Below are 72,089 nucleotides of genomic sequence, written 5' to 3'. Positions count from 1 at the left end.
ATCTGAGAATGCTCAATGCCATGAATAACCCAGTAGGTAAAACGTAAATTATTCTATAATGATGAAAAGGCTGGGACCTTAAGATGCTTTTTCTGCTTAACTTCTAATCTCCCTTTCTTACTTTCGGTTTTATAATCCTCCCACATTCAAATTATATAATATGTACATTAGGGCCTTTATTTCTTTTGTGCCTGCACTTTTACTTGTTCATTTATTCTACTTCAAATGCCTTTCTTTCACACAACTTATGTACCTCCTTTTCTATCAAATATATTTCCTAGCAACTTGATCCAATACACAGGCAGCCCATCTTCATGTCTATCACATATACTCAGTGTAGAGAGAGACCCAATGGATACATGTTGCATTAGTGAATCCAAGGGCATATTCTAATAAAGAACACATGTATATGTATATATAGTACATTTTTATGCTTCATGCTTATTTGGAGAAGACATTTCCTTACTTTTATTCTTGTTTTTGTTTGATGCCCAGCTACGTAGAACATGGATTGTGTCAGTGAGACCTCAGACTCCAGTTCTTTGCCTCATGTTCTCTAGTAGTGATAGGCATAGTTCTTCACGTCAACTAGAAACACAATACAAATTGATCAAATGGAAGATTTTACATATTAAGGGATGAAAAATTACCATCATGTTTCACTGAAGTCATATGGCAAGTCTCATGCTGCCATGTCCTGATAAGTCAATTAAAGAGAATGTAAATTTGTTTCATCTTGATACATGCTTTCCCTTGAAGCAGAAGAAATCATATCATCCACTTCTTATATATCTGTGAATAATGAACAAATGTTCACACACACACACATACCTTCAGTCATTTATTCATTTTTTGACTCTTGTCATTCATGGCATGTTCTTCAATGTGTAACTCGAACACTTTGCACAAACCTTCTCAGAGTCAACTGTGCAACTGTGTGTAGTTGTGTGTGTATGTGTGTGTATTCATAAAAGAACACATTGGAGCGCCTGGAGGAGGTATGTGCCATGTTTATACTTATGAGGAATATAGTAGATGACCCTTCTCCCATGATGATGATAATGATTAAAAGTATGAACAGGACATAACTAGAAATGAGTTTCCAGTAGGAAGGGCTAGGCTTCTCCAAACAGAATCATACTTTTGGTTCTGAGTACACACCCAGATGAAGCTTGAGAGATCAGACTAACAGTATAAAAAAGAAAACAAAGCACTAGAAAACTGAAGACTATGGTCCAGGTAAGAAGTCCAAGAGGGAAATTCTGGTGGCAGAAAGGAACCAGGGGTGGTACCACTCAGAAATGAAGGGAGTGAGGCATTTTCATGGTAAAAATCTATTTCTGAATGATGATCTGGATTAATGCTTTCATTTTAAGACATTAGAAAAAAAGAAAGGCAAATTATATTACAGACTGGGAGAAAAATGTCATAATGCTATTGTGGTATACACATTTATTAACATTTACTTAATAAAATAAAGAAAAAAGTTGGTTCTTAAACAACAATAATAGTAAGATAACTTTCCTTCTCAAGACTTATCAACAAAAAATATGATATCAGTATCAAGACTAAATACTATAGACTATTTTTTATTTCTACAGATATTTAAAAAGAATAATATAAAAAATCACCATTACTGGTGAAATATAAAATAATTTCCCATAGAAAGATGGAAAAAGAAAAAAGATGGCCTCTATTACCTCTTTGATTTAATATCATATTAAAGGTATTATTTCAATAAGATAAGCCAAAGTAAACAAAATGTATTAGCTTGGAAAAAGTTATTTCATAAAATTACATTCTGTGTGACTCTAGGCAAAATCACAATAATATATCTGATAAATTTTTGCCAATGATCTTTAAAGAATCAGAACATATATATATATATATATATATATATATATATATATATATGCACATATATATATTTTCATACATTGGTCCTTAAGAATAAAGTTCACCCTTAAAATCGAATGAATCTTAGTTTATCCTAATATTTTACAATGTTATATTTTTATTTCTGTTAAAAAGAAAGATAAACTGCAGTTAATTGACAATTAAGCATCAAGAGGGAAATAAAGGTACACCTTTATTAAGGCATTCACTTTAATCTGAATGGAAAAAGACAATTTCAGAGAAATATACTCTAGTCTGATGCAGTGCAGCTGTTCTTTTAGATCACAGTTTGATAGCCATGGGTGGAGGTCATCTCTGCTCTGTTCTTCCCACTCACCTTCTAACACCTATCTCAGGAAAAGGCACTTCCGCATTCACATATAAATCCAAGACATCCCACCTCTTTCACAAGGGGTGGGATGTCAAAAAAACACCCCATCAACTTTCAAAGTGATGAATACGCACCAAAGAAAATCTACCAAAAAACGCTAATTTCATAAATGAATTTAGCATGGCAGTAAAGTCTATCTATGGCCAAAATCCACTTTTGGGTATGTATCAGCAAAAAGGAAATATAATAGGAACATTTCAGATTTCAAGCCCATTTTAACTGGAGTTTAACCTTGGAAGAATTTTCTAGGAGAAATCATGTCTGCCTGGAAATGCTTTGCCTGTCAGTTAGTGTGCCTCTTTCAACATCATCATTTCAATGGGAGAATGTGCAGGTTTAGAACATGGCTCCATTGACACAGGACAGCGATTCAGGACATCCAGCCAGAATCAGTCTGAGTTTGCACAGCCACACCTACCAAGTGGACATGTACAGCTCAGCCTAAGGGCAGATTAAATCCCAGAGCACTACAAGTGACCAGGAAGATGTTCCAAGCCAGAGAAGTTACAAGTATCAGAAAGTTTGTTTTTTCTTTCTGTGTACCTTTCTCTTTTATTCCTTTTCCCCTTGATTTCTATATATTGTTATTTTTCCTTACATTTTCCTTGTCTTTTAATATTCTTTTTTTTATTTTTACATAGAAGAACTGGGGTGTAGGCCAGAGATAAGGGGTGTGAGAGGATTCACCAGAGACAAAGTGGGGAATAGAATAGGCAGATCTACTGAAATATACTGCTAAGATTTATAGTTGCTTGTTGATTTTGATTTTTACTTTATTATAATTAGTCTTTTTCCTGGGCCCTTATTTAAGTTTTCCACATTCCTGCTATGAGTGAGACCATCCGGTATTTTTCTTTTTCTTTCTGGATTATTTTGTTTTTATAATTTTTTTAAAGATTTTTTATTTATTTATACAAGCACTGGGTATAGTCAGAAGCGCGGGAGGGTGAGAGAATTCACCAGAGCCAGAGTGGGGAGCAGAACAGGCAGAAGGACCGAAGTACACTGCTGAGGGGAGCAGCAGGTGGCAGGAGAGGTCTGCGCGCCATGTGGGACCCTCCTCCTGTGGCCAGGGAGCAGCTGGGGATCAAACCGGTGCTGCAGAGGCTGCAGGCAGCTTCGCAACCCAGCGCTCAACCACTGTACCACCAGGGAGGCACCCTTCTGGATTATTTTGTGAGCATGATCCCTTCCAGCTCCATCCATGTTGCTGCAAATTGCATGAGTTTATCTTTTTTGATTGCTGAGTAATATTCCATTGTGTACCACATCTTCTATGGGGCAGGGGGAGAGAAGGAGAGATTAGGGTCAAAATAAAAATAAGGTGGGTGGGAATTGTATGGGGAATATAACCAAAGTGAAAATGCATACATTGTGCAAAAATGAAAAATGACATCAAAATATGTAAAATAAATTATATAAAAAAGATATTACATATATTAAAAAAATGCACTGCTAAGAGCAGCAGCAGGTGAGACAGGAGAGGTCTGCTGAGCCATGTGGGTCAGCTCCCTGGCCAGGCATCGAACTCAGGCCATACTGGTTATAGCACTGAGACTTAACCCCTAGGCCACCAAAGAGGCCTCAATTTTTTCCTTATATTTTTCTTTATCCTTTTTCTCATGTGATTCTGTTTTCTCTGTCTGCCCTGGTTCCATCCAGTACTTCCATCAAGGTAAGATTGTATAAGCACATTCTTGCTCCTTATTTCTATTTTTGGTCTTATCCATGTACATGAAACAGCTGAACTCTCATTTCCACCAAGACCTTTTTTCTCAGTGCCCCAGTTAGCAGAGACCACTCCTCTCTCTGAAAATTCACACTTCTACGGCCATCCAACACACCTGTGTGTCTCCACTGTGGCTCAAATGAGATGTGCACCGTAAAACATGCATTTGTGGAGACACAGGTGCCCAGTAGATAGTAGACCCTCACTCAAAGCTTGTTGCTCAACTGAGTGATGGTCAGTGAGAAGGGGAAATAGAAATCAGAGAAATCTACATAAACAGCTGCTTCTTGACTCCTCGCCTATTTCTCTCTATATAATCTTTCTCTGCACACTTCCTGTTATGTCTTGCCCTTCTTTCTTCACATCTTCCGACTTGCTCTACTCTCTCACTTCCTTTAATCTCTTGGTGGGTGGGCATGTATTTCTCTTCTATTCCTTTTTTTGGAAAGATTTCCAGAAACCCATTGATTAGCCCTTCTTTTCTCTTACCCTCTTTCTCTTCCCCATCTTCCCTCCTGCTTCCTTTCTCACAAGTCCCCCTTCCTCTTGTGCATATTTCTCTTCCTCCTCTCCTCCTGTTTGCCCACCCATACATCTTGAGGCATTCAAGTCTTATTTAGAATGAATAAAAATATACTTGCTTCAGGGCTCAGTCCATGTAGGGCAAGCTTTGCCTGAAGACAATATTTCCAGCTGAGTGATACATTGGGATGTTACCAAGGGTTTGATAACCTGTTAACTAACACAAGCCTGGAAATATTGCATAAGGAATTGCTGAACATAGGAGATTAAATTATTTTTTTAAAAGATTTATTTATTTATGCATACAAGAACTGGGGTACAGGCCAGAGGTGAGTGGGGTGAGAGGATCCACTAGAGACAGTGTGGGGCACAGAACAGGCAGAATGACTGAAATACACTGCTGAGGGGAGCAGCGGGCAAGACAGGAGAGGTCTGCTGTGCCATGCTGGTTGCTCCCTGGCCGGTTGGGGATCGAACTCCTGCTGCAGAGACTGCGGACAGCCTCATAGGTTGTGTCCTAACCCCTTGCGCCACCAGGGACGTCCAGGAAACTGAACTTTTTTTTTTTTACTATTTTATTTTATTTTATATATTTTATGTCATTTTTCATTTTTGCACAATTAATGCATTTTTATCTTGGTTATATTCCCCATACAGTTCCCCCCCCCATTTTGACTCTATTCCCTCCTCCCTCCCCCTCCCCCACAGTGTGTCTATGGTTTATAGTTGCTTGCTGATTTTGATTTTTACAGCTGGAAGGGACCATGCACAGTGAAATAAGCCAGAAAGAAAAAGAAAAATACCGGATGGTCTCACTCATAGCAGGAATTTAGGAAACCTAAATAAGGGACCAGGAAAAAGACTTAATATAATAAAGAGATTAAATTTCTTAATGGTTCCTGTAGTAAATGCCACTTGGTAAACAGCTATCACACAATAATAATTATTGTGGTCAGTTTGTGGGTTGAGTTTTGATAAGGTTAGCTTGTCAGGACAGACCAGATGCTCACCTAGAATGGAGACACAACTTCAGGGAAAGACACAAGGATGGGTGAGAAGTCCAAGCTGACTGATCGCCACATGGGGATCTCAGAGGTGGTTCTTGGACATGCAACAGCTAAGGGATCTTTATAAAGAGATGACAGTTTCCTGTCTCAGAGTGCTGGAACCACAATAAAGGCTGGACTCAGACATAAAAAAAAAAAAGGCAAGAAGCACACTCTTTTGGATGGGAACAGACATTTTTTCCCCAAGAACCAATTAAGGAGCCACTTATTAGAATGTGAATGAGATGCAATTTTCTACAGTGCTCAGAGATGAACTACATTTTTCAAGCCCCTTTGCAGCAGGCCTTAACTATGTACCTAAATTCTCACCAACAAAAATGTAGGTGGAAGTCAGGATTCATCTCCAGGTCTGCCCCATAATGCTTTCCTGTGCATCCTCGCAACACCTGTGTCCACCCCCATCTGTGGCTGCAGAAAATTGTGAGATGGAAACTATCTGGTAGAAGAATTCTGGGAACTTGAGTTCCTCCTGGAGAGTTATTCAGCAAAAATACGCCAGTGACATTAGTCAAGACGGGAACTCTATGCAGGGTCCATTTCTGAACAGAATACCCTCACTGTGTGGGAGAATATGTTGTATTTGAGATGTAGTTAGGACATCTAGACAGAGTTACTCTCTAAGAACCAGTGAGAGGATTTGGGGGGAAGGGTAAAGACACACATATATGAATTACCAATAAGGAATTAAAGCTACCGCTTTAGGAACAATTAAATAATATTCTTCTTTTTCTTTTTACTAAATTACATACATGGATAAATGAACGCCAATTTCTTTTCCCTCTCTATGTATTACCCATTACCCTTCAAGGTCCACTCACACAAGAAGCCCAGCACAGTTCTTGGGACATTCTTGACAGTCACTAATATTAGTAATTGACATCCTAACTGGTAGATTGATAGACTAAATAAAGCATAAGAAATGATCTCTTGGGAACTGTTTTCCAAGATTATTGCATTCCCTTGTCTCACTTGCTCTCCTGTATACTCATTAGACCTATATTAGATAACCATTGCAAGTTATATTTTCCTTGCTTATGTTTTGCTGATTTTTTAAAAAGATTTATTTATTTATTTATACAAGCACTGGTTTTGCTGATTTTTAAGGATAAGGGCCACCAAGGAAATAGCTTTGTATTCCCCACAGGTCACAATGCCTTGTCCAAGATTAGCACTAACTAAAGATCTTCATTTGATACAAGCAGCAGAGGCTTAAAACATATTTTGGGTTAGTATCTATGTTCCCCAAAAGATGAAAATATTAAAAAAATAATATTTATAAATATATTCTACATGTCCATAACCATGCTGATATCAGTGTATCCATCATCTTATTTAGTGATTGTTCATCATAACAAACCACAGAGGCTGGCCTCACTATCCTCTCTAAGCAGATGGTGAACCTGAAACTCAGTGAGAATCTATAGTTTGCAGAGAACCATAAAGACAGTAAATAACAAAGCCGGGTTATGTGTCCTGTGTACCCAACCAAATCCCATGGCAACCCAAGTATAGAATGTTCACCTTCTCATGCTGCTCTTTTCTTTTAGAAACACATCACATGTACCATCACTATTTCAGGAATATGGATTTCAGGGACAAGTCAGTCCCTTTACAGACCAGCAGTTCCCAGACCACATTCACTATAAGAGTCCATGGCACAGCTCAAGATTAAGGAAGTGGGCACCAGAGGTATTGGGTATTGACCTTTGTGCCAGCTGCTCAGCTTGCCTAACTCACCCTGAACAACAAGACCCGCTGGATACACTCTCCCAAGGATAAAGAGGCCAAGGCTGAAGGCAGCAGAGCTTCCGAGTTCCCCCTTTGACAACAGGAATAGCAGGACCCATCTCATGCTCCTGTCAGCAGCATCATTTGTGGTAGTGAACAAATTTCTATCTACCAAGGCTTCCTAAACCGCCATGGCTGAAAGGACATTTTGATCTCAGAAGTTGCATCTTTTGTAGCCTTCCCAGACTCGGGAGCACAACCACGTAGACCCGGTGACTCCATCCTTAGACAGGCTTATTTAGTTACCTCCAAAGGGCTCCCATTGCCAGAAGTTCTTTCAACAAATCATGCTCATCTCTAACATTTGTGTGCATTTACTTGCATCTTATAAATATCTTATTTCCTGCTGTTTATCAATTATGGTAAATATTAGAATGATTTATAAACAACTGAGGCCTGAGCACTCTAATTAATCCTCACAGAAACTGTGAGGAATCCTGTGTCTCCATTTTTCAGATTAGAAAACTAAAACTCAGGGACTTTCAGTGATAAACTCACTCTGACAGTAAGTGGCATCACTGAGATATAAACTCAATTCCTGTTAATCTGATTGCTTCTCCAAAGCGAGCTGGCTGCCAAATGACAATGCTCTCCATTTGTTTAGTGCTCTCCAATTTAAAATTTTCTCCACACAAATTATGTCACTTCATCCTCATGGAAGGCCTGGTGAGCAGAGAAGGTAAAGCAGCCTCCTCTTGTTTTAGAGATGAAGAAACCAAGGCCCAGGGTATCTTAGACATTCCTCTGAGGCAACTTGGCAAGTAAGTGAAACTAAACTTAAAGCTGCTATCAGGAGAGTTCCATCCATTGCTCATCACAGTACACACCCCTCTGTGGTCATTCATTCCAGAAAGTTCCATTTTATAACTATATCTTTCCTGACCATGGCAAGAGGACATGGTTGTTTATGTTTTCAAGGGAACATATTGTTGACTGAGAAGAAAGGGAAAAGGGTATTTAGGAGGGTCTCCCTGGTGGTGCGAGGGGTTAAGATGCAACCTATTAAGCTGTCCACAGCCTCTGCAGCACAAGTTTGATCCCCATACCTCTCCTGACTCGCTCGCTGCTCCCCTCAGCAGTGTACTTCAGTCAATCTGCCTGTTCTGTTCCTCACTCTGTCTCTAGCGAATCCTCTCACCCCCATACCTCTGGCCTGTACCCCAGCTCTGGTGTGCATAAATTAATTTTTAAAGGGTATTTAGGAGGCACAGGAATAAAGCAGGGGGATGATGTATTGAGAGGTGCCCTGGGACCCTGACGTCCAAGTCCCAAGGAGGGGCACATGGGCACCAGGCCCCTGTCTGAAACATCTCTGTGATATAATCTTAGGAGGTCCATCAAGATAAAGATTACAAAGCAAGACTTTGTAGCCCCAGTCCAACCTTCACTTGTAAGACAACCTTCTTCTCTGTTCTATTCACCTGAACAATAGAAATCTGGTCTACCCGAGAGGACCTTCCCTCTGCCAGGGGAAGGAATCTACCTTTGCAAATGCCATACCCTGCTCACTTTATTCCTTGGTATGGAATGTCCCTCCCTGCCCTTTCACTCAGTAGTAGTAGTCATCCTATAGGGTTAGCTGTTTTTTTCCCCCTACAAAGTGGTACCTCTATAGCTCACACCGATCTTTCCTTTTTTGAATTTTAAGCATGCATTGCCTGCATGACTTTTTTACATTGATCATCAATATATGTCTTGTTATATCATTAGTACATATGCAGGCCTTACTGCCCTATTCATGCTGACTGTTCTTTAAGGAATCGAAGGTCATTTTTTTATTTTTTGACAATTACATTGTATAGACTGGTGCGTGGCACATATTAAGAATTTGATAAATACTTGTTGAATAATACATCCAAATTAAAGAAAAAGAAAATAATGTTTCTTGGCATGGTGACTTAGTTAGCATAGCAGTAGTATCTCCTAGAGTTAATAACGATAGTGCCCATTCATTGGGCCTCCATTCTTTGACAGACACTACTGTACATATTCTGGAGGCCTATCTGGTTTTAATAACTGCAGTAATTCCACCTGTGACAAAATGGAGGAAGAAAGGCTGAGCAAGTTGTGCAAAGGAGTACATCTGGTAAGATGGTAGAGGTTAGCTTGGATAGCAGACACTCTGGCTTCAACTCCCATTTTTGACAACTTCATACTGTCTTCAGGACTTGCTGTAGGTCTCCCCTCTACCTGCAGCAGGTACATGATGAATCAGTTTTGCTGTTGGTCATAGTATTAAATGGCAGAATACCAGGGAGAAAAGTTATTCTCAACTCAGATTCCTGGAAGGTAATTATATCTGAATAGAAGAGTACTAAGCCAGTGTAGACTCATTTATGTTCACAGCAAAAGAAAAAGTGACATCAAATGGATCCAGTTTTAATTCTGTTCCCATCTCATTGGGCCCCAATCCCCTTTCTATAATTTTACATATGTCTTCCATGCAAAACATGCAAATGCCAAAAAACCTGAGTAGAATTTCATTTTCAAGGCAGTTCTTTTCCAGTCATAATAGGTCATCTGGCAAATAGCTCTAGAACTTGGTTAAAGGAGATAGTTTATCTGTAATAAAAATGTCACTTGCCCTGTTAGCCTATTAGTCCCTTAACCAGAGAGAGAGAGAGAGAGAGAGAGAGAGAGAGAGAATTATGTGTGATTCAGATTTTAAAATCCATGACACTTGCCCCCTTTCAAACTTTACCCTTCTAGTTACAGATTTTGAGACAAAGACCTAAGCATAAGTTTAGGTTTCAAAAGATATAGAGTGAGACTTGGCAATCTTTAGGTATTTAAAATGTTTATAGAGAAGTCTAATGTCTCACGATCACCCAGGTTTATGAGCCATTACTTTAAGTCACTCACAGTTCATTACAGTCCAACCACCTGAAACAATCTTTCAGTAAATACACAGCAAGGCTGGGTGGGAGGTCCCTCTGTTACTCTCTAGCTGGGTCTAAGCAAGCCACCTCTTCCCTGTTTTTAATTCTGTTTAATTCCCCTATTTAAATAATAGGGGAAGAGGGACTAGAAGCTCTCCAAAGTCCCTCTCAGCTGTAATATTCTTTGATCTATGTTATAAAAGCAGCAAGACATGAAAAGATACAGGCTTCTTGGGCAATGCCTGCCCCAGGCCTACCCCACCCTCCTTGAACCTAGACAGGAAAGCCCAGATTCTACACTCTCTCTCCATTTGCACTTGAGGAATGCCTGAGCTCAGAGTGCTCTAAGATCAAGAAAAGCAAAGGCTGCTTTGAACAGATTTCCTCTACATTAACGTCACAAGTGACAAGACAATTTTACAGGGGATGGAGGAAATGTACTTGTTCTGTGGGAATGAAAGAGAGAGATTAAAACTTGAAGAGGCACAAGAGCCTTTTGGGGAATTTTAAAGACAAGTCTACCCTAAGACAACTCTACTGATAAATCTTAGATTTCCGGGGGGAGCTCTTTAGCCTATTTTCTGTCTGTAATCTTTTATGGTCTTTATGAGAAATCCGTGGCTGCATGTTACCTGAAGTGTCCTAGATGAAATAAGGAACTCGAGTTTGTACTGTCACAGAATTAAGAGGTCTTGATTCCAAGACTCTTTCTTCACAGTTACAGAGAGGTGACTAAGTCTATGCCCCCAGCCACAAAGATGTAGATCAGGACTGATTAAAAATAATAGCACTTGACATGTATTTAATACCTAATAACTGAGTAAAATACACACAATAAGATAACATAAAGGCAAGTTCTCTTAAAATTCTCAAGTTTACAGAAATCTTTCTGTTGTTTATAGTCCTCTTTTGCTATTGCACATTTTTTTGTCATACTAAGCCTTATCAATATAGGAGGATAAATTGGGAACTCTGATCTTAAAAAATCTCTCTTTTGGATTAACTTTAATCATTAATCCCTTTCTCTGTTAATCATAATAAGTGAAGTCTTAAAGAAAGCCTTTTCAACATGATACGATCTCAAATTTCTCACCATCTATTCACTGGTAGACCTGCTATGTAGCAGGACAGCTCCACTACCACAAACACAAAAACTGCTCTCACCAAGTATGTCCATAGCCTCTGTGTTGTTTGATCCCATTCTCCCATAGTTACCCATGTGCACAATAGTATGCATAAGAGTAAATACTATTTTAGCCTAATGAATTTTTATTTATGCACGCATCTGTGTAACTACCCCCCAGATAAAGATATAGAATATTTTCAGAAGGTTCGTTTGTGCCATTTCCCACTCAATACACTCCTGAACAAAGAACTAAATACTATTCTGGCATCTCTATTGCAGGTCTCCCCAAAGCAGCAAGAGGTAGCAAGTCCCATTCACAAGAATTCTGTATGCCTCTGTGTGAGACACATTTTTTTCATATCTCATTAGCCAAATCAAGGAACACAGGCAAACCTAGTTAAGTGTGGAGTAAGAGACTCTGCTTCTTGTTGAAAGCTGCAAACTCACATCACAAAGGAGTGGTAGCTAAACATTCCTTTGCATGCTAAATACAATAACAGAGTTGGGGGCGGGGAGAGAGAGAGAGAGAGATTGCCTGACAGGGACCAAGTATATTCTGCTTTCCAATTGGCCTCTAGAGCCTGCTCACTGACTATAAACACAGATATTAATAAATAATTTGTTGAAGGAATGAATAACTGATGGTTAATATGTATTCAGACTCACGTTCCACAGTACCCATTTGATGCTTAGATAATGACCTTAGACTAGGGTCTTTGTTGATTTTCAGGAGATGTAATTTGGGTCCAGGGTGCAGGTTATAAATATGCATGGACATTACAAAAAACCTTGGCAGAAATGACAATCTTCTCCCAAATCTCTGTTTCCAAGCCAAGGAAACATCTTTATCCCTTTGTTCTCTCAAAATCCCCTGATTCTGTTTCGTTTGCCTGTTAGTTTTCTGCTGGAGATATTGGCTCTTCTGCTTTCAATTGTATTCAATAATAATGACAGTTGTTGTATATATATAATAAGTAATATTTGCTGTTATTGTAATGTGACAGGGACTGTGTTACATTGCTTTCATCATTATATTTACTCCTCAAAATATTTTGTAGTAATATTATTTCCATTTCTCAGGATACTGACATGCAGAGAAATTAACTAACCTTTTCCAGATATCTAAGAAAATATGTGAAGCAGCTGGACTCAAATACAAGACTAAAGATTCCAAGCTCATGATCTTAAGCCCTATGCCATCCTGGCTCTCACAAGTATATTTGTTTGAAATTTTTAGACTTAAAAACTTAGTAGGATTTGTCTACAAAAATAGATTCTCTAGATTATACACAACTTTGAACATCACCTAGTACAACATGCAGAGTTTGAAATATCTCTCCAGTATCCTTGACAAGCATTTACCTCATTATTTTTGTAATCCTTTTAGAGTTATAAGGGAGCTAACAATGGCAAGAATGACCATGGCATTTCTGGGGTATAAAATGTTTTTTTTTTTTAATCATTGCAAGGATAAAACCCAGTAGATGCTTTTGAATTTTTATTGTGCTAATGTTACTATCACCAGTGTCAATAAATTGGTAACAGAGAATCAAAAATAAGAATCTAATAGTGATTAAGTTCACAAATCACATATTTTATTACAGATAACACTGGCTTGGAGAATCTTTTATGACTTCCTACCGCTGAACTTATTTTTTTATTGTAATTATATTTCTTTCCATAGGAAGAAACCAAGTTATTTATTTGATAAATGTGATTTTTTGATGTAGGACTGGCTTATACTATCATATATATAATTTTTTAATTTTATTAAGATTTTATTTATTTATTTATTTATTTATTTATACAAGAACTAGGGTCTAGACCAGAGGTGTGGGGGGGGCGGGGAGAGTTTGAGAGGATTCACCAGAGACAGAGTGGGGAGCAGAACAGGTAAAACTACCAAAATACACTGCTGAGGGGAACAATAGGCGAGTCAGGAGAGGTCTACTGTGCCATGTGGGTCAGCTCCCTGGCTGGGGAGCAAACTCTTTGCCACAGTTGCTGGCTATAGCTTGATAGTGCTAAGATCTTAACCCCTATGCCACCAGGGAGGCAACTGTATTTATAATTTACTGGAGAAGATTCAGACCTCCTCAGATATGTTACCACACCACACCCACAACCAGAACACCCAGAATCCTTGACCATAGACCACCAGTCACCCCCACTTTGTTCCCACCCTCATCTTCACTCCCCCTCTTATAACTTTAATTCTGCAGTCATGTTTCTAGGGTTTGTTTTGGTTTAGTCTTCTCAGTTTGTTTGTTTTCCTATATTCCACATATGAGTGACATTACTCAGTATTTGTCTTTCTCTTTCTGACTTATTTCATTTAGCAAAATCCTTGAAATCAAGTATTTCTCCTGGATCATAAGTGAAAAGCCTAGGTATGGAAGATTTACTCCTCTATATGGGGAGGAAGACAGAAGAACAGAAGGATGTTATCATGAGAGGCTTCATCACAGAGACAGGCGCTCTGCCTTCAAGAGGGAGAAAGAACTACAGTCAGCTCGATGCCACCCACTCCCAGTACTTCAGTACCCTGGCCTTCCTGCTTAGGATCATCTAATTGAAGTTAGAGTCTCCCTCAGTATCTCTTCTCAACTTTGAAATGCATTTTTCAAGAAGGTAAAGAATGAGAGAATTGGCAAGTGAAATAATAATTTTGATTCCGAACTGCAGATTTAGGATGAGCCTGTGTATCAGTGTGCTTGTATGTGAAAGGGACTCACCTGGAAAAGCCTCCTCCAGGAATCATGCCCCACCCCCATTCCAGGAATCATGCCCTACCCCCATCCCACCCCACACCCTTAACTGGGATACACTGGGGTTCCTCTTTCTTTAAAAAAGTTAAAATAAAAGGTAGGAAATCGTCATATCAGATCTTTTCAAAGAAACACTTTTACTGTAGTAGGTCCTGAAGAAAAGATTTTGCCCCCTACACCCCCTATTTTAGGCACAGAAATATGGAGAATGCAGGTATCTTCCTGTTTGGAAATCTCCAAAATTCACTAGCTTATTAAAGGATACATCAAAGATAATTAAAACAACACAAACACTGGTTAAACAGAGTTTCTGTAACTCATTTCTGCATATAATTTTTTTGTCATTTATTGCTTTTATTTTATTTTGTTTTTTTTATTTTTATGTCTTATTTTATTTTTTATATATTTTACATTTTTCATTTTTGCACAATGTATGTATGCATTTTATCTTGATTATATTCCCCATACAATTCTTAACCCCCTAATTTTTACCTGTCTATGGAACCAGAGTCTGAGAAAACATGGCCACCACTCACCCTTGTTCAGGATGTGCACTGTGATGGTCTCACCCATAGCAGGAATTTAGAAAACCCAAATAAGTGATCAGGAAATAGACTAATTATAATAAAGTGAAAATCAAAATCAACAAACAACTATAAAACAGAGATACAATAACAGAGTGGAGAAGGGAGTAGGATCAAAACAAGGGTGGTGGGAATTTTACAGGGACTATAACCAAAATGAAAATGCATACATTGTGCAAAAATGAAAAATGATGTAAAAAAATCTATAAAATAAAATTGACAAAAGAAAAAGATGTGCACTGTACAAGTCGGAGGGTGCTTTTCACCAACTGGTCTCATGGATTTCTGCAGTTCTTATCCCAACTTCCCAAAAGATGGGAACAGAGTTTCTTAAGGATATCCTTTGATCTTCCCTCCAGTTCACCTAAATTCACCCTTTCCAGATGATGGGAACCTATCACCACACCTCTCAGAACTATGCTCTTCTTCATTGGCACTGGAAGAAATTCTGTAAACCAAGACATGGCACTTTTAAGGTAATAAGCTGAGTTGCATTACTTCAGGGTTTTTAAAAGACATAAAATTGGTGTTCCACGAAACATTAAATTCAATTGTCCTCAAATATCCCAGAACCCTCAACTGGTGATCCTTCCCCTATGCCCCCTTCAGAACTAAATAAAACCAGTCATCAAATAAATGGGTTTCATCTCTGACCTGGGTCAATGAGCCATGCTTAAACACCAGACATTTCCCCCCCATGGCAGTGGGATTTGTGGACTTCATTAGTTTAAGAGTCCAGTTACCTGTGGATTTATAGAAGTTGGCTGTTACACTGATTAGACAACAGGCTGGCAGACAGGGTGTCCTGGTTTCAATGTGGATTTTATGAGATGTAACTTTAATGTACTAACGTATCTACCCCAATTTCTTCATGTGGAAAACTAAAGTGATTATCTCTGCCGTTCTTGTGTCTCATAATTTTGGAGCTGAAAACTACATTGCTGCCCCCCCCACCCCAATTGAAAGGACTTTGTAGATCCTAAAGTACTATATGAAATGTAATTGTTTTTAAAATATCATTTCCATTCTATCTTTAAGGAAAAGATCACAGCTCTAGTCTATAAAAAATGAGTTAGGGAGCAGCACCTCTAGGAACCAATTGACTCTCAAACCTACCTCTCTTGACAGTGTTTTGTTATGTTAGGGTCTGAAATCCATATGTTGTTTTAGGAAACTGCTATAAACACTGCCTGCAGAGGGCAGTTGGAGAGGGGAGAGGATGAAGGTCTTTACTTTCTTTTCCCTTCATTTCCCTTCCTTTTTTCATCCTATGTCCATCACTGTCATCATAGCAACTTTTCTCTATCCCAGTAATAGCTGCACTAACAGTTAATTTCAGAACTAACAGTTAATTTCAACTTACCAATTGTTCCACCTTTGCAGTTGTCACAGTGTCTCCTACAGATACCCACGACAGCCACTGCCCCAGAACGCAGTGCCAAGGTTGCAGCCTCCCACCAGCCTTCAGACTTGGACAAGGACAACCTCTACTTTGTTCTTCTTCCAATCCAGAGGTGGCAACTGCTTCCTAAGGTTGCATAGGTTCTATCATTCCACCAACTCCTGACTACACAAAATATAAACTAGTTGAACAGTCTTAGTATAATTGTTGTTCTTACATATTTACATTTTATTTGCATAATAAGTATGTAAAGATCTTCATTTCTGCTGATTTGCATGCACTCTCCCTTTATTCTTTTAATTAAGGCATCCAAGTCTCTCACTATAATTTACCCATATCTGCTAATCATGGGTGTCTAATGAATATTTCCCTTTTTTTGTGACACTAGGGAGAAACTTAAGCACAAACACTACTGTCACTGGGACACAGATTTGATCGGGGGAAGGGTCAGAGAGGGTAAGTGACAAACTGGAAAATCTACACTAAAAGGAAAGCATGACTCTGTCCCTGCTGGTTGTTTCCAGGGAGATGTATGTTGCCATATTCCTCATTTTTCGTGAGAAGTCAGAAATCTAATTTTTGTGTCCTGAATGTAAATGCTCATCATTTATTGGATCCAAATATTAAATATTGTATTGACTAACAAACAGTAGCCATCTGTGGGTCAGATCCAGTCCAATAGTTGCCAAGGTCCCTTGCAACCTCTAATCTTGTTTTTATAAACCGTATTTTCATGTATATTCTCATATTCTCAGATAATCATGTTATAGCAAAGAAGAAAAACCCTGTTATTAATGGAAGCCATTGCAGGTGTAATCATGATTTTTAAAAGACCTATTAAGAAGTGCTCTTTATTACTGAAACGACTTAGGGGAAAGTCATTGTTGAAAGGTTTTGGAGAATTGAGGCTATATTGGAAAGAAAATCCTCTAAATTACCTTTTTAAAATCACATGAATATAATTGGCATTTCCCTTCAAAGTGTAAATCTCAGAAAAGTCACAGCAAGTTCCAGATTCATGAATGGTATAGTAGTTACTTGTGCAACTGCTCTTCACTGGGGGGACTTCTGAAAAGTTTGGGAAAATGTTAATGGGAAAATATTTTCAGATTTCTGAAAATTGACTGGACTCACAAAGGAAAATAATAACATAAATGTTCATTATTACCTTCTCCAAACAAGAGAGACAGACACCTTGCAGTAAATGCACTAGAAAGCATTATTGAATCATATTTATCTGAGCATCTGCTATATATGAAGCACTGTGTTATAATCTTATATCTATTATTTTACCCTTGAAATCATTGTCTGTGGAATATAAGCCTGTTTTTTTAAAAGTGAAATTATCAAATTATCTTCTTTTAAAAGATTTATTTTATTTATTTATGCATATAAGAACTGGGGTGTAGGCCAGAGATGCAGGAGTGAAAGGATTCACCAGAGAAAGAATGGGATATTGCTGAGACTTTTACCCCTGCATCACTAGGAGGCTCCCAATTATCAAATTTTCTTATTGTTTAAGGACAGTAAATGGCAAAGGCAGCATTAATCTCATGATCTGAAACTCGAAAGGCAATGTGTCTTTAAGAAACACATGTTATACCTAATATTCATAAAATTAAATAGATTCATTGAAGTGTCTGATACACATCTACCATGTGCCAGATATCATAAGATCTAGAAGGATATAAAAGAAAGTATCATCCCTGTCCTCAAGGAGTTCTTGGAAATGCAATAGAAAAACATGAAGCAATTATCAGAAAAATTAAGGACTAAACCCTATTCAGTGCCCTTGATTATTTGGGGAAAGCATGTGAGAGAGGTGTTTTGAAGCTGCAAGACAGTGATGATGGTATAAATGCAGATGCTGTGAACTCTCTCAAGGGGAGTTAATTACCCCTTATTAAGACTAATCTCATCCTTTTTTAGAAAAACAAACTACCTTATTTTCATTAGGCTTTGCTATTGTTGACATTTCTAATTTTCTTGAGGAGAGTTAAAAAGGATGATGGCCTTGTTATTGGCACTACAATTAGGTAGTGAGAGTTATCACCTTTCCAACACATAGAAGGCCACATAAGGGGTTAGAAAAACCCTTGATTCAAAGTCACCGAGGTACAAATGTGAATTATTTTCCTATCACTTAATAACTTTCTAATTTTGTATAAATTAGATACTCTATGTCATCATCCATTAAATGAGCATGCTAATACCTACTTCCCAGGATTTTTGACAAGATAAATTGAACTATGCCCGTAAATATATCGTGAAGTAGGTGATCATGTAAAGGTGAAACTGAAGATGGTGATTTCAATAACAATAATAATGCTAATGAGTTACCATGACCTGCAGACTCAGGCCATTTTGGCTGTATTGTCCACATGCAGCACTGAGACCTGGGCAGTCTCTCTAAGCCTTTCTGGTTTCCATTTTCTCTAATGTCCTCCACCATACAAATTTCTCTGCAGCACATTTTCATGTCTAAGAGATTAACTTCTGCTTAATGCATTCTCATACTCACGGTTATATGTAACTACCACCCTTTCAATTTTATTAGACTATTTGGTAATTCACCAATATTTTTCTTATTAAATCAATTTATGTACAGAACACACTTGAAAGAAAGCCCAATACCTAGTAAATGCTGTATAAATGCCAGCTGCTATTAGCATTGATGTTAGTATCAATATTAAGTGTTAGTTTACTTAATTCTCGCAACAACACACAGTGATTTGAGTACAGCAGATATTTTTAATTCCCATTGAGCAGATTGAGACACAAAATCTCCAAAAGCCTAGTTATTTCTAGCATTTAACTCTGTGCACAAGGGCAGGGAACTTTTATACTTAAGATGACTTTCACAAATGTCTAGTAAATGACTGTCCAGAACAGCAGGTGCTTGGTTGATATTGCTAAATGCTTACACAGTTGATTTATAGGGAAACATTGTGCAGAGGCCCATTTATGTTTAAGGTGAGGATATCATCCATATTAATGTCAAAAATAAAAAAGAATAACTCAATTCAAATATTTATATATAAATTAAATAAAAGAAAAGGCCAAGTGGGGATACTGTATAACTTCTTGATAGTTTTGCTTAAAATCACAAGGTCTTGAATATTCACTGACCCTTCAAATATCCACAAATGACTTTAATTTACTTGCTTTTGTTATTTTTAAGGGAAGTCTGAAAAAGTCTGGTGATCAATATTGTACTTATGGAGTTGGACAAAAGAAGTCAATGTCCAGGTCCTTGATTGGGATGGGAATGATTGAGATGCTCTTTGTGATTATCTCTCAAGATAAGATCCACTAACTGAGCAGACCTTGGTCTTCCCCTTTTATAGGATGTGGTCAAAAGGAGCAGAGAACTGGAAGCTAGTAAATGCACTTGCAACAACTATTTGTTATAGAAACATATTTCACTGAGGTCAAGACAATGTTCTGAAGTAACCTGATTTAAATGGCAACGGAGTATTTGAAATTCTCAATAGGCTACCAACCTGACTTTGCACTAGGTGGGGAGGAGGTGGGTCTGTGCTGCACCAATAATAATTTAAGAATTCCAATCAATTTTTTTTATTACAGTGTTCATCACTCGGTGTGTAACATTATTCACTGTATTATTTTTACAGCATTTTCCAAATCTAAAATTATTCAAAAATAAAAGATTTATTTTGAAATGTCTGATAAATTTCCTGTATCAGCATGGCACGAAGGTACAGAGGATGACTGGAACAGTCTAGAAGGATTTTCATGAAACAGTGGTAGCAAAAGCGAGAGTTTAAAAAAATGACAGAAACAAATGCTTTATAACCTAACGGGGGGAAATGTGAAGCACAAAGTGCAAGGATGATAAATTGTGGTTAATCTGCATTTATTGGATTTTATCAGTTCTAGTGAGGTGTAACTGCTAAATAAAAATGTGGAATATTTGTTAATATGAGTAGGTGGTAAATAAGGTGGAGCAGGGATATGAAAATATGTTTACTAACAATTTTTTGTTTACCCAAATAATATTTCACAAACATCTCTCTATGTCAATTACTAAAGATTTACATAATTTTATTGGGTTCATAGTAGTTTCTAGAGTAAATGTATAGTGAGTTAATTATTTCCTATGAACATTTAGGGATTGCCATTTTTCCTACTTTAATCACCAAATCTGGAGGTATATTAGACCGCTATTTCCATTTCTATTTCAAGTATTTGTTTAAGGTTTTTCCTGTAAACTGCAATCTTCCAAAGGAAAGAAAAATAACAGTATTTATGCTGTTCACTCGTTAGTCCCCATAAATTAGTATGATACACAGTCAAACTTTAGTGAATAAATGAGGATGTATCCTACCAGATAAAACAACAAGGGCTGTAAGAGACACCCAGAGTTTTTTACAGCTTGAATAAAAGTCACCAATTGTAGAATTTTGGGAATCAGGCAGTGAATCAAAGGGTTGGCATTCACTCTCTAATACAACAAAAACAGTATTTATTTTGTTTATATCGGTCTGTGTCATACACTGTAACTACAACATAAGGAAGAAATATTTGCTCACTCAGGAGACTATCGGATTGCAGGGCCTGCATTGTGAGGGCTTTTTTTTTCCCTCTTCATCATAAAACTACAAGATGTCTTAGAAGTATCTGAAAGGGAATCCTTAGAAACGAGTTGTGTCTTCCATTGCACATAGGGGAACAGAAAGGCAGCATTGAGAAGCAGAACCTCAGAAGTCAGCTGCACTAGTCCAGGTAGAAATGAAAGAAGTTTCCACTAAATTGGTTGTGACTGAGAAGACAAGACTGGAGCAGTGACTGAGATTAGAATGGTATGACATGGTGGCAGCTGGAAGAGGAGATTCTAGAGAAAGAAGATGGATTAAGATCAGGATGAGCAAAGTGGAACATGATTCTCAATTTAATGTCTTGCGTCACTATTTGTGTGCACACAGCATGTGAGATAAGTGATGGAGAAGGTTGTGTACTCTGTTTTGGGGATGCAGTGGGATATTGACTAAAGGTATAGGTAGCCAGCATGCAGTTGAGTACCTTGATCTCTAAGGAGAGAGCTCTGGGATATGAAGACAGCTCTGAAGATAAGGAAATTCAACTGAATATCACCTTAGTAGTTGTTGACTCCAAAGACTATATCTCTAGCCTTCCCTTTATGTAGACATTGTAAATTAGACCACTCAAGGAAACAATGTAGACAAGAAGAAAAGAGCATATGAAATGGACTATAGAAAACAATAGCATTTAAATGGAAGAAGAGGAGCAGGAGAAAGAAACACATTTAAAAGTCCTGGTCAGAATGGTGGGAGGGTCAACAGATAAGGGTGAGTTAGGGAAGTCTGTGGAATATGGTCCAAGAAGGAAGGATAATTCAACACTACCAGGTGAGAATGATGGGTAAAGGGATGAAGCTCCTCTAAGTGATAAGATTTGCAATTAGAAAACCATCCAAAGCCTTAATTGGAGCAATGCTAGCTATTCCACTGATTGCTTTAAATGAAAAATTGCATTTAATTCATACAACAGTTAATTACGTAGATATATACTCCTAATTTTACAGATAAAGATGGAGCAGCTTAACAAAATGATTCACAGTCACACAACTAGTTAGTGGTAAAAGTCAGACTCAAACCTAAAAAAGCCAATGCTGAAAACTCTACTCTGAATAACTAAGCTCTACTATGCCACCCACTGACACATATAATTATTTTCAATTCCATTCTTGGCAGTTCAGAGTTTTGTTTTGTCCCCTATTTTTTTTGGAAACACAAATACCATTCTTCCAATGCCATTCCAGTGTGACCTTGAGATTGAGACATAGCAAACACTTCTGTGTGTGCTGTAAATTTTTAGTCCCAAGCACAGTATCATAGGTATCCTGTAAATTTTATAAATGAGATTGAGAAGAAACAAGCATTTGGGGTGTTAGAGTATATGCAGCCCAGCCAGACTGTCCTACAACGATACGGGTAGTAGATCGAAAGAGCTACAAAGCTATTGACTAATGCCCTCTGGTTCTCAGCGCTAGATCATTATATGTCTCTAATGATTTATGTGTGAAATTTTCAAGGTTATGAGAATAGGCCATACAATGACCCTAATACAACTGTAAGAGGTTAATAATGCATACTCTATACTTAATGCATGAGAAAGGAAACCACAGGAACTGCACAAAAGAGGCCAAACTCCCATCTCTGGTGGGCAGTTCATTTGAACTTAGAGTCTGGTAAAATATTGTAGAAGGAGAATAATTTTCATTTTCCAACTGATAAATAAATCACCAGTTGTTTAATGGTTTACAACACTGAACAGCACCCCAGGGTACTGTCAAGCTTTCATTCCCTAGTTCCATTGGCACTCAAGCCATTGTCTTAATTGTGTACATAATCACCTGCATAAGTGATGTCATGGGCTTTGCACCCTTCTGAAAGACTGGGTCCCATAGATAACTTTTGCATAAAACCGGCTGCCATGGTGCAATTAGAGGAGAAATAAATCTTGCCATCTTGATGACAGGCTGTGCAACCGAAACTAGGCAATATAGATGGCTCAGAGAAAATGGAATCTTGTATTCTTTGACAGTATAATTATTACTCTCTGTCAGCTTATTCTACTTTTTCATAAAAATCACTTAATACTTCACCTAGATATTACTTTGCCATCAAATATCACTTTGGGAAATGTTAATAATTTAGGAACTTCTATATTAAAAATGGCTAATTCACTACGTGCAAGAGATGCCCTAAACAGAGTCCTCCCAACCCGAAAGTTTAGATAGTTCAATTTGAATACTTCAGTCCCCATTCAGGACAGTGCAAAGAAGAGCAGGCTGCCTGAAGGGTCTACTGTCTGGTGTTTGGAAGTTGAATAGACAGCAGCTTAGGACAGGCAATTTAGGAAATTGATACCAGTATTTTTGAAGGACATTTTTTCTATCAACACACTTTCAGGTTTTTAAATGCTTCTTTTTAAAACAAATCTAAAACTTTTAAAGACTTTGCTCTTTGAGTTAAAGTACACTGACAATGGACAGTTTTTACCTTTTCTAACTGACATTTGAAATTTATATACAGAAAGCAAAATTCACCCTTGTTGGCATAGACTAAGATGAGTTGTTACCAACACATTGACTTGTATGCACCACAACAATACAGAGTTATTCTGTGACCCACCTCCTCCAAATTCCTTTGTGCTGTCCCTTTATAATCAACCCCTCTCTCTACCCCAAAGTTCTGGTGACCGCTAATCTAAATTTCTGTATAAATGGAATTACAGTGTGCAACTTTAGGAGTCTGGAGTCTTTCATTTAGAATAATGCATTTGAAATTCATTTATAGTATTCATACCAAAAATTATTTTCATTAATAAATACTTACCTATTTTTAAAACATCATACCAGTATACCCTGTGAAATGTACTATGAATGCTATGATGGAGATTATGTGAACACCTATATGTCCGGTATTGTCCCAGTTTTATCCCCATACTGCCTCACTTAATTTTTTCATCTTCTGAGAGAGATAATACCACTTCCTAGGGAGCAAAAGGAAGTAAGGATACATTAACCTCCCCAACTTAAAAATGTCACAATCTTTATCTGAATGTGGGCTGTTACTTCAGGACCTATCACTGTGACTGTTATCATAAACTGCCCCCAGTAATAGGTACCAGTAAGTGAACATTTGCCCTTGGGCCAATGCATGGCAAGCATTTCCTTGGTTATCTTCACATGAATAAAGGTGGACTGAAGATAATGAAATTTACCCCAAATCACTCTAACTATATGATCTAATTTTCAACCAAATTGTGAAAACTGGTTCTCAGTACCTTTTAGAGTATTTAGTTTTGGGCCTCCCTGGTGGTGCAGACAGTTGAGTGCCACACTGTGAGGCTGTTCACAGCCTCTGCGCTGCAGGTACGACCCTGGCCAGCAGCAGAGAAGCCACATGGTACAGCGGACCTCTCCTGTCTTGCACACTGCTCCCTTCAGCAGTGTATTTCATCAGTCTGCCTGTTCTGTTCCCCTCTCTGTCTCCAGTGAGTCCTCTCACCATCCCGCACATCTGGCCTGTACCCAGTTCTTGTATACATATTTTTTTTTTAAAAGAGTATTTAGTTTTGATCAGTTTCTGGATTTCAATTTTTATCTTTTGCTCTTACGATATTGAATTTCCAATTCATCTCATCATGCACAGAACCTCTTGCAGTTGGAATAACTTGTTGGGCATTGGTACAAAGCATCTTCTAGAATTTAAATTAGATAATAAATTATATTCAGTACAAAAAGAGACCTAGTTTATCTTGACTTATCTCTGCCTGTGGCAAATTTAAGGGATGGAAGGGAAAAAGAAAAAAAAAAAAAAAAACTACCTACCCTGAATCAAACTACAAGAAGCTGACATGTAAAAATAGTTTTTATATTTATTTTCACTTCAGGTTGTTTCTCCAAAGTTTAATTTTTTATTCTACAATAAAGATAAAAGTAAAATTTGATGCTACATTGATTACATTATCACCTTATCATGAGCACTGTAAAACTGGAAGTAATAATCTCCGTCGAGAAGACTAAAGGAAAGATGTGATTTTATTTTTTCAGTTGTATTTATAGTCACAATAATGTCAACTCACATCTTTAAGAAAAAGGCCCTGGAGTACTTTAAGTATTTTAATTAACCCTCACTGTTCACTGTACTAAGGACATAGATAGTACATCAATTTTATTGAGACATAGACTATAGAAAGTAAATTTGAGGTCTTAGGGTCAAAGTCATGGTCTGCTGGTAATAATAATGTGGTAGAGACAGCTCTGTGAAATTAAAAAATAGGAAACAACACCCAACAAATTCTGCAGGCTGACATTTCAGCAAACATGCACCCTTGTACATCCTAGTATTCCTTTGGATTATTAATTTCTCAATAAGTTTCCATATAAAAATGCATCATGCATACTCTTCCTACCCTCTGACTTGTTTATAGGATGTAACTGTGGCATGGGAGGAATTTGTGAAGTATTCAGGAAATCTCTCTTTTTTCCTCTCCCCTGTCTCCCAGCTGGAGGATATATCTCTTCTTTGAACAATATTGAATATTCTGGTCAAATCTCAAATGGCTATAATTAGACATTGGGACACCTATGATTTTCAGTCCCACATGCTTTGGGGTTATTGTAAGAGATTTGCATTGAACAAAAGATGTGTTTTGAGATGAGGCTAGGATAGGAGTAGCTTTGTGTGGGGTCATGATTACTTCTCTGTTCCTAAGTCTTCATAGTAGAGGCAACTGTCAGTTCTCTGCAATTTTAGATCACCATAAGGGTGGTTTGTTTGTCAATGAAATGAGGTTGACAGTGATTCCTACACATAGGGTGATTTGGTGGTGGGTGTACTCTGGTGGCAATATCTGATGGGGGTTTTCTAATATTACCCCAATTAAAAATAAATTGAAAAATAGAACTGAAAAAAATAAAAGTGTAAATAAGAGAGTGTATGCAAAATATTTAGCTCCATCATTTGTTCATGATAAAGACTTACTAAGTAATACCTACAGTATTTTCATCATGGTTTTTATTTTCAACATAATAATTCAGAATCTCATTGTTCAAGTAATTCGGGGCTACATAAAAGTATTCACAGATGCTCTAGTCTGACTTCCTTATTTTAAAAATAAGAATCCAGGAAAGCTGAATCAGCCTCCCAGTGGCCATACAGTTAGTTTCACAGCAGAATCAGAACTAAAAATCAGATTTTCTACATCCCAGTTCCGCTACACAGAATACCTCATAAATGGCATACAGGAAATTTAAATCCTGACCATGCTTCATTTTGATGTATGAAGCAAATTAGATATTTTCAATAAGAGACCTCGACTCTAGTCCCAATTTACCACTAAATTTCTGTGTGGCTGCAGTCAAGGCATTAAATCTCTGTGAACCTCAGGTTTTCTCCATAAAACAAAGGAAAGGGGTGATGGTTCTTAACATTTCTTAGAGCTATAGGAATGTATGTACCTCTATGCAACTGTTGTATTTTAATATACCCTATGTTTTTTATCATTGAGATGGAGTGGTTATAAAATTATAAAGACTATAAAGAAAGATTAGCCAAAAAATCTCTGCCTCATTCCATTTCCCTATTTCGTTCCCTGGATTATATCCTACATGGGAGCTGGTATTTTGTCTGCTTTACTCACCCCTGTATTAGCAATTTTGTGCCAGACACATAGTTCTGGGGGTAATTTATTGAAGCAGCAAATGGATAAATGCAAAGTTAATTCTAATATTAGGAAAACATCATCTACCTATAGAAGTGACTACAGTCTGTCACTGTTGTAGTCGATAAGATCTTGGGATGACCAAGTGAAATCATTCAAGGTAATGAGGAAGAAGGAAGTTGCTATGTGCACACAAGATAGGAATGAAGTTCAGCCAGTGGCGATGAATATGTGTAATGGGGAAATGTGAGATCCAAGATCAGAAAGCTACAAACTGGGGTTATAGATGCCTGTGGAAGACAGAAGGCAAGGAAGTGTGGGTTCAAATCTACATGTAATAAGGAGTCACTATGGGTCTTTGAGGAGAAGAGTGACAGGACATTAACTTTGGCTAATTCTTATGAAGTGATTCCTAGATAGTAGACACTTCTATAAACATAATTTATACCTCCCAACTATGTTGTTTTCTATATAGGAGAACTGACACTTGAAGGAGAAGAGCAAATTTTCCAAGATCATAGACCAAGTAAATGATAGAGATAAGGACTATCTCCAACCCCCTAATCCATGGCTAGAACCCATTAAGGGATGATTACTTAGCTGTGTGAAGGGAGGCTGAATTTCGAGAAAGGAATATTATCATTTCTGAAGTTTGTGAGAAATGGAGGGAGCGAGAGGTGAAGCTCTCAGTAGGTGAAGACTCCACACAGCGATCCTCAGAAATACTCCAGACTCAGTCTACTCTGAGAAAATTGAGCACCAGGAAGTATCCACAGCAAAGAGCAGTCTGTGAGCTTTTCTAAATTCTCTTAGCATCTCCCTTCTCTGAGCTGTGAATTGTGTCCAGAGAAATCACAGCAGGGACAGGTAAGGTGACAAATGAATATTTTGCCCCTGAATGTGAGCCGGTGCTGCCTTGTCACCACAGTTAGTTCCTAACACATTTCTTGCTGAGTTTATGTCCACTTTGAGGTTTCTTGATTTCCTGCTGGCTTCTAACCAACATGTAGACTCAGAATGCAGTTGTGAAGTCAGAGAAGAGCGAGGCAAGAGGAACAAGTGAAAAAGGAAAAAAAGGAAGCAGGCTATACAGTAAGTCTCAAACTGGCAGTGATCTGGCTGGGGGTTTTATATGGACACACAACAGGGAGAGCTCTCTAGATGACAGACATTTCCAAGGACTCCATCCAGGCATCCACATCAATGTGGCTACAGGAGAGAATTAGGAATCCCAACACATAGGTTGACATTTTGATTCAGGAAAGATGGGAACCATCAATAGATGTTCGACATTTGGATGTTTTCTGGTATGTGTGGCTTCTCAACAATTCCATAAGGTTCTTTACTTCAAGTTCCTAAAGGTGTGCACACTGATCATTTCTTGTTTACCTAGGATGTATTACTCAGTTTTTCTCTGGAGATTAGAAATGGTTTTGCTGCTCATGACACTTTATAAGACAGAAGCTAAATATGGAGAATAGTGCATCCTGCTTGAATTTCAAGGATAGCACGAGGATATTCATGGAAGTAATGGAAAATAATTACATCCACATGATTAGTTTTAGAATATTTCTCATTTACCAATACATTTTTATGAGTGAGACACTGGGCTAAGTTGCTTTTATATATTACCATTAATGCTAACCATGCACTTTAAATGAAAAGATTTGTTATTCTTTCTGTCAGTAATATAAAAGCTGAGGTGACTTGCCTAAGATCACACAGTTTGTAAGTGTAAAATTGGGGTTCAAGCTCTAGTTCATCTGTCTCTGAAAATAGTACCGTCTACTGTACATTGTATATTGAAATCTAAATCAACAAAATGTTTAGAAGTTGGATTCACACTAAAGGCCTGGTTTGGAATCTGGAAAACTGGATGTCTTCTTTTCCTCAGAAAAAGCAAATATAGCAAAATACTATGTATTTCTTTCTATCATATCAGTTAATGAAAACATAATGAGCTTTTAAAAATATTTACCTTTATAATCATAGAGTTTACAGAAATATGACAGACAAGGAAGGAACTCAACATGGGTGGAAACTGGATAGTCTTTTTCTCAATAGTAAGAATTAATGGTATCACTTCAAGCATCATATCATTTCTTATTACATTCCATTGGAAGAGAAGGTCAAAAGAGTAGCTACAGGATGAAAAAATAAAAATAGAAAAAGACCCAGAAGACCAGAGATTTAGCCCTAGATCTTCACCATTTCCCTGAGTAACTGAGCAAGGGAGTTTTCTTCCCTTTGGGCCTCAGTGTAAGTAAAAGGAATAGATTGTTTAATTCACATTAATAGTGATTAAAATTTCTGATAATATTACTAGCAAAGTTAAATCTTTATTTTAAAAAGATTAAGCATGAAAATATATGAAAATAAATGTAAAAAAAATTATTCAAACCCTTTATGAATTTCTAATATTTATGTACACATTATCAGTTGGTATAAGAATCCTAGAGACAAAATTAACTATTAGTAAAGAGAGAAATACAAGGAATAACTTCTGTTCTGAAACAGAATTCCAGGCAGTAAATTCTTAAATGATCAGTAAGCATAGGTCTCTCTTTGAAATACAGCCTGACTCCAGCAGAGCTCAAACTGTTTTAATAAACTTTATACTCAACACTAGAATATTAATAAATTGAAGATAAGAGCACTAAGTTGAAATCCAGTTAGTTACAATGACCACAGCATCTTAACAGCAGTGTTATTGCTTGGGCTGCTATAAGCCCACCACATAATATAACAGGATATTAAGGGTGTCAGACAACAGGAAGACTAGGGGTATATGAATTAAATCCCACAAAGTCCTGTTAACACAGATAGCATTTAAATAAACACAACCATTTTTTTAGTCTTAAAGGCAAAATTCAATTACATTAGAACCTACATATAAAATAAAAAAAAAAAAACTCTGAATAGTTGAAAGCTAAGAGAAATGAGTTCTTATACCCCAGACATTAGGCAATATTACTAGTCTTGGCTGTTGTGGCAAACTAGAATTCTTTTGGATCAGATTAGGACAAAATCACTGTCCTTGAACAGACACCCAGGATCTGTAAGGGCATTATGGTAGAGCACTTGGGCCAGTTGGGCAGAATAGTTGTTGGTAGACATCAATGCTCAAAGTACCAAGACCTAGTAATTAAAATGTAAAGTTTACAATATGAGGATTCGTAGGAAAGCAAATTGTATAGTAATTTTCAAGTGTTTTCATACAGTTCCTTGAAAATTTGAGGATCAGTCACCGGGCATTTGTATTCTGGAGGGTGTTCCCAGGGATATCTGCTCACATATATATACATAAATATATCTATAAGAGTATTGATTTTTTTTTAATTGAAGCAACCCAGGAACCAACAGTAGAATGGATAAATTATATCTGAAAAAAATGAAATGAGAAATTCTCAAATATTCATTTATACACTCATTACACACACATACACACACACACATACACACACACTTTTTCCATAAGAATGAATGGGGCACACCAGGAGTTATCTTCTCCCTCATAAGAGAACCAGTTGATTCACTGTAAGCATGACACATGTACTTGGCAGCCATCTTTGAAGGATTGTGTAGATAGGATTTATTCCCCACTTAAGGGAATGGCCAGAAAATCAGTCTACACTCCTGAGTTCTGATATCCCTTAGCATCAGCTCTCAGAGTGGGAACTGTGTTGTAACATCATATCATCATAGGCAGCTTTAGAGAAGTGATGTGTCATTGTTCCCCATGAGTCTAAGTTCCTATACTAGTTATTGTTGTATTGCTTATGTAGTATATACATCGAATAATCTTATAGCAGCAATTTTCAAAAGTGATTTTCATTATGTGAAGGCTTAATTTTTTTCCTCTATGCTAAAATAGTTTGAGATTCAAAGGAGACTCTAATCTTCAAATATCTCAGTATACTAATATTTCTTTTGAAAAATGTTCATACATGTCCAGAGGTCACTGAACATGTCTGAGGTTTCCTCATTAAGCTTTCCATACTTGCAATAGCTTCCAACCCTGTTAATCTCTGCTTTCATTTTCGCTGCATGAAAAGCTATTAAATTTGGGGTTGTATTTCTCTCTGTTTTAAATCCTCATAGAGGAAACAGTCCCAGAGAAATTACAATTTGCTCCTCAGATAGAAGCCATTGCAAAAATGAATTTAAACTCAGAAAACCTAGTTTAAAATCCTCTTAACCAGGGCCTCCCCTGGTGGCGCAGGTGGTTGAGCGCAGTGCTGTGAAGCTGTCCACAGCCTTTGCAGCACCGGTTCGATCCTGGCCAGCCAGGGAAATACCCACATGGAGCGGCAGACCTCTCCTGTCTTGCCCTCTGAACCCCTCAGCAGTGTATTTCATCAGTCTGCCTGTTCTGTTCCCTGCTCTGTCTCTGGTGAATCCTCTCACCCTCCCATGTATTTGTCCTGTACCCCAGTTCTCGTATAAATAAATAAATAAATAAATCTTTAAAAAATAAATAAACAAATTTTTATTTATTTATTTTAAACACTAAGCTTGGTATTGCTTTATTTATTTATTCATTCATTTATTTATTTAGACAAGCACTGGGTACAGTCAGAAGTATGGGAGGGTGAGAGAATTGACCAGAGCCAGAGCGGGGAGCAGAGCAGGCAGAAGGACCGAAGCACACCGCTAAGGGGAGCAGCGGGCGGCAGGAGTGGTCTGCGCGCCATGTGGGACCCTCCTCCGGTGGCCAGGGAGCAGCTGGGAATAGAACCGGCACTGCAGAGGCTGCGGGCAGCTTCGCAACCCAGTGCTCAACCACTGCACCACCGGGGAGGTCTTAAACAAAAATTTTTTTAAAAGTCCTCTTTACCAGGTTTTTAATACACCCGGAGAATTATCATTCAGTATTCCACTGAAATATAAGTCAAGAAGTATGTCAGCAAGATGGTGGAAGAGACACTTTCTACCATCATTCTGTCACAGAAGCATCAATTTTCACCACAACCCACTGACAAAAGTACTTTTATGGTAGTCTGTTAGTCCAGGAGAGAAGTTCTAACACTACTGGAGCAAGGAAATTCAAGAATAGATGCATTAAAAGGGGTAAGAACAGTTTCAGTTTACCTGTGTCATCTCTTATTTAAGGCAACATAGCTCAGTGCCACAGCAGAACCCATCAACCCATGATTTCTGCTACAAGGAAAGTAAGATTATAGTGAATTGTGACTACGCTGTGCCAGTCATGCAGGATGCTCTCCAGTAGTCCACTTCTCCTATCACCCAAATTACTTTACCACCTCACTCAGCACAGCTGAGTGGTTCGGAGAAGCTGGGAGCAGAGAAGAGAGGCTACACACTGTATTACCCAACCTGGGGACTCCAATGGGAATTCTGTTCATGTGCTGCTTGGAACACCTTAACTGTAGACTCCTCCCAATCAATGCATAGACATGCCAAACATTCCACCTGCCTAACCATCCCATACCCTTAGGACAGCTTCCAAGTATATTCCCACTGGCAATATGTAAAACACCTTGTGTAGATAGTCACCTTGGCTCTTTGACATTAGAAAAAAGCCACACAAATGTGAGCATTTCATTGTTGCACCCTAGAAAAAATAAATGAAGCTTCTCAGCATATAGTCTTGATTGGCAGGATTGAGAAATGCATACCATCTTCAGAAATCTTTTCTAAGAAATGTTGAATATGTGCAACAACGGAAGACATATGAGAGTGTCTCAGAATCCTCTGTGGCCTGCTAGAGAAGGTGTTTGTCTTTCAAAATGAATCAGTAAAGCCTGGAGGTAGTAACCACTTCTTTAGATACAGAGACAACAATGCAAGACTTCAAGGACCACGATAGTAAAAGGCAATGTGACATCAACTGAACAAAAATGATGTTCCAATAGCCAACTGAAAAGAAATGGAGATCTGTGAATAATTCAAATAATTGTTTTAAGCAATTGTTTAAGGCTCAGTGAGCACAAGAGAACACAGACAGAAATTCAACAAAATCAGATGCAATACATGAACAAAATGATAAGTTAACTAAAGAGGTAGAAATCATGAAAGGAACCACATTCTAGAACTGAAGAATATACTGGGTAAAAGGAAAAATGCAATAGTAGACTAGATCAAGCAGAAGGATGATTCTGTGAATTCAAAGACAAGTTATTTGAAATTATCCAGGCAGAGGAAAAACAAGAAAAGAAAATGAAATAAGTCTGTGAGATTTATGGAACACCTACCAGAGAACTAACATTTACATTATGGTAGTCCCAGAAGGAAAGAGAGGGGGGAAAACCTATCTAAATATATAATAGAGTCTCCCTGATGGCACAAGGGGTAAAGTCTCAGCACTATCAACCACTGCAGCATGAGTTCAATCCCGGGCCAGGGAGCTACCCACATGATGCAGCAGACCTCTCCTGTCTTGCTCACTGTTCCCCTCAGCAGTGTATTTCAGTGGATCTGCCTGTTCTTCTCCCTGCTCTGTCTCTAGTGAATCCTTTCACCCCTGTGCCTCTAGCTTATACCCCAATTCTTGTATGCATAAATAAATAAATCTTTAAAGATATAATAGTTGAAAAATTCCTAAATTTGGTATTTTGGAAATCCTGGTACATGAAAATCAATAGTCTCACAAGAAGTTCAACTCAAAGAAAACTTTAGATATGTTACAATCAAACTTTTGAAAATAAAAGTGACTTTTTTAAAACAAGATATATTAATATTGTATATTAATTGTATATTATTGTATATTAATTCAGCAAGCTGCATAACATAATTATACACATGTTTTGTCTATTTTGCCTCAATAAAGCTGGGGAAAATATGAATCAATAGATGCACTGGAGATTATTGAACTTGGAATTGCCAAAGAAAGTCTACTGGACTATTCCATCTGGGGGCCATTATTAACAGTTGTTCACTGATGACAAAGGATTCCCTGAACAAATGAACCTGGGATGAGCTCACTGAAATGAGATGAGTTATTATATTTATACTAAATTGTATTTACAGTATATATTTACACTGTAGGGATTTTCAGTCTTTAGAATATTAATATTAATGACTAATCTCTAAGCATATTTACAGAAGATATTCACTTCTTGTTTCCTGGTTTGTTTGATCACAAAACTCTTTCTGGGATTGCTGTATCCTGCCAAATACATTTTGGAAAAAGTGATGTAAGTCAAACTTCTTAATACATAAAGCAAGAAATTAAAGCATAAAATTGGAGTGATTTATCCAAGGTCACTAAGGTGATTAGCAAATGAAACCAGAGAGCAGGGAATGTAGAAGGAGAGTGCTGGTGAAAGAGTATTTATTCAAATACATCTGAAAAATAGGCAGCCATGTTACAGCCTGTGTGATGCTAATAGGAAAAATATACCAGCCAGGGAGAAAGGACAAATAAATAACAAATAAAAAACAAATAAAATGAATAAATAATAAATAACAAACAAATAAAAAACAAACAAACAAACAAACAAACAAAAAACACACCAAAAAAATGGTCCGTAGTCATTAAAACAGCAAACAGAAAACCCTGAAACAGATTATGGTAACAATAATGCTCCTTTTTTGTTAAACACCTATCAGCCATCTGGAATGCACAGGAGTGGCTTAATGTTGCTAATGTGTTATTCTCTCACAAGCAGGTTATTTAATAATATGCATGTTGTTGTGAAGTGATATATAATACACATGTTGTTGTGAAATGATCCTTCATAGACTGTCAAAGGAGAATGGGTGTTTAGAGCTCTCCGGACCCTCAACTTAGTTTTCAGAAGCCAACATTGAGATCCAGTTTGGGTAAAGAAAAAGGTCAAACAAGCAAACTGTGCCAGCATGGGATGGAGACCCTGAATCTCCATATTTCCACAGAAAAATGATTCCTATTGTATACCAGTGTGTGCAACAATGCCAAATTACTCTAGATTGCTCCGAGGGCACCACATTTAGTTCTGATTTAAACTTCCATTAGGTTTTTCATGAAAGAGAATGATTCTAAAATAGTCATTCCTTTGGCATTCCTTGGCAGCCAGAGTCCCTGTTCAGTTAAGCCAGAAAATGAGGACGGTGGTTTTTCCCTCCGGATAGGGTGAGAGGTGGAGTCAGCTGCTTAGTGCCTGCAGGATTCATCAGCCACAAATCTCTGTTTAAGAAATATTTCCATATAGATCTTTCTTATTCCCTTTCTAAGGCAATAATAACCCTTTTTCTCATCTATAAATGTCATGTGTGCTGCAAAGCATAAATAAGGGCAGTAATCAGAAAATATGAAGATGATCCAGCTCAGAACAAAAGAACGGCAGATGGCAGATTTAGCTTCTCCTGATAATATATAGCAGAAGGAAATATTGATGTGCATTTTGTTATTCTGATTCTTGGCTATAGGGGAAAGGAAGATCTAAGAGTGTTTCTCCTCAGCCACTGCAACATTTTTCTTTGGACTAGGCTGGTGTCATCCTGCAGAAGCACACTGGCACACTAGAAGAGGAAACCACATTAACTCCATTAGCATCACAGTACCTGGCTGGGGCTGCCTTGCAACTGTGCAGGGTTGAATTTAGTGGGAAAAAAAAATAAACAAAAATCAGGCAGTCCACCGGAGCCCCTATTGGGTTTAGTTTAGAAATATTAACTGTATTTGTTAGAGCTTATGAAGTTAACTCACTTTTTTAATGTGAATATACTCTATGACATGGGATTAGACAATGGAATGAGAGGCAGACACCTGGATGCAGGTATAAATGCAGAGCTCACACAGGGAGAACACACCCATGCAAATCAGCAGCTAGATCAAAAATCAGAACATCACTGGCACCGACTTTCTTTCTTTTGTGTATGTTTCCAATCACTGGGCCCTGCTGGATCAAAACCACCCTCACTCTAACAACATGGACTGATTTTGAACACTTTGAAATTCACCCGAGGTATATTCACAGTAGGTATATTTTTGTGTCTGATTTCTTTATCTGACATATTAATTGCCCTGCGATTCATCATTGTTCTAATCCAGGTTTTACGATTGTATGTCGTGAATTTAATTTGAGTAAGTCAAACTTTGGCATATATATACACACACACACACACATATATATATGTTAGCACATATATATACACACACATATATGCCAACAGTTTGACTTACTTAAATTAAATGCATATATATTGAATGTATATATATATTTGCACAGACATATATGCATGTATAGTAATATATGTAATATACAAAAATTCATTGATATATTCAATTTTAGTAGATACTGACAAAAAGTTTTCTGAAGTGGTTGTACCAATTTAAACTCCCACCAGCACTGTATTAGGATATTAGGAGTATGGGTGCTCCACCTCTTCTTCAGCATTTTTTATTTTTAGCATTATCATGGTACCTATTTTGTTGGGTGTATGCTAGTATTTCATGGTTCTTTAAATTTGTTTCCTATTCATTACTAGAGTTGAGTAGCTTTTTATAGGCTTGTTGAACATTACTAAATGCCCTTTTGTGACATGTTTGTTATTTTTTTGTTCAATCTTGCACTGTTTTCTCTTTTCCTTGTTGATTTGTAAAAATTATGTGTTTGTATATATATGTGTATATATAATGATTATACATACTTTGTTATATATATCCTAAATATAATCTATTTTGGATTGCACTTTCACTCCTTATTAATGCCTTTTGATAAAGGGAATTTCTTAAATTCCATACAGCCCAATTTGCTATTTTTAATAAAAGTTCTATCTTATTTAATACATTTCTCCTGCTCTGCTATCATGAATTCTTTCACCCATGTTTTCCTCTAAAAGTATAATGGGGCATCCCTGGTGGTATGCAGGCAGTTGAGTGCAGTGCTGTGAAGCTGTCTGCAGCCTCTGCAGGGCCGGTTCGATCCCCTCTGGCTGCAGAGATACCCACATGGCGGGGCAGACCTCTCCTGTCTCGCCCGCTGCTTCCCTCAGCAGTGTGTTTCAATCAGTCTGCCTGTTCTGCTCCTTTCTCTGTCTCTCACCCTTCTGCTCATCTGACCTGTACCCTGGTTCTTAATAAATCTTTAAAATAATAAAAGACAGGAATTATTTAGCTATTTATAGCTTCTTTACTTTCTTTCAGTGAAGATGTGCGATGTTCAGAGTATGTATGTATTCCTTCTTTTTAAAAACATTTTCAGGCCCCCCCAGTGGTGCCGCGGGTTAAGTGCAGTGCTGTGAAGCTATCTGCAGTCTCTGCAGTGCGGTTCGATTCCCAGATGGCCAGGGAGATACCCACATAGTATGGCAGATCTCTCCTGTCTCACCCCCTGCTCCCCTCAGCAGTGTATTTCAGTCAATCTTCCAGTTCTGCTCCCCACTCTGTCTCTGGTGAATCCCCTCACCATCCTGCACCTCTGGCCTGTACCCTAGCTCTTGTATAAAATAATTAATTAAATAATTACATAAATAAAATTAAATAAAAACATTTTCTTTTTTCTAACATTTTCTTTTAAAGAATGTTTTCTAATGTTATGTTTTTATGGCATTATGAATGTATTTTTCAATTTCTTATTTGTTTGTTATAAAATCACAAAAATAAAATTCAGTTTTGTCTATAGGGCTGGTATTTTGACATCTTGCTAAAATTTCTTATTAATCTTAACTTCATGTAAACAATCATGTATCATATGGGCAATAATTGTTGTATTGTTTCTCCATTCTCACTTGATTTTACTTCCCTGACTTATTGCATTGGGTGGACCTTCAGCAAAATGTTGAAAAAAAAAGCATTCATATCAGGTTTCTATCTTTATCTTGTTCTCAGATACAGAAGCAAAATTTTCATTATTTTATGACTATGTATGATGTTTAATGCAGAATTTTTTGTCTTATCAGATAAGAAATTTATCTTCTATTCTTAGTTTGCTGAGAATTTTATCATTAGTGATCATTACATTTTGCCAAAATTTTTTGCTCCATCTGTTGAGAAGTTCATTTTATGTGAAGTTTGTCATTATGAATAGAGCTTAGTGCTATATAGTGTGATACATCATATACACATGTATGAACAATTTGAGTCAAGATTCTTAGTTTTATATCATCGGTGTCTGCATTGATTGTATCAGTCTATTTGTCAGAGAAATAGACACTGTAAGCATTATGAGCATAAAAGGAGTAAGGTTTGAGAAGCTAAGGAACATAAAACATTCTGAAAGAGAAATTCACATCAGAGTCACTAACAATTCTTCCTGAAGTGCTAGTGTAGGTGGACAAGTTGGAACTTAGAAGAAAAATTTTAAAAGTCGAGCCTTTCCACCCACTGATATGAGACCACAAGAGTCCACGCAGAGTTCTCTGGGAAACTGTGCAGCTAGGAAGAACCAGCAAAGGAAATCAGATCAAGCATGTGTTAGCACAAGAATAATTATCAAAGATAAAGGCAGATCTAAAAGGAAGAACAGAAAAACCCATTTAGCAGGCAACTTTTACATACCTTTCCTAACAGCTTATGAAACAAGCCAATAAAAAATAAAAATTAGTGTGCAGGAGTGTGCTGTAATAACTGTCCAAGACTGAGAATTGTAATTCCTAGTGCCCTTTTCTGCATCATTCTGGATTCCAGATGCCCAAAAGAGGAACTCACTTGTATCTGGCAGGAGGAAACAAAGCAGAGGACGTCTCTCTGGGGAGTTTCCATGATTAGATCTGGACAGAGGTGAAAATGCCCTGCAGGTTTCAGCTTATTCTAATTCTCCTCTCTTCTAGTCCCTGCTCATCTTTTAAACTGATTGTCCTGCTTAGGAACAGCATCTCCAGGCCCATCACCAGATGCTTGATTGTGAATCTACAGAAAGTTGTCAATGATCAGACATGATGATGGAGCTACACTAAGGTGCCCAGAATGTCCCAGGGGCAAAGGAGCAGGTGCTATAGCTCTCACTGCACCTACATTATGAAAGGTCACAACATTTGTGGGACCTTTTTAGATTTCAAAGGCAGCACATGACAGTTTTCACTCTCAAAATATTTACTAAGTAAAACCAAACTACTTTTTGGTGCTTTTTGCAAATTAGAATGACGGAAACAAAAACATGAACAGGATTAATGGTTTATTACGACAAGTCAAGATGTGATAATTTATCCTAGTAAATTCAAATCTTGGAGTTATTGCACTAATTAAGTTCTATATTATCTACAGACATTACCTAAGACCCATATGATTTATTCACAAACAGAAAGTTAAGGGAAGACTGCAAAGTATCACCACCCTGCAGCTCTAAGTCTTTATGGTAGCACTGATTTCTGATTCCTCCAGAGATAAGCACTGTTTCTGATTCACTATGCTGTAATGGAGGGAAAATTTCAGAGGCTTCTCTTTAGCCCTTTCTTCTTTCATAATTCTCATTTCGTGGGTCAGAGAGTCCATGTGGGAATTTTACCAGCTGTCCATTGTGTCTATTCCAATCATTCAGGAAGTAGGGAACTAATAGAGCATGGATCCATGGAACAAGTAGGCAAACTATAAATGGAATGGGAAGTAAGATCAGCATAATCACCTACTTTGGTCAACTATAGTGGCACTTTGAATGCAAAGGAATTAACATTAATTCAAAGTCATTATCTGTCAGGGTATTTCCTGACAGATTATATGACTGGGTATTTCCTTTTGTGACTAGTCATTAGGGTAAAATGTCACAGATCCCTTGGGAGGAAGATTTAAAGTATGTGATTGTAGAAATCCTTCTAAGGTTTCCAAATCAATGAACAAACAACACTGATGAAACTAAGAGAGAAGTAGGAACTCTCAATTGTGGTGACTCAGGTTAGGGTCAAGGCCATTAGACCTGGAACATTTCTATTATAGGGATTAACAAAAAATTCTAGTAAGATTTCAATTAAGTACTAAATTCCTGGAGAGAGTCTGATCAAGTAGTCACTGCACAGATTTATCAATACCACCTTGCTTCCTTTAACAATAAATATGCCCATCCTATCTGTGATGCCTACAACCATGCATCTGCTAGTCACATATCCCATTGTTACTAGTCATATGAGAAAGCCTACCTATTTGGAGAAATTTTCCATGGTCATACCTAGCCTATTAAGGGGAAAACACATGGACTACTTAATTGCTGAAGGTGTTCCTCTGACAATACAATTTATCAAATTCTTCATGAAGGAAGATTCTTCTGCCTTTCAGACAATATTATAACAGAGAAGGAGAATAACATTTCTCTGAGGCAAGAGAGTGGATGTTCACTTTTATCCATCTCAGTGAACGTGAATCTCTTCTGATCCCCTCTTACAATGACTATGGAGTATTTTAAGCAGAGCAGTTGCCAAATTTTATGTACCAGAGTTCAGATTGTCAAGCTCTAGTAAAAAATATCCTGTCTGGTTCAAAAGTTGCATTTAACACTATTAATTGTATTAATTTAGTTTGTAGTAGTCTACCTAATATCTACCACAAACCACCTGGTTTTCCTGATAGGTAAACCACAGATATATTTATAATGGGACAACCATTCCTGTGTCTTTCAGGTCTTTGAAAGTGGCATTAATCTCTGCCTTTTCCACTGAGTTCCTTTTGATTTAATATAGTCAAGCTAGGTATTTTTCAGACTTCTACCTTTCCTATAACAATAACACTCAGTTCAACGTGTAAAAGAATCAGTGTGAGATTTCTGCCAGTTCTTAATTATGTCCATGACAAGTATGCACTTAAGAAGCAGGAAATGATTACTGTACTATTGTCTAAACCAGGGCCATTAAATACCTGTCCCTTATACATTCTTACTTTATCAGTGGTCCTTAATGGTGTTTTGACTTATAAATCCTAATTTGACTATTAATATCAATGTTTTAATATAACATCTCTTTAATGATTTCAGTTTTCCCGGATCTGTAAGTGGACATTTGTGAACCAATGAAATGATTAGCCATGATACAGACCTACACCTGGACTTCATTTATTATTTGAACCCTATATGCTTCCTTTTTTTGAGGGGAAACTGTATTAGTCAGGGTTTCCCTGAGAAATAGAATCGATATGATACCCAGGATCTTCAGGGTAGCCAGCAAGCTGAAAATCCAGAGAAGAATCAGTGTTGCAGCTTAAGTTTGAAGGTGCTCTGACGGTGAATTTCCTCTGGTTTGGGGGATATCAGTATTTTGTCCTATTCAAGCCTTTCACTGATTGGATAAAGCTCCCCTGCATTATGGAAGGCAATCTGTTGTACTCAAAGTCCACCAATTTAAATGCTAATCTTACCCAAAAAGACCCTCATAGAAACATCCAGAATAATGTCTGGCCATATATCTATCTGGGCATTGTGCCAGCTCTCTTGACACATACAATTTACATCACAGAGCCTTGCAGCATTTTGCTTCCTCTTGTATCTGTTAGGCTAATCCTTGTATCTAATGGTTCTTGAAGGATCTGGGCATCCTGAATTCTCATATGTATAGTTGGGTAATGCAATGACAGTCCCTTTTTAGAAAGAATCTCCACAATTCCACTAGCTAGACCATTGCGGATTTCTTTTCATTCTAGTCAAGTTGGTTTTGCCTCTTTCAAATGCTGCATTCTACCTCTAAGAACTAACTCTTACTTGGAAACAAGGCAAAGTATTATGCCTTTAACTTCTGAGGATGACATTAAGCTTTTGTTGACCTATTCTTTCATATACCTATTATGTGTCTGGAATATAATATATATATATTATATATATATGTGTCTGTGTGTATGTATCTATCTTTGTATCTATCTATATCTTTGTATCTATCTATATCTTTGTATCTATCTATATATCTAGAATATCTAGAAACATTAAAAAATTCTATATAAAAGGAGATAGAATTTCAAAATTCAAAAAAATAACCTACTAAATCATGCCAAAAGAGGAATATCCTAATTTCAAATAGCAGAGGAAACCTGTATTTGAACCCAGAAATACATTAAGTTATCTCTGAAAATCTTTGAAGATCATGATACCCTGAATGTCCATCACCATAATTATATCTATTTATGTGCCAACACCTGGATTGTGCCATTTCAGAATCCCGTTGATTCCATGGATATCAAAGTGCCCAGTTTCCAAACCAGATCTCCTGCTGTCATTTATAGCCTCCAAAGGCTGTCCATAGCTGTCCCACTCACCAATATCATTACCTTCTTTATATTCTTTTCATCTTAGCAGGGGGACATATTTGGGGATCCTTTGACGAATACTCCTAGATGATGATTTTCGGAGTCTTAAATTCCTTATGGTATTACAAATTTCAATTTCTCCAAATCTTTTACTCTCTAACTAGACATTCTGCTGAAGCAGTTCTGGCATTTCCACTTTGCTTAATGTGAGCCATTATTTCTTTTAACATCTAAGAGCTATTCTAGAAACATATTAGAACCAGCTCCAGGGTTGCTGGTATGGGTGCAGGTCTTGAGATTCAGAAGAGTGCCTCCATATACACAAGATGTACTATCAGGCATAATTTCCCAGTTCCTGCCTGGGTATATTATCCAGGTTTTCTTCAGTGTTAAATCCCTGAAGATACCCCCATCTCTCTAAGTGGCACAGTGTTGCCCCAGGAAGGCCATTTTGAGACTTGACTTCAGTTCTGATATCCAGAAGAAAATTAATATTGCAGTGACCCAGAAGTAGATGAAAGCAAGTAATAAAGGATTCCAAACTAGAGGGACAACCTTGCAAGTACCTGTGACATTTGAGTTCCTGCAGAATCTTCTGCCAATAGATTGGGAGTGAGTCACTAACAAGGGAAAGTAGATGGCTTTCCCCAGTCCAGGGGTTTTAGGCGGTTCTACAGGGTCAACGTCCACAAGCAAATCTAACCAAATATCCCCACCCAAATTCTAGGTGTTCCACTTATGCCCTATCAGGGCCCCAATTTTGGCATCAGAGACTTAACAAATCTGCAAATTCAGCTTTCTCTCAGATTCTACTAGACATCTAAGTCCTGCTCTTGGTGGGCACTATCCTTTGCTCTCTGACTACTAGTGTGGACCCTTTAAATGCTCCTATATAAACCACCAGGATTTCAGAGATTACCTTAAATCATTAATTGGCTGCATTTATCATTGTCATTCTTCAATGCTTAAAGTACTCAGCTGTAATAATTCAGTTCAACTTACCTGGCAATTACTATTTCCCCCAGACCTCCCAAATCCCAGAGATACTATGTCACCCTTCCATCCGATCCTGCCCCAGTGCAGCAAAGATAAAGGCCTTGGCAGTGTAATGTGCCTGTATGCCACTGCATTGACATTCCATGTTCTACCAATAACGGGTCCCCTTGATGCAGCCAGGTGATGGCTGCTCCAGCTTGGGAGCCTTTATTTAGAAATGGCTGGTTTAGGTCAGGTTTCTTTAAAGGACCCTTCAAAGCTAGAGTGTATGTTAAGTGGCTTATTAAGTAAATATTCCCAGGTGAAACTGTGGAGTAGGCAGGAATAGCACATTAATGAAAGAGAAGATGCCAAGTTAGGACTCAATTTCATTTGAAACTCCATGTTAGTCTGATCTCATGAGACACTCTAAAACCTTGAACAACTCAGAATTTCTACATTTATAAAAGAGAGTCAAGCTTTTGCACTATTCCCTCAAGTTGTGAGTCATCAGTTCCTATAGAACAGGGTAAGCATTATAATTCCCAGGAATTTCTAGATCTTCATAAAAAACAAAGTGTGTTTAGTAGCCAAAGAGCATATTCTAAAGAAAATCGTGGCTGGAAACACTTAAGAGCAAAGCTCAGACAAGCTGTGGGATGGTTGCAAAGGAGTCATCGGGAGATTAAACGGAATCTGGGAAGAGTACCAACAGCATCTGTTATACTGTTATACTTCCATAGTTTTGCTTTGTTTTTTTGTTTTTTGGTGTGTGGGTTTGTTTTGTTTTGTTTTTTTTTTGGTTTTACCCCTGCATTCAGAAAACATAATGGCACAATAGGATATGGTTAATACGGATTACTGATGCCTGAGAATTTGTTTGACATAAAACATTTTTTACATCCATTAAGTCTTTCATAGTCACAATATCCAGATAAATGTGCAGGACAAATGATATCTCTTATGACTGATAAAGAGTTACAAGTGCCTCCAACCAGGTGAGTGCCAGAGGCCAAGGTCGAGATCACCTGATTTCACCTGACTTCTTGCCCAAATGTTTGATTCTCCCATTAATGGATACCCTTTATCTTTCCCCTGAACATCTTCTAAACCTGTTATTCATCTGTTCAAAGTAGGTTTCTCATCAGTAAGAAACCTTTTCCCTACTATAGTTTTCAACAAAAATGATAATCTGTAGTGCCCTAAGTAATGAATATCAGTGAGATCAACTCCACAAGAAGACCCAGAAGGGCTTATGGTCTGTTATGGGTTCAAATGTGTCTGCCTTAAAAATTTTTTTAAAGATTTATTTATTCATGCATACAACAATTGGGGTACAGGCCAGATGTGTGGGAGGGCGAGAGGATTCACCAGAGACAAAGCGGGGAACAGAACAGGCAGACTGACTCAAATACACTGCTGAGGGGAGCAGCGGGCAAGACAGAAGAGGTCTGCTGCTCCATGTGGGTATCTTCCTGGCTGACTGGGATAGAACCCATGTTTCAGAGGTTGCAGACAGCATCACAGTTCTGAGATCAGCTGCCTGAGCCACCAGGGAGGCCCTTAAAAATATTTTTAAGACCTAACTCCCAGTACTTGTGAATGCGCTCAATTTTGAAAGGGGGCCTGGGAAGATTTAATTAAGATGAGGTCATTAGGGTGGACTTTTATTCTGAATGATTTGTGCCCTTCTAGGAAGACAGCTATGTAAAGACACAATCTCACCAGGAGAATCCCATGTGATGACAGAATTAAAGACTGAAGTGACATACCTGCAAGCCAAAGGACACTAGGATTGTTGACCTCTGCTAGAAGTTAGGAGGAGGCATGGAAGGATTCCCCTCTACAGGTTTCAGAGGTTGGAGTGTCCTGACATCACCTTGATTTAAGTCCTAGTCTCCAAAACTGTTAGACAATAAATATCTTATCCTAAGCCTCCAGTTTGTGACTCTTACTTAAGTGCAGCCCTGAGAAACTAATACATGTTCTATTGGAGAAACAGTATTTTGAAGTGCTGTCTGCACCTCTATATTCATAAAATTATTATTCACAGTAGCCAAGACATGGAAACAAGCTAAATGACCATCAACAGCTGATTGGATAAAGAAGTTGTGGTATATTTATTCAGTGGAATATTATTTGACTGTTTAAAGAGGTAAAAGCTTGCCTTTTGCAACAACATTGGTGGAACTTAAAGTGGTTATGTTAAGCAAAATATGTCAAAAAGTGAAGAACAATTACTATCAGATTGTTTCTCACAAGTTCAATATCAGTAACAAAAATGAACAAGCAAAACACAAATGATAACTCTTAGACTTTGTGAAAAATATGGTGGTTACCAGAGGGGAAGTAGAAAGGGATGAGAGGAGAAGGTAGAGGGCATTCCTTTGACAGTGTGGATGGCAGCAGCACTTTGGTAGTAGGTGCATTGAGGTACATGCATGTATCAAGGTGTGAACCTGTACTCTTGAAATTATACAGTACTGTAAACCTATGGTAAATCAATACAATTTTTATTAAAGTTACTTTAGATTTCTTAAGTTCCTTACAGAAGCTGTCTTATTCCTCTTTTGACCCAACACTAAGTCAAGAAAATAGCACTTAATTACTGAGAAGTGACCATTTCTTCCTGCCTAATTTCTGTTTTAACTGGAGAGATTTACATACTCATTGTCTCATGCTGGTATAAAAGTGTCTCCATATTATTTCTTTGTTTTATATATATACATGTATTTTTTATTTATATAAGAGCTGGGGTACAGGCCAGAGTCGCCAGAGGGTGACAGGATTTACCAGAGATAGATCAGGGAGCAGAACAGGCAGACTGATGAAATACACTGCTGAGGGGAGCAGCAGGCAAGACAAGGAGAAGGCTGCCTCACCATGTGGGATTCTCCCTTGCCAGCCGGGAATCGAACCAACCGGCACTGCGGAGGTTGCCGACAGCTTCACAGCATGGCACTCAATGCACTGTGCCACCGGGGAGGCCCTCCATATTATTTTTTTTTTTTTAAATATCTCAAAGCAGTCCAAAGATGCAAAAAGCTCTCTGGAGTTGGGATGCATTTGACCTCCCTTGGTAAATGTCAAGATGCTGAGGGCTTTTGGTTTGTTAAGGTTCTACGTTTAACTGACACACATCTCCACATCTGTGCCCTGTTGAAGAGAAGAAAGTGATCACATGAGGGAAGGCTATTGTAATGACGTATGGATGACAATCCCTCATCAGGAAAAAGTCAAACCACATTATAGAGATTAACATGCAAAAGAATGAAGCTTGACCACTACCTCACACCATACACAAAAATCAACTCAAAATGGATTAAAGAACTAGACATAAGACCTGAAACCATAAAATACATAGAAGGAAATATAGGCGAAACACTACGGGATTTGCACATCAAAGACATCTTTACAGACACATCACCCAAAGCAGTGATAGTGAAGACAAAGATAAACAGCTGGGACTACATCAAATTAAAGAGCTTCTGCACAGCAAAAGAGACAATAACAAAAACAAAGAGAAACCCCACCAACTGGGAGAACATTTTTGCACCCAACACTAATGATAAAGGACTGATCACAAAAATCTGCAAAGAGCTGATGAGACTCAGCTACAACAAAGAAAAGAATCCAGTCAAAAAATGGGCAGAAGAGCTAAAAAGAAACTTCTCTGAAGAAGAAATGCAAATGGCCAACAGACATATGAAAAAATGTTCAACATCACTTGCAATCAGGGAAATGCAAATCAAAACTACCATGAGATACCATCTCACACCAGTGAGAATGGCACATATTAAAAAAACTAGCAACAACAAATGTTGGCGAGGATGTGGAGAAAAAGGAACTCTTGTGCACTGTTGGTGGGAGTGCAAACTGGTCCAACCACTATGGAGAGCTGTGTGGAGATTTCTGGACCTACTAAACATAGAGCTTCCATATGATCCAGCAATTCCACTCCTAGGTATTTACCCAAAGGACACAGAAACATCAATTCCAAAGAGCACCTGCACCCCTATGTTTATAGCAGCACTGTTTACAATAGCTAAGCTTTGGAAACAACCCAAATGCCCAAAAGTAGATGACTGGATCAAGAAGATGTGGTACATATATACCGTGGAATATTACTCAGCATTCAAAAAAGATAAACACATGCAATTTGCAGCAACATGGATGGCGCTGGAAGGGATCATGCTCAGCGAAATAAGCCAAAAAGAAAAAGAAAAATACCGGATGGTCTCACTCATAGCAGGAATCTAGAAAACTTAAATAAGGGACCAGGAAAATGAATATAAGAAAGTGAAAATCAAAATCAACAAAAAACTATGAACCAGAGACACTTTTTGGGGGTGGGGGCGGGAGGGGAAGGATTGGGGTCAGAATGGGGCGTTTGCAATTGTATGGGGGAATATAAAAATAAAATTTAAGATTAAAAAAAAAAAGAACTATATGTAAAAAGGCAATCCATAGTCTATAGAATTTTAAAAATATTGACTCAACACAACTGATTATTTCCCCCAGTTTCAATAATCAGTCTGGCAGTTGTTATTTTAAACACATATCCTTGGATGTCTCACATTTAATTTCCCTAACATTATAGCATTTTTTACATTATTTTTTAAATAACTATGTAATATTGTTGGACGAACATTTGTAATTTTCCTATTTCTGTATGTTATTATCAATGTTTTCACTTAAATTGAAATTATTTGTTCAAAAATTATCAAAAGTTTTTTTTTTCTTTTCTTGAGTAAAATTACAGACATATAATCAGAGGGTTTTTTGTTTGTTTAATACAGCTAATGCCTACCTTAAAAATATCTAAGTACAATAATTCAGGGGAAATAACAGACTATTATATAAGACATAATAACACACTTGAAAGAAAATAGGTAGGGAGTAGGTAGGAATTATTTAAATAATTTGCAACATTTTATGCTTTATCTGGTTAAATATTATATTGGTCTTGCAATTTAAATTAACTAAAATTAACATGTTATGCCTACATATACGCTTGGATTTAATGGTAGATTAACAAAAGTTTTCATGTGTAAATAACATCAAATTTATTTTTCTGTTATAGAAATAAATTTCTTTTTGTATGAGATTAAAAAAGAAAAAAAAAAAATCTGGAACTCAGGAAAGACACGAGTTCTTCACCAAGTCCCTGTGCATAGAAGAGAGCTCTTTGGAACACAGTCTTCCTGCACAGTGGCTAGCTGAAGATCTATTCACAGCTGTCTCCCCTTGGGGTTTAGGTTTTGCACCAGAGTGAGTTTGAGTCTTATTTCAAATAAAAACTTTTACTCAATCTGTAATGAACTGAAATTCCAGCAGGTACAACTCATTGAGGGAAATAGCTTCCTGCAATGCTATATGATTCCTTCATTCACATTTCTGAGATATTTAGAGGAAACTATCCATGGGACTGTATCATTATTTTAAAAGCCACTGCAATTGTGTTTTGGCAGTATAATTTTAAAATATGCTGAAGTGTTAGTGGGAAAAACTGTATTTGAAAACACACTGAACTACTTCCACTTTGCTGAAATTGGAATAGCAGATTTTTTTTTCCTTTGTAAACTGTTTCATGGATAAGCTTGAGAAGAGTTAGTTCTCTCATTCATATGTCATAAGCTATAATTTCATTTCCTTTCATATTTCCTCTTTTCCACAAACTTTACATGATCTGGGTATAGTGAGAGAGAGAGTCAAAGCTTCATTCTTGAAAGTTACTCTAGGATTGATCACCACATATATCAATTGATTTTCTCAGTTTCATATGGAATTTGAGTTACCATTCCAAATTCTAGAAGGAATTCAAACAATTCCTCTGAGTTGCATATGGAAATTGGTTTTGTTAATAAAACAAAAATAGAAAATCATTTATGATGGAAGAAAAAACACAAGGGAAGTAAATGATAGGGAAATTTTGCCTACAGAGATGTCATTTGGGTATCCCGATGAGAAACTTTCAATGTCTAAAAGAAGCAAGTAAATATGTAAGTAAATATACACCCTCAAGGATTAAATGAATGACACTTAAAAAAAAACTTAGCTTGAAGCTTATTATGTAAGTTTGTGCTTCAGAGAAACATATTATTATAAACACTCAGGAATATTTTCTACTGTTACAATGTACAGATTTTGCATATTTTATCACATTTATTCTTGATATTCCATATTTTGATTTATCATAATAGTTCTTTTTTGTTTTAAACCTTTATTTTTCATCCTCATATAGAGAACATCATTGATTTTTTTGAACATTGATCAGCAATATTACTACACACTACTTTTAGTTAGAAAATCTTTTTTGTAAGTTTTAGCAAGTTTTCCACATAGACAATCATGTGATTTATTAATAAAGTCAGTTTTAATTCGTAATTTACAATCTGGATTCCCTATTTCTTTCTTTCCCTTTTATGTTGTATTGCACTGATTAGAACCTGCAGTTATAAAAGTAGATAAAATACTAAGTATTTTCCTATTAAGTATAATGACAACTGTAAGTTGTTTAAAGATGCTCATCATCAGATGGAGGAACATCTTTTCTTAGGTCAGAGATGTCCAGATTAAATATATGACTTTGTCAAACATCTTTCTGCCATTATTGAGCTCATCTCTTTTTCTAATTTAAGTTAGCCCAAAATTAATCACACATAGTTAGGATGCACTATTCTTTTTATAGCATTGTATTTTCTTTGATATTATTTCACTAAGAATTATTTTCATCTTTGTTCATGAATCCTTCCATTCTAGTGAAATTCATGGAATTGTACATATCAAATTTGGAACATTTTTAATCTATTATTTCTTCAAATAGTTTATGCTTGTTCCCCTTTTTGTTTGCTTAGTCATAGGGGTTTGTCAATCTCCCTGCCCCCCACACACATTATTTTATTTTCAATAGTTTCTATTATGATTACTATGTCTTTAAGTTTACTCATAATTTACCATTAATTCCCTCTTACAATTTTCACTTCAGACATTATAGTTTTCATTTCTAGAAATTTGATTTGGTTACTTGTGTATCTTCTATGTCTTCACATGACGTCTGTAGCCATTACTCTAACATTTTGAGTATATTCAATATTTCTGTGATATTCATAACAATATTTTTGATAATGGTAGCAATGCCATTGTTAACCAAGCCTGTTCTTTTTGCCATTTATGTATGTCTCTATGGATTAATTTTCTATTGATTGTGGGTAATTTTTACTACCTCTTTCTAAAGAGGTTAAAAATTATGCCTGATAATTTTTCATTAGCTGTCATATTTTATGAATATTACCTTCTTTAATGCTGTATATTTGTAGGCTTTGGGGAAAAGATATTTTATCAGCCTTCCTTGAAGCTAGAGAGGATTGTGTGACCCAGTTCTGACCAATAAAATGTAAGGTTCAATTTGATATAAGGGTTTTCTAGAAAATACTTTGCTCTGTGATAGAATGAAGTCATAAAAGAAAACCCTTATTTTTCTCCTGCCCTCATATCCCAACTTGGAAATTTTTATTGTGTTAGGAACTGATGCTTAGAGGAGGGAGCCTTATTGCAAACATAAGAAATGGCATCATCAACATACTGTGGGTAGGAAATTAGAGAGAATGTAGGTCCTTTATGATATTGTTATTACAACATTCTATGTCTACAACTTTGAAGTTTCAATTTTAACTATAAAAGTCATTGTAGGTTAGGTCATTATTATTTCTGTTAGTATAGTTTTATTGTTGTTACGTGAGTTTAAATTCTGTTTGACTTTTCTTAGGCTTATTGCCTGTGTAAAGCATGTTATTTTATGTGATGGTAATGTATTCAACTCTTCTGAAGCAGTGTTTATAGGAACTGGATGAAGTATTGTGTGTACTAGGGAAGAAATATGATTGATCATAGATGTAAGATTCTGTAATTTGATAATTCTCTCACAAAAATGCTATGAGTTATATTATAGAAACACAGACTTGGAAATTACATGTTGCAATTCAAATTTCCCTCTACAAATTATCTGAGTCTTTATTCTTGAAGCCTCTCCACACCAAACTATAATGATAAATTATACATTGAAAAACATCCAGAAAGTCTGCATATTTTCCAATTTATAATGGCACTGAAGAGCAATATCTATAGTTTTTTTTTTTTTTTACAGAGTTAAATGTAAAGTTAATGAGTTATGACATTAAGAAATAATGCAGTTATTCTGTTATTCTCTCCTCTGCAAAAGAGGAGAGAAAAGAATGAATAAGTGGGGATGTGGGTTAGACATAGGTTTTCTCTGTGGTATAGCCAAGATCATAAAGTTGTTTTTTTTTTTTTTTCTTATATCCACACTTACTTTTTTTTTTTTTAATCTTAAATTTTATTTTTATATTCCCCCATACAATTGCAAATGCCCCATTCTGACCCCAATCCTTCCCCTACCGCCCCCCACCCCCCAAAAAGTGTCTCTGGTTCATAGTTTTTTGTTGATTTTGATTTTCACTTTCTTATATTCATTTTCCTGGTCCCTTATTTAAGTTTTCTAGATTCCTGCTATGAGTGAGACCATCCGGTATTTTTCTTTTTCTTTTTGGCTTATTTCGCTGAGCATGATCCCTTCCAGCGCCATCCATGTTGCTGCAAATTGCATGTGTTTATCTTTTTTGAATGCTGAGTAATATTCCACGGTATATATGTACCACATCTTCTTGATCCAGTCATCTACTTTTGGGCATTTGGGTTGTTTCCAAAGCTTAGCTATTGTAAACAGTGCTGCTATAAACATAGGGGTGCAGGTGCTCTTTGGAATTGATGTTTCTGTGTCCTTTGGGTAAATACCTAGGAGTGGAATTGCTGGATCATATGGAAGCTCTATGTTTAGTAGGTCCAGAAATCTCCACACAGCTCTCCATAGTGGTTGGACCAGTTTGCACTCCCACCAACAGTGCACAAGAGTTCCTTTTTCTCCACATCCTCACCAACATTTGTTGTTGCTAGTTTTTTTAATATGTGCCATTCTCACTGGTGTGAGATGGTATCTCATGGTAGTTTTGATTTGCATTTCCCTGATTGCAAGTGATGTTGAACATTTTTTCATATGTCTGTTGGCCATTTGCATTTCCTCTTCAGAGAAGTTTCTTTTTAGCTCTTCTGCCCATTTTTTGACTGGATTATTTTCTTTGTTGTTGCTGAGTCTCATCAGCTCTTTGCAGATTTTTGTGATCAGTCCTTTATCATTAGTGTTGGGTGCAAAAATGTTCTCCCAGTTGGTGGGGTTTCTCTTTGTTTTTGTTATTGTCTCTTTTGCTGTGCAGAAGCTCTTTAATTTGATGTAGTCCCAGTTGTTTATCTTTGTCTTCACTATCACTGCTTTGGGTGATGTGTCTGTAAAGATGTCTTTGATGTGCAAATCCCGTAGTGTTTCGCCTATATTTCCTTCTATGTATTTTATGGTTTCAGGTCTTATGTCTAGTTCTTTAATCCATTTTGAGTTGATTTTTGTGTATGGTGTGAGGTAGTGGTCAAGCTTCATTCTTTTGCATGTAGCGACCCAGTTTTCCCAGCACCATTTATTGAACAAACTTTCTTTGCTCCAATGCATAGTCTTTGCTCCTTTGTCAAAGATTAGTTGACCATAAATCTGTGGGTTTATTTCTGGATTTCTATTCAATTCCATTGGTCTGTATGTCTGTTCTTGTTCCAATACCATGCGGTTTTGATGATTATGGCTTTGTAGTATAGTTTGAAGTCTGGGAGTTTGATGCCTCCATTCCCTTCTTTTTTTTTCAGGAGAGCTTTGGCTATTCGGGGTTTTTGGTGATTCCATATGAATTTCATCAATAATTGTTCTATTTCTTTGAAGAATGCCATTGAGATTTTGATTGGAATAGCATTGAATCTGTATATTGCTTTTGGTAGGATGGCCATTTTAATAATGTTTATTCTTCCAATCCATGAGCAGGGGATGTCTTTCCATTTCTTTGTGTCTTCTTCTATTTCTTTTAACAGTGTTTTATAGTTTTCTTTGTATAGGTCTATAGTTTTTAAAGTAACTATATTATAAAGTATGATTATGTCAAGTCACTTAGCAGAGCCATCAAGCTAGAATGATTTTGCACTCCAAAAGAAACAATCTAAAACCAAAAAGGTAACCTACAGAGTAGAAGTATATATTTGCATATCACAATCTGAAAAGGGGCTAATTTCCAATATAGAAAATACTTATACAATCCAATGACAACAAAAATGACAAACCAATGAAAAAATGAGCTAAAGACCTAAACAGACACTTTTCCAAAGATAAATTATAGGCACATGAAAAATTATTCAATATCACTTACTACAAGGGAAATGCAAACCAGAACCACAATGAGATATCACTTTTCTCCAGTGAGAATGGCCATATCAAAAATAATTTAAACAACACATGTTGATAAGGATGAGGAGAAAAACTAGGACTCAACCACGTTAGTGGGGAATGCATTCTTGTGCAGTCTCTATGGAAAACAGTATGGAGATTCAGCAGTACAAAGTAACTTGTGTGAGGTCACACAACTATTAAAAAGCAGTATTTGAATTTAAAATAATGAAATTTTATTCCAGAGAACAAATACACAAGTAACTAACCACTATGCTGGGTCATCTCAATCTGTTACTACATCTCTCTAGATAGAAGCTCACAAACTTTGGGAGCAAATGCATGACAAGTGGAGAAATGGAGATGGCATTTGGAGCAGGACTATGCAGATCTTAAAAAAAGGGTCAAAGGTGACTTGAAAAACCCATTCAGCACTTTTCTTTTTCCTGCCAAAAAACCACAAAAGAATATCAGCCAAGAAATAAATTGCCTGTGTGACACTTGGTGTTGAAAACTTTTGAAGTTTCTGTATTCTAGAAGGTCATCTGTCCTTGTATTGCCTCTTGTGTAGAAGAGTTGCTCAGTTTTTAGAAGCAATAAAGGAAATGCATAAAAATAAGAAAAGAAAACCAATCTTTGCAAATTATTTATAGTACCTGTTCAGTTTTGGAGGAAAAAGAGGTAATTTTTAATGTTTGTTCAAAGTGTTCTATCAGTTGGCCATCGTTAGCTCTAAAGGCACAGCTAAAGGATCTGTTAATAGTGTGGTAATTCATCCATGCTGTATAATGTCTCATTATTTCAATGTATGCTTATTGTGCATTGCCAAAATGCAATAAAAGAAAATTAAATTAACCAAGGAGGAATAATTTATAGCATTTTTTTCCTAAACCATGCTTTTAAATAACATTCCGTCAGAACAGTGTCATGCAAGGCGTTTGGGGATTACACATTGTATTATTAATAAACAGTTTGGGGAAGATGAATTGTGTTAGTAATGTCAATGCAAGTTAGACATATATTTCAGTGGAAAGAAATGGCTTCCTTGTGGGAGGCTGCAGAGCATCCTTCATCTGTCACACATGAACCTTGCGTTGATTATGGAAGAGAGATACTGGGAAAGCATTAGAAGACCTGTGGAAATAGGGAAATATCCCCACCCCCAAATTCAAGCATGTATTGACTGAAGAGAGGATAATTCTGGCAGACTCTGTGTGTGTGTGTGTGTGTGTGTGTGTGTGTGTGTGTGTGTGTGTGTGTAGCCAACCTCAAACTCCTCCTGCTCCTTGAAGGGAGTCTTCAGCATGTGATCCTTATGTAGATAAATTGGTTCTGTTGCTAGAGTAGTTCTTCATCAGCATCATGGTTTTGTTTAGGTTTATGGCTGGATATTTGATATGTATAAATTTTTCTCCCCCCATATAAAGGAGAACAGCACAGAGAAGATGACATTGGAGTGAAATGAGGGTAAGAAAAAAAATAACAGAAACAACAGAGAATGTATCTTTTTCCCCCCAAGATTTGCAGTTATGAAAGCTGAGGCACTTGAGAGAGAGGGAAGAAAATGCAGCAAGCTGGTGCTCTGGAAGTGGAGCACAGATATTGGTGCTGGATAGAAGAGAAGCAGAGGATTTCATGGAGTGGGACTCTTAAGTTTCTGTAGAGAGGCAAGGTACAACCTTAAGTTAGCTCCAACTGAGAATGGTCATACTTTAAAGATTTATTTATTTGTGCATACAAGAGCTGGGGTGTAAGCCAGACTTGCTGGGGGATGAGAGGATTCTCCAGAGGCAGAGTGGGGAACAAAACAGGCAGACTGACGGAAATACCCTGAGGGGAGCAATGGGTGAGTCAGGAGAAGTCTGCTGCACCATGTAGGTTAGCTCCCTGCCAGGGATTGAACTGGTGCTGCAGTGGCTGTGGATAGCTTGGTAGTGCTCTCTTAATCCCTTGCCCCACCAGGGAGGCCCCAAGAGAATGGTAATATTTTAGAAAAAATTTTAACATAAAATATAATTGACAAATAGTGTATATTGTTCAGTGATACTACAAGTTAAACATATCCAGATCAAATATTGAGTAATAGTATCTAGAGTGCTACCAGGAAGCCCTGTTGGAGCTGCCTTCCAGTCACTATCTCCTCTGCACAGCCACTAACCTGACTGTTAGCAGTATAAATTAGCACTACTGCTTTTTACTCCATATCAAAGATCCTGCTTTCTTTTGTGTCTGGTTTCTTCCACTCAACATTACATTTGAAAGATACAATTCATCATATCACAGCATCATTCATAGAGGGTTTATTCTCAATGCTGCATTGTATTTCATTGTGTGAACAGAATATGTTTCTGTCATTTGCTGGTTGGAATTTATATAGTTTTCAGTGTTGCCTGTTAAAAATAGCACCACTGTCAACTCTGTAGTTCAAGTCCTTTTGTAAACTTTTGTATACATTTCTCTTAGATTTTAGCTAAGAGTCATAGTGCTGGTGCAGAGGTAATAAATATGTCGGGCTGGAGTAGATACTTCCAGTTTCCAAAGTTGTTATAGCACAATATCCTCTTACTATCAGCACATGAGGATTTTGATTGAATATTCTAATAGAAACTTAATATCGTTAACATTTTAGCATCCTTGATGGATTCACTATTTTTCTTATGGGTTTAATTTGCATTTTGCTTTGATCTATGGAATGGATCATTTTTCCCTAGTTTCATTAGTCACATGGGTATCTTACTTGTATCATCTAATCCTTTCTTCCATCATTTTTTTCTACTGAATTTTCTCTGTATTTTTCTTATTGAATTTTAGGAGTGAATGATGAACATGATTACTCTGTTCAATATGCCCAAATACTTTATCATTCCACTCAGGCTGTATTGCCTCTCTTTAAATTTGTCTCTTAATTAACCAAAATTCTAAATTTTAGCATAGACGTATTTATTACTTCCTTCTTTTCCCAGTTAATGATTTGCTTGTTCTGTTTAAGATAATCTAGTCAACCCCCTCTCCATAAAGTTTTTTCTTCTGTTTTACTTCTTATATTTTCTTGTTATGTTTGCAACCAACACTGCAATTTTATTTTATTTTTTGTTTACAGCATAAGGTAGGACTTCAGATGGATTTTGCTCCAACATGAGTATCTAATTTACATAAATTCAGTATTCAAAAGACTATCTTTTCCCTCTTTTGTTATAGGTTACTAAGTAACAGTGGGTGAGTTTCCAGAAACTTTTCTGCTTTCCATTGTTTAAGCTGTATTTACAACAGATTTTTTTATTGGTTTACAACACTACATATTTTTTTTAAAGATTTATTTATGCATACAAGAACAGGGGTGGAAGCCAGAGGGATAAGGATTCACCAGAGACAGAGTAGGGAGCAGAACAGGCAAATCGACTGAAATACACTGTTGAGGGGAGCAGCAGATGAGCAGGAAAGGTCAGCTGTTCCATGTGGGTAGCTCTCTGGCTGGGGATTGAAATCATGCTGCAGTGGCTACAGATAGCTTCACAGTGCTGATACTTGACCCCTTTCGCCACCAGGGAGGCCCAACATTACCTATTTTAGGAGTGGACTTCACAATAGATTTTTAAGTCTTCACCTTTGTAGCGTAAGCTGACAACTTTGCTCTTCAAGATTACTTAGTAATAATTTACCCTCACATTTCCATATGAATTTTTTTAAGAACTGATCAATTTCTGGGAAAATTACTAGGCTTTTTATGGTAATTATATTTATGGATTAACTTGGGAAGAATGGACATCTTTCCAATACATATCTGCCAACCTATAAATAGAATCTACCTTTCATTTTATTAAATGGTCTTCTTTAAATTCTCTCATTTTTGTTTTATAGTTTTCAAAGTAAAAGTGCTGTACATACATTCGTAGAATTGTTTCTAGGTGACTGAAACTAAAAACTAGGCTTTAAAGCTAAAATGACGTTGAGACTGAAAGCAACAAAAATAACCTTCAATAGGGCCTCTCTAGTGGCACAAGGGATAAAGATGTCTATCTATGAAGCTATCCGCAGCCACCGCAGCATGAGTTTGATCCCTGGCCAGGGAGTTACCCACATGGGGCAGCAGACCTCTCCTGTCTTGCCCACTGCTCCCCTCAGCAGTATATTTCAGTCAATCTGCCTGTTCTGTTCCCCACTCTGTCTCTGGTGAATCCTCTCATCCCCCACACCTCTGGGCTATATCCCAGTTCTTGTATGCATAAATAAGTAAATCTTTAAAAAATATCCTTCAATAGAAAGATATAAACTGTGTACAAGCTAATCAGGAAAGCCTATACACCATATGGTAAAAATTGGACTGACATCTGGGAAAAGCAAAGTTATTATTATTGCAAAAAGATAAGTGAGTATTAGGGGCTCTTGGCCAGAGGAACAAGAAAAAGGGTTAAATAGATGAATAACAGGATGCTTTTTAAGTAGTGAAGCTATGTAGTTCCATATTGGCAGCTATATGACACTATGTATTTATCAATATCCATAGACTTTTACAGCACAAAGAATAAACCTTAATGTATGCTAATGTTAAAAAGTCATTTCGAAGGTTGAGGATCCCAAGACAAAATGAAGAATGCAATAAAGAAATCTAACTGCATTATGAATGCATGAAACATTTTCATGAATGAGATTGGGGGAAGATGCTGATCTAAGTGACTTTTGAAATTAGTGATATCTCTAACACTAAATGCAAAAGAAACTATATAAGCCCCACTCTTAAAAATGCTTTTACCCATGGGGTGATGATCTAACAATGTTGGTACTAATATGCATTTTATTGGGATTAAACAATTCATGAAATGGATCATGGATGACAAGAACCAGATTTCTCATTGTTAGAGTGCAAGTTTAGAGATTGCCAAATAGAAGCCGCTAGACTGAACAATGTGACAGAAGATTAGAATTACAGACATCATAAATATATTACATACTGATATCAGCATAGTTGCACAAGAAATATTTATAAATATGGGCATATACATGAATTGATACATATATATTATATATACATATACATATATATACATATTTTTATATATACATATACATATATATACATATATATACACACACACACACATATATACATTCCCTCATTCTCTCCATTGAGAAGGCCTAGAAACAATAACCATTCAATAGCAACAAGCACATAAAGCATTCAGTACTTCGATCTTAATGCCATTCTATAATAAATGGATATTCAAACAGCACTCCTAACAGCAATGGCTTATTCTCAGGCTGAGTAGAAAACATAAACTTGGAGGTTCTTAAAATATCACAAAGTTCAAAAGTACTCAAAATTCAATGAAAGACCAATGATGATAGCATGTCCAAAGGATATAGAAACCAGATAAAAAGGTACATGGCCAGAGTTGGAATAATTTAGGTTGTAAAATTAAGTGGATCTGAATTACAACCGAAATCATAAAATATTGATGAGCTTATACTGATATACATGATTGAATGCATAAATAATGGAATTCCAGATAACTTATGTACATATCCTGTCCTCAAGGAGATGGGCATACTCCCCAGTCCTTAAGTGTGGCCTGTACTCCTTCCAAATGGAAGAAAAGGGCAGAGAAGAATGGCAAAGCAATTTTATAGCAAGAAACCTAAAAAAACAAACCTCATCTAAATGATCTAGGTCACAATCAACAGTGATAGTTAATATATCTATCTTTGATAGAAATGACCTTTATTTCTATGTCGTTTACCCTCCCCAAAATATCACAAAACTCACAATTGAGATACTTTCTCCAAAATACCTGATCAGAACTTCTCAAAAATTTTATGGTCATCCATCGCAAAGAATGTCCAAGAAACTGTCATAGCCCAAAGGGACCTAAGGAGAAATGACAATTAAATATGATGTAATGTGGTGTCCCAGATGGGATTTTAAAACAGAGAAAGTACATTAAATGAATAAAAACTAAGCAAATTCAAGTAACAGAACATTAGATAACCGTATCATTTCAACATTGACACTAATATGTTAAAAAAAACAAACATTTATCTTTCATTTTTCTGTTACAGATTATTGAATAAAATACATTATACAGGTCTACAATGACCATGAGTACAATGACCTCATTTAATTCACTTGTTCAAAATTTAACACTTTAAAATTTGTATTTCTATTTTCTTGGCACAAAAAAAATCAAGTAATTTGTGAACAATGGCAATTTTATTTTCTTCAGTTCAATCCACATGTTTCACTCCTTTGTATTCTGACATTAGGTGGGATCAGAACAGTCTATAATTTTCTTTCCTCTATTATCCTTGAGAGATTTTGAGATAAAAGATATAAACTTCACTTTTTAAAAATTCTTTGATTAAAATTGATGACACATTTTTCCTTACTTTAAAAAAAAATGCCCAATGAATTCATATGCATATCAAGCTTGTTTTTTGGTGCAGGGTTTTTTTTTTTTTTTTGTAATACCCTCAACTTCAACAATGTATCTTTAGCATTCTAGCATTTTTCCAGCAGATTTTATTGATTTTATTTAGAAGTATTTCATTTACCTAAATCAATATATTAAAATATTGGCATAAATTGCACATATTTTGTTTTCTTCCTTATGTACATATGATGTTCTTTTTTTCAGGCTGGAAGAATGTAAGCACAATAAACAATAAACACTTTAGTCAATATAAAGACAAATGTAAACTTTTATTGAATACATGAGGCAACAAAAATGGAAAAATCGTGAGATGATTAAAACATAAGTATCTGTAGAATATAGACTATGGAAACCAATAGAAAAATATAAGATAATTAAATTTTAAAGTTGTACAAAATCAATGCTTTCAAAATCTTTGGAGTTTTGTAAAGTTTTCAGAATCATTGAAATGCACTATTGCTTTAAATCGTGGGCACATGGTTGACAACAGCGTATATGATATAGGAGAATAGGTTGACACCTTCTCAAATGCATGTTACCACCCGACACCCGCCATGACCGTACCCCTGTTCCTTTACCATAGACTACTGGGTTTGTTCCCATCCTAGATTTGTTTCCACACGCATCCTCCTTTGCCCTATAGAAGCCTCAATTCTTCAGTCATATTTCTAGGGTTTGTTCTGGAATAGTTTTGTGACACCCCTTTGTTTCTCTCGTCTCCAACTATGAGTGAAATCATTCTGCATTTGTCTCTCTCTTTCTGTCCCTAAGGGTGGAATGTTTTCCTCTATTATTTCCTTCAGTGGGATTTCTGTTCTCTGCCTCTTGACCATTATTATCTTGGCTTTTTAAAAAGTATCAGATACTTCTCAAATTGCATCTTCATTTTTTCCCCATATCTCTTTTCTCTCTCTTCTTCCAACTGGGTCCTCAGAGGATTACCATCTTTTAGGTCAGTAATCCAGTCCTTCATTTTCTCCATTCTATTGTATTGCTTCCTCTAGAGTTCTAGATCTCCTTTATTGAGCTCTTTACCACCTAAGTTTCTATTATTTTCTTATTTAAAGCTTCAATTTATTTTTAAAGATTTATTTATGAATACAAGAACTGGGGGTATAAGCCAGAGGTGTGTGGGGATCTCAAGCCAACCTCAAACTCCTCCTGCTCCTTGAAGGGAGTCTTGAGCATGTGATCCTTATGTAGATAAATTGGTTATGTCACTAGAGTGGTTCTTTATTAGCATCATGGTTTTGTTTAGGTTTATGGCTGGATATCTGATATGTATAAAGTTTTCTCCCCCCATATAAAAGAGAACAGCACAGAGAAGACAACATTGGAGTGAAATGTGGGTAAGAAAAAAAAATAACAGAAACTACAGAGAACATATCTTTCCCCCCCCCCCAAGATTTGCAGTTATGAAAGCTGAGGCACTTTAGAGAAAGGGAAGAAAATGCAGCAAGCCAGTGCTCTGGAAATGGAGGCCCAAATCCTGCAGCACAGATATTGGTGCTGGATAGGAGAGAAGCAGAAGATTTCATGGAGTTGGTCTCGTAGAAAGGCAAGGTGCAAACTTAAGTTAGCTCCAACTGAGAATGGTCGTACTTTAAAGATTTATTTTATTTATGCATATAAGAGCTGGGGTGTAAGCAAGATGTGAGGGGGCAGTTGAGAGGATTCACTAGAGGCAGAGTGGGGAGCCGAACAGGCAGATTGACTGAAATACACTGCTGAGGGGAGCAGCAGGCGAATCAGGAGAGGTCTGCTGTGCCATGTGGGTAGCTCCCTGGCCAGGGATCAAACTCATGCTGCAGTGGCTGTGGATAGCTTGGGAGTGCTGCATCTTAACCCCCTGCACCATCAGGGAGGCCCTAAGCTTCAATTTCTGTCTTTATTAATTGGTTTTATTTGTGAGCTCATCAATTTGTTAATTTCTTCAGTTATGATACTGCATAGAAATATTTTTAATTCATAAAGCACTAGATATCACTCTGAGTGGTTGAGTTGCTATCCTGAAAACTGGTTTTATACTTTGAAACAATGGCAGTATTTTAAGATATTAATTATCCCTACATTGATATAGAGACAATTAGGGTATTTCTCCTAATAAGTGAAAAATAAAAGGTGTGTGTGAGGAAACCATAGAATGGAATTAGGGAATGGTCCACCTACCATCACTCTTGGCAATACATTTGGAAAGTATGTTCTCTGTTATGCTAAAAGTTTAATTCTTCAAGATCAGAAAATATCTGCTAAAGAAAAAAACAAAAACTTTAATAAATCCAAGAATGTAGATGCTGGTGGTCATGTGGCCTTTTACGTTTTTCTATAAGCAGACAGAAAAAGGAGCTGCATGGGTGAACTACTGGAGACATGTACTCCACTGGCTTTAAGAATAATACAGAAAGACTAAACCTTGCACATCCAATGGTACCAATGGTACCTTGCTTCATGATGCATCCTCTGTTGATTTACTTACATTCTCTTCAATTTACATACCAGTGTGTCCTAGAATTATCCCCCAAATAAAAATCTTATGTCAATGTTGGTCTCTGAAAGTAACCAGTAAGCAGAATGTTGTATACAGTACTGACTGATTTGTTTTTTAAACACAGAAAAGAATCATTTCATTAAATAAGTTTCTCTTTCCCCTTGGGGCACCTGTTTACTAAAAAAAATAAAAATAAAAGCAAAACATTGACTTTAGGAGATCAGGACTAATGCCCTAGTTTTAGTTACTGAGCTACCTTGAAAAATTCACATCATCTCTCTGGACCTCATTTTCTTCCACTATAAAATTAACTCTTTATGATGCAAAACTGATATTCTGTACTTAGATTCCTTGTATTATTTTACAAAGGACTGGAATCCTTTGTAATGTTTTTCTTTCCCACTCTTTCCTCCATTCCTCCCAAGCATGGCCTCTACAACACATTTTCAAATATATTAAACAAATTATATTTTTGCCTAGTTACTATGGTGATAAGTACAATTCAATATAACCAAAATGAAAGTGCATACATTGTACAAAAATGAAAAATGATGTAAGAATTACATAAAATAAAATAAAATAAAAAGCAAATCCTCAGATAGGAGTGCTGAATGTTGTTTTCATCAAAAATACTGTATTGTTACTGCCATATCTTATGGGGGATGTAGAAACCTGAGAGCTGCTGGTACTTTGGGACCTGAACTCATGGGAGTACATGTGTTCTTCTCTGCAGTATGAGAAGCAGAAGGCAGGAGAAAGAGTGAATGTAGCAGCACCCTCAGTAATTGGGAAATATGGTCATACAAAGGATCAATGATGCTCTACCAAAGCATTTGTATCTCAATAACCATCAAGTAGAACTCACCTTTTTACTTAATTTCAGCTATGAACCAGTTTACTAAGTATGAATTTTTGCTACTGGAAGATAAAAGACATTTTAAAGCTGTGATAAAATTTCATACTAGTCAGGTTTTCATAAACATAATTCTTATCCCTTTAAGTATCACATGGTAGGCGAACCTGATTTTTCTACCATCAACCTCTCTCATCACCCTGAAGTAATTTCCTCTAACATTTCATGGTGTAAACTAAACCCCTATACTTCCTTACAATAAGAGGTTTTAGTTTTCTGAATAACATCCCTGGCTCTGATTATGGTGACAGTCCCATTTTGACGATTATCCAAAGCTTTCCATTTTAAAATGGGGGACCTGTCACAGGCAAATAGGGATGAGTTGGTGACTCTAAATAATATTTTTTGAACCAACACAATATTTTTTAAAAATATACTTTTGGGTCAAAAGCCCACATATAAGATATAGAAAACCTATTGATATTTGCCATTGGAATGGCGCAAAGGGGGCAACATGGGGAACCGGGGTCAAGGTACATATTTTCAGTTATGAAATAAATAATTCCTGGGGGTGTGATGTACAATGTGGTGACTATAGTTAATAATATATATTGTATTTTGAAAGTTGCTTAAGAGAGTGCTCCCCGCTCTGGCTCTGGTGAATTCTCTCACCCTCTCGCGCTTCTGACTGTACCCAGTGCTTGTATAAATAAAAAAATCTTTAAAAAAAAAAAAAGAGTAAATCTTAATGTTTCTCATCACAAGAAAATCGAAACTATGTATTGTGATAGACTTATTGAGCGATCATTTCTCAATCTATAAAAATATCAAACCACTATGTTATACATTTGAAAGTAATATGTTTTACATATAAATTTTTAAAATATCCCTCATATAAAAGTTGTGACATTCTACATAGCCATTTAGAATTTACATTTCTCTTGCAAAACCATACTTGGCAATATTGGGCATTCAAAGCCACATCAGAGAGTATTTGAACAGCAGCTGTTCCCTTGGTAAATGGCACCACCCCTACTCCCTTCCCTCACTATTGTGTCCCAAGAATGTGGCTAAGACATTTTCTTCTTTCATATGTTATTTTCCATACCTTGATGTCAACTTCACCCATTTATGTTCCCTGCCTGGTTCCTAGAAGCTTTTGAGGTCACAACCTCTGTCCTCTGAAGGTATTTCATTATTTGTGGGCCAGCCATACTGAGAGAACACATTCTTACCATGGTTGACACACTCTAAAGCTCAAGTTGATCATTTACTTTTCGAATTTCGCTCTCTGCATTGCCAAAAATTCCTTTAGTAATGCTCTATCCCCCAGGAAACCATGATACAAGGAGAGCAAGAGAGAGACTGTAAGACAGTAATAAGCATTTACTGGATCATCATTCATTCTTTTTTTCTTTTTTTTTTTTTTTTTTTTTTTTTGTGGGACCCTTGCCAGCAGCCGGGGAATGAACCAGCGCTGCAGAGGCTGCGGGCAGCCTCGCAGCCCAGCGCTCAATCGCCGCACCACCAGGGAAGGTCTGGATCATTGTTCATTCTAAACATAAAATTTGTAAACTGTAAGTTGAGGTAGAGATAGGTATATGGAGAATGAAAACAGCTCATTTATAATGGCACTCTTGCTGGGGAGAACGTAAATGTGCAGAAATATTTTGGACAGTAATTTGAAGCAGATAAGAGAAGTTTATGTTCCTAATGATCTATCACTTGTACTTCTCAATATCTACCTTCCAGAACACACTTGTGACTCAAAGGATGCCCAAAGTGACTCTCATTCCAGCATGTATTCAAATTGAAGAGATTTGGAGACGAGCAAAATGACAAGGATGAAATAATAGTTAAAGAAATTACACTGTCTCTTATGAAATATACAGAGTTCAAATAAGGTACAGCTTTTTCTCTGTAAAAATTTTTCATAACTGAGCAATTTAAAAGAGCAAATGGGGTAACAAAATATGATGTACCAAAATAGTACATAAACACAAATAAAATTGAAACTATATATCTAAGTATGATGCAACATAGAAAAAAAGTCTGGAATGAGCCACAACAAACTGTAGCAATAAGTAACAAGATTTGAAAATCATTAAAGGAGAATTTAACTATCTTTTTTTTAAGAGGGAGAATACAAAGTACAGAAACAATACAGGAAGGGGGTAGATAAATAAGCACCCATATTGTTATTCATGGATAACTAACCACTGTTAACTAAAGTAAAAATAAAATGCCCAAAATCACATCATTCAGAAATAACTCTTTTATACCAGGTGGACATAATTAAAATAAAGATTTCTGAAGAGTATATAAAGAGAGACAGGTGTGTATATGGAGAATATTTCCTAAGGGAGGATTCATGGCCCAGATTTTTTAAAATAAAAAGAATTAATTTTAATTTTCTTTGTAATAACAGAGGAGAGTAAACTAAAGTAGCTCTTGAATTTAAAACTTATCATCCATTACCAAGAGAAATATTTCCTATAGTTTAAAGACAAAGGAATAAAAAAATAAGAAAAATGATGAGGATAAAAACATAATGAGTATTTAACCTTGTGTTTCAGTTTAATGTAATATCACTTTATTCCTGCTGTGAATGATGAGGCTAATAGAATCCTCATCCTTGTTCCTTCCTCTTACTTTTACTTCTTGGTGTTTTAACCTGCACTGTTATCTTACACTATCAACCTTCTTTTAATGGTACATTCTGTAAGCCTATTTTGTGTAGCTTTATATGTAAGTTTATTTAAATTCCCACCAGAGTACAAACTGGTCCAACCACTATGGAAAGCTGTATGGAGGTTTCTCAACCTACTAAAGATGGAGCTTCCATATGATCCAGCAATTCCACTCCTAGGTATTTACCCAAAGGACACAGAAACATCCATTCCAAAGAGCACCTGCACCCCTATGTTTATAGCAGCACTGTTTACAATAGCTAAGCTTTGGAAACAGCCCAAATGCCCAAAAATAGATGACTGGATCAAGAAGATGTGGTACATATATACCATGGAATATTACTCAGCATTCAAAAAAGATAAACACATGCCATTTGCAGCAACATGGATGGCGCTGGAAGGGATCATGCTCAGCGAAATAAGCCAGAAAGAAAAAGAAAAATACTGGATGGTCTCACTCATAGCAGGAATCTAGAAAACTTAAATAAGGGACCAGGAAAATGAATAACTATAATCAACAAGCAACTATAAACCAGAGATACACTTTGGGGGGGTGGAAGGGAGGATGGATTAGGGTCAAAATAAGGGGTATGGGAATTGTGTTGGGAATACAACCAAGATGAAAAAGCATACATTGTGCAAAAATGAAAAACGATGTTAAAATATATAAAATAGAATTTAAAAAGCCACCCCAAAAATGATTTAAAAAATAAATAAGTAAATTCCCACCAATACACAGTGTATCCATTGCCTCTGCAGAGCCGGTTCGATCCCCGGCTGTTCCCCGGCCACCGGAGGAGGGTCACAAATGGCGTGCAGACCTCTCCTGCTGCCCACTGCTCCCCTCAGCAGGGTACTTCGGTCCTTCTGCCTGCTCTGCTCCCCGCTCTGGCTCTGATGAATTCTCTCACCCTCCCGCACTTCTGACTGTACCCAGTGCTTGTATAAATAAATAAATAAATAAATAAATATTTAAAAATAAATGAATGAATGAACAAATAAATAATTAAAAAATACACAGTGTATCCATTGCTGAGGGATAATTAAAAGTATCTTTAATCTCTTGCCATTGGAGATGAATCCCCAAAGTGATGACATGGAGAGTTTTGCCTATTTTTCCTTCAATGTATATTATGGTTTTGGGTGTTTTATCCAAGTCTTAAATCCATTTTGAGTTAATACTTGTATAAGGTGTGAGATGGTGGTCAAGTTTAATTCTTTTGCATGTGATTGTTCAGTGGGAGTGGGGGAGGGAGGGGACCCAATGGAACATGGTGGAGGATTATTGGGATACTGATGGTCTTATGTTTTATCTCTTACTCCAAGGCAGGGACTGTATTTGCCTTGGTCACAAATGTGTCCCCATGACTATAGCATGGGTGATTGTCGGTGTTAGGAATATAAATACATTTATGTTCACCTACTTTTCCTTTTGGTAAAGTTCCCAAAGGCACTGTACAGTAGAAATACCTTGGAGTTCAGGGAACTTAGTTCCTAATTTCTTTTTTTCTTTTCTTTTTTTTTTTTTTTTGTGGGACCCTCACCGGCGGCGGGGGAACGAACCATGCTGCAAAGGCTGCAGGCAGCCTTGCAGCCCAGCACTCAACCGCTACGCCACCAGGGGAGGCCCAGTTCCTAATTTCTACTCCACCTCTAACTTACAATGTGCTCTTGAATTATTCTGAAAGTGTTGTAGCACAGGAACTAACTGGTCTAGGTTTCTAAAATTCAGATTTTCTGAGGTTGTGTTTGTTTGCCAACACTCTAAATAGTCTATGTCAGAGTTCATAGATGAGCAGAAGAAAATGAGATAAAATAATGAACAAGTTTTATAAAAATACGATGGTTTTAACTAGTGCTTTTTTTATTCCATGAATTTCTAGTAGCCATATATTGAAAAAAAAAAAAAGTTCCCATCACACCGTCTCCTTGAAATTAAGTATATAGAGCACACATTCCCATTAACTGGGATGCCAAGTATGAAATTAATTCATGTTGTCCACATAAATCAAGGAAACAAGAAAGAAAAACTAATGTCTAATGATAATTTGCTTGTAAACACCAGAATACACTATTATAAATTTTTGGAGTGGCCACATTAATCCATCCTTTCACTGTCATCTGAAATTACTTCTCTGCCAAAGGAGTTCATCAAAATGGGAACACTAAAGTTTTTGAGGAAATGTGTGATAATGGTAATCAGAGGAAAAAACATTTCCAATCAGCCTGAATTGCATGTATAATCTCTAAATAATCAATGCATACACATTCCTCAAATAAAAATTTCTGAGCAACTCCTGACAGTCAAAAATATGTAGTGAAAGGATTCACAACTTCAGATAACAAAATCTCTGAAAATACAACTCAGTATGTTTCCAACAAAGCAAATTCATCCTCCTACATTCATAATTATTTCCTTTTTCTATTTAAGTTTAATGATATTGCCAATATTGACTTTATCTTGTTTCCATTCACACTATTACAAGCCACCTTGGAATGCTTCATTTTAGGTTTTGGATTTAGTTATAATTAACTATCACAAACTGTCAATGAAATAACAGACAGTGTTGTGGTATATCCTGGTATCTTGCCACCAGCTGTAGCCAATGTATTAACAATATTATGATGACTACCTTAAATATTATCGGATTATTTATTCATTGGATTGCTATGACAAATGTATTTAGTATCCAAGTATAGAAAATTAAATGCTGTTTGCAGCTTAGAAAAAGACAGATTTTATAGCAGCTCAAGTACCTTGCATCTCCACATTGTATCACAGTCAGACGCATCACAGTTAAAACTTACTTCCATGTATTCTGAACACCCAGTAAGGGTTCTTGCACAGTCCAGGTCTCTCCAATTGATACATAAATGCAGAACAGCTACAGTTTCAACAGACCAAGTTTTTCTAACTTTTAGTTCTGCACCTGTTCATTGAAGAACACCATTCTCTTAGATGGATGGATGAAAAGCTCTAATGGATTCCATGGGTATTTCTGGCTATCTTGATTTTTTTTCTTGGCAAGAATGAGAAAAGGATATTGATAATATGCTTCCCATCCTCCATAATGCCAACATTCCATTTTTTTTTCTTGCAAGAGGAGGTACTTATCTGCCTGGAAATGTCTGATCACCTGACCTTCAGTTTTTGATCTGTGCTGCATGGTCTTTGGATCCTATTTGGCAGTGTCTCCCATTTCATGAGCAGACCAGCCAGATCTGATTGAGTAAATCAACCATTCTCTCAGATTATTATCATATCTCCAGGTGAGGTTTCATCTATTTCAATAGGGGAAGACCTACTCAATCTTTTTGCCTCCAAACAGACCGTCGATTTCAAGTTTACTACTAAGTACTTTTTCTCCTTAGTCATCATTGATTTTAGAAAAGAGACGGGATACTTAGAGCTACTCAATATGCACAGCAAACTATGCAATGCTTGTAGTGAAACAGGACATTTTGCCTTAGTTGTCACAATTTTTAAAAAACTTACAAGACATTTTATTTATTATTGATGTGAAAAATATCTGATGGTAGGAGACTTTTTCAAGACACCATAGACATATGAAAACAACTATTTCCTTTTTCCCACTCCAAAGTTACTTATTTAAGATTGAGCATGCCATCAGATTTTATATCACTTTCCTTAAAAATGCAGACTCTTAATTTAGTTCATCTGATTTCTAATCCCTGCTCAACTTCCTAACAGATCGTTGACTCTGGGCAAGTTTCTTAACTTTTCTGTCTCAATTTTACATCAGCAAAAAGAGTCTATTAACAAACTCACAGGATTGTTTTGAGGAATGGTCAACTAATGCTTAAAAAATCACAAAATAATACCCAGAAAATAATAAGCATTCAAATACAGTAAATGTTTATTATAGTGATATTTTATTTGTTATTCTTTAGCTCTCATATCTTTCCCTTGTATATTTTATTTGTTATTCTTTAGCTCTCATATCTTTCCCTTGTATATTTTATTTGTTATTCTTTAGCTCTCATATCTTTCCCTTGTATCTTCTGCCCCAACTCCCTTCCTCATCCCTGCCCTCATGAGTTTCTATCCTTCATGCTAACCATAATACATTGATTACATGTATTTCTTTCTCCTTGAAATGTCTCATCTTCTGGGATTTGGGGTAAGTTAACATTCACGGTTCACAGTCAGTGATGTACTGAAAATTAGCCGGAAACTTGGAATACACTAAGCAACTTAAAGTGTTGGAGACATTTAAAGGCATTAATGCTAATTGCACCAACTGGAATTTATCCAGAACAGCCATGGAAAATGCATCATGAAGATTTTATTGACTATAAGTGGTAAAGACCTTGATTTTATATGTCCTCTAAATGACAGTATCTCCTTTCTCTCAGCTGTCTGCCAGAGCAGAAGAGAGCAAGTCGAATTTAACAGATTATTTGGACCTATGATGTTACAACACTAATTCTTTCCCAGGGTAGCAGCAACATACAAAGTATGTACAAGGCCAGGTAAATAAATACTCAAAGGCTGGGCTATCTTAACTTCTGATTCTTATTCTGCTAATTAATAGCTCCAATGCTTGAAAAAGTGACATCTTGCTTCAGAGTGGCAATTTACTCATTTGAAAACTGGGAATGAAAACTTCTATATGACAGGTAGGCTTGAGAATTAAGGAGGTGACATTACTAATGTGCTTCACACAGGGCCAGGATCAAGTAGGTTATCAATAAATGTAACCATTAACCAGTTAATATAAAACCTTCTCTTGTTTTCAAATTTCACATTAGCTGGTATCTGATGAATATCAGATACTTCTTTCCTGTATCAGTGGAACAAACTATCTTCACAAATCTGAGTTCATAAGGACTAATAGATTATATGATTTGTGAGACACCCTTATATCCAGTTGATAATTGGGAGTGCTGAGTTATTTTTCATTTATCTGATGAATTAAAAGAATTTTTAATACCTGCTGCGGACACGGGGCTGTTCAAAGTGCAAAAGAAGACAGGTCCCAGCTCTCAAAGGTTTCAATTCTAATGATGGAAAGTCAGAATGAATACACAAAAGAACAAGATAATTATAGAAGTCAAGAGTGCTCAAAATTAAAACAGGTAACTCTGCTAGACATTATGTGGGATGGGGAGGGGAGCTGCAATTTTATTGCTGAGTTTCCTTGATATAACTTTGAATTCGCAATTTCTAGATGATGAAAAGAATCCAGATTTGTGACAATCTCCGGGAAGAGCCTTCCAGGTAGAGGAGACAGCAAGTTCAAAGTCCTGTAGGTGATGATGAGCTTAGAATATGAAAAGAATAGTGACTTTGAGGAGGGGGCAGAGAGGAAGTCAAAAGGAAAGAAAGAGCCAGATCAGGAGGATCTTGAGGTCTTGAGTCAGGCTTAGATTCCATTCCATATGCAATGAGAAACCACTGAAAATTTTGAGCATGGAAACAACTTCATTTGGATACTTTTAATATGTTCAAGTATGACTTTGACTAAGAAATGGAGAATGATAGACTCTTAGAGCAGGTAAGGATGAATAGATGTTTAGTCTCAAATTCTTCATCTTAAGTTGATAAAATTGTCGCCCACAAAAAGTAAAATTATCCAGGGCCTCCCCGGTGGCGCAGCGGTTGAGCGCTGGGTTGCGAAGCTGCCCGCGGCCGGTTCGATCCCCGGCTGCTCCCCGGCCACCGGAGGAGGGTCCCACATGGCGTGCAGACCTCTCCTGCCGCCCGCTGCTCCCCTCAGCAGTGTACTTCAGTCCTTCTGCCTGCTCTGCTCCCCGCTCTGGCTCTGGTGAATTCTCTCACCCTCCTGCACTTCTGACTGTACCCAGTGCATGTATAAACAAAAACAAACAAACAAACCAGCAAACAAATAAATAAAGCATGCCTCTATAAAAAAAAAAAAAGTAAAATTATCCAAATGCTTATATGTTGTTAATAATGTAAGCAGGTTGGCCTCCCTGGTTGGCAAATGGGGTTAGTCTCAGCACTATGAAGCTCTCACCAGTCCCTGCAGCACGAGTTCCATCCCCTGCCAGGGAGCTAGGGCACACGTGGCACAGCAGACCTCTGTCTTGCCCACTGCTCCCCTCAGCAGTGTATTTCAGTAGATCCGTCTGTTCTGCTCCCCACTCTGTCTCTGGTGAATCCTCTCAACCCCCACCCCCATACCTCTTGCCTACAACCCCAGCTCTTGTATGCATAAATAAATCTTTAAAAAAGCATACATTTAAATAATAATAATAATATAAGCAGGAAGTGAACAAAGAATTTGTTTTCTTGCCCTATAGTCTTTCTGCATTATGCCTCAAACTCTACTTGATATCATCCAATTCATCATTTTTCCATGTTGATTTTTCCATCAACCCAACTCTGGATCCCATTCCAGGTCATACAAGATTCCCTGCTAAATGGGAAGGGAGCAGGATATGGCTGTTGATCCATGTGTTTGATCTTGTCAGAAGTCATCTCTGTGTGGCTTTAGCAAGTAAAAGTGTTGCTTTTTACAGGAAGATGTCTCTTCAGCAAAAGGTAGCCCTGTATTCCTCTGTGGCTTAAACAATGTCATTACTGCCTAGAGAAGGAAGAGAGAGGGGATTTACTGCCTGAAAGACTTCTTAATAAGTCATTGGCCTCAGCAGAGGTGCTTTTTCCTTAATTTATAAAGGAAGTGATCCATCACTAGGAATACATCCAGCTCATTAAAGTGAGCCATTGACCTCCTGCCAGCTCATCCCACTGAACTAGAAGGTCCAGGCCAAGGGCACAAACAACAGCCTGTCTATGGCTTTTCAGAGGCACAGTTAGGAGTCTGTCCCACTGCATTAAGGTCCCAAAGCATATGAAAGAACTGGGATTTG

This window comes from Talpa occidentalis, unplaced genomic scaffold (assembly GCF_014898055.3).
Source record: "Talpa occidentalis isolate TD23 unplaced genomic scaffold, MPIMG_talOcc4v2.1 talOcc4.8, whole genome shotgun sequence".
NCBI lineage: Eukaryota > Metazoa > Chordata > Mammalia > Eulipotyphla > Talpidae > Talpa > Talpa occidentalis.
Note: the sequence above shows the minus strand (reverse complement) of the source record.